The 72,089-nt window shown below is 42.9% G+C and overlaps 2 protein-coding genes and 1 pseudogene across 2 annotated transcripts in view; all 3 read left to right on the top strand.

Annotated features, from left to right (window-relative positions):
* Positions 1-2,421, top strand: part of TCHHL1 (trichohyalin like 1) — a 3,120-nt gene extending 699 nt beyond the window's left edge. Inside the window, exon 2 of the mRNA XM_056113804.1 lies at positions 1-2,421. This exon is cut by the window's left edge and continues 39 nt beyond it. Coding sequence (XP_055969779.1) covers positions 1-2,421 — 2,421 coding nt within the window.
* Positions 2,422-17,304: 14,883 nt separating this feature from the next.
* LOC130023190 (ubiquitin-associated protein 2-like) lies at positions 17,305-21,053 on the top strand (annotated as a pseudogene).
* Positions 21,054-36,447: 15,394 nt separating this feature from the next.
* On the top strand, positions 36,448-45,499 carry LOC130023082 (trichohyalin-like). Its single transcript, XM_056113683.1, has 2 exons — positions 36,448-36,588; positions 40,340-45,499. The coding sequence occupies exons 1-2, from the start codon at positions 36,448-36,450 to the stop codon at positions 45,497-45,499; spliced, it is 5,301 nt and encodes a 1,766-aa protein (XP_055969658.1).
* Positions 45,500-72,089: the final 26,590 nt, after the last annotated feature.

Below are 72,089 nucleotides of genomic sequence, written 5' to 3'. Positions count from 1 at the left end.
CTGGATATTGACAGTGATGGCAATATCACTTTTGAAGAATTTCTTCTTGCAATTTTCAACCTACTGAACCTTTGTTATCTTGACATACAATCATTATTAAATTCAGAGGCAAGACCAATGTCTAAATCAGGAGAAAAGCCAGATGATGTGGTTCTGCAGACAAACAATACAACTTGTCAGATGACAGAAGGAATTCTGATTACGCAAGACAAAGAGCAGCTTCCCTCAGGGACACAATCATCAGCTCAGCTGAGCCCTGAGGAAAGGGGAGAAGATGAATGCGACAGAGCTGACCAACAGGGAGATATCAAGACTTCTAGATTTCCAGAATTATCTGGGATCAGTGTTCCTAGGAACCAACATTTGGTAGGAGAGCAGAGCCAAGAAGAGTCCCAAGAAGCACATACAGGAGAAAACAATGAGGTTCAACTTGAGACAAGTAAGCCAACAGCAGGACATATTGGCAGTTCCACAGAGCAGGTAGGACAGGATAAGGAGGGTCCCGAGGAGGGAGATAAACCAGGCAGGGAGCAAAGTGACCAGGAGACAAGACAGCAGTTTGGAGGAAAGGGAGGAAACTTGGTCATCCAAAGTACTCCACAAGAAGCAGCAACACAAAAGCCATTTAGAGATCAGGAAGTTGACCTTGAAATGAATGTTAAGGAACACAATAAAATACAAGCAGTACAGAAAAAGGATGACCTCAGGGCAGAACAAACTATTGCTCAGAAGCCATGTCTGACACAGAAATTAACTGAGTCTGAGGATAAGAGAAAAAAAGGTGAGACTGAAGAAGTCAAAAGGACCCCATGTGAGATAAAAAATTCAGCTGATGGTACTGACACAGAAATTCAAAAACCGCCAGCACAAAAAACAAAGGAACTGCCAGTCCAAGGTGATGGCGGAAGTGCTTCAGAAACTCCTGATGTTAGAGTGAAAAGGAAAGAAAGGAGAGATTCTGATGTCTGTGGAAGAGAAGAAAAAAGAGAAAGTGAGAGAAAAACTCAGCCACTAGCCGTGGTAGACCAAACACAGGAGAAGTACCAGGAGCACCAGGAATCATTTAAAGAAAGGGATACTCAGAAATATTCTATGACACAAGAATTGAGCCTAGAAGGAAGAGAGAAAAGCCATCCTGGCATTGAAAGAGCAGCAGTTCCAGGAGAAGAGGAGAAAAGCAGAGCAGAGACTCTTAGGAGTGATGAAGATACTCTTGCAAAAGCAGCAGGATCCTTGGGACGAAGAGAGGGAAAGCAAGAGTTGGCACCACTTGAGGACAAGTCAGGAAGAAAAAATAAGACAATTGACCAGACTAGTGACAAGTCTGTCAATGAAGATGACGGTTACCAGGGACAGGATCATGAGCCAACTGCCACAAAGAATGATGAGAGGGCTTCCAAAACTTGCAGCAGTCCCGTTCCAAAGGCTAGAGACAGAAGCTCAGAAACAATCAACCTGTCTGTGCAAGGGAAATCCCAGAGACCAGCAGATGCCGTTGGAGAGTCTGTACAAGAAAACCAGGAACAGATAACACAAGAAGAGGAAAATGTCGCTCAGGAGGTAGTGGTACACTCAGACAGAGAAGAGGATGAGCAGCTCACTGAGGAACAGAGACTGCCTGTAGATGGAGAGGACCAGGATAATCAGAGCTCAGGGACCAAAGACCTCCGACCAGCCATGGAGCCCGGTAGAGACTTAGAGTGTCAGAAGTCCATAGAAGAAGGTGAAAACACAAAGTCCCTGAAAATGGAGGTACCGGGTGCCCTGGAGAAGGACTTGACAGATCAGTTTTCGGTTACAGAGCTCCCTGCAAAGAACAGCAGAAAAGAGAGACAGGTCCTGATTGCAAGTGGAACCAGAGAAGAGGAAGGTGAGATACCAAATATTCAAAACATTCTAGTGAAAAGCATGGATGAGAACAATTCAGCCTCTCCAAAGACACACCTTGAAACACAAGAATCTACAACATGGAAGGAGAAGAAAAGTCCCCAGGCAGTGAAAGAGGAAGTCCAGCAACAGTCACTTAACACAGGACATAATTCTTCAGTCTCCCAATCAGACCTAAAAGAGATGACACAGAAGGACCAATCATCCTTTTCTATGGAGAGAGGAACTGTCTATTCCAACCCACTGTACATGTACCTGCAGAAAAATGTATTGCAGCAAAGAGACATAACCCAAGATCAAAATGAAGCTCTTCCAGTCAAGTCATCTAGCCCTGGGCTTCAAAACAACCCATCAGGTGTATCACTCGCTGGTGATAGCCAAGTTTCACAAGAGGGCACGAAGGAACTTCTTTTTGATGAGGATAAGGAAGATATACAGCAAACCGCATCTACCCAGGCCCGAGAGGTTAAGCAAGGCCTCATAGAGAGAAGCCAGTATCACGAAGAGAAGCAAACAACACAAAGTACAAAGTGATTTATCATTATTCCATGAGAAGAACTTCTTAAGGAACCCTATGCATCTCACCATCCCCAGATTCTCCCTTCCCTATCATCTCATCTTTCACAAATATGCACGCACATTCAAATGATTATTAATAAGCCTTTACATTCCTACCCTGATTTTTTGGCAAGAACGAATAATAAAGTATTCACCAGTGAGGATTACTACCAAAGAAACGTCACACCACACATACGTTCTATCTTATGATACTACTTCTAAGTACCAAAATGGATTTTCTTGTGAAACCATTTGTCACAATTTATTTGTCACTAAAAATAGAAGAATCCCTTCCATGCCTACAGATGTTATTTCCTAAATTATTTGTTGGCTTTTGAAAAATGTTGGTTGTGGGGTGTATGATATATATACTATACTAAAGTATTATTAATTCGTAGCTGTATATTTTTCTGTTTTATGGCATTTTACATGTATTTCAACATTGCCCTAAAATTTTACCTCTTAAAATAATTTCAGTCATTACTATAACTTAAAATAACTAGGATTTTATGTCACCCAAATAAATTTATCACTTTGCTCATATCTAAGTACAGCTTAACTTATATGACAGATTCACTCTTTTATTCAATAAAGTTATTAAAAATCTACTTCTTAGCCTTTCAGGATTGTGTCTTAAGTATGCCATCAAAGTAATTATGAAGAGGAAATTCAAATCTAAAGTACTCTTGATTCAAAAGAAATTCTTGCAGCCAATCATCCACTATCTATAAAATGTTTACATATGATTTTCTGGGTAAGAGTACTAATTAAGGGCCAGAGAAATAGTACAGTGGGTAGGGCCACCTTGCACGCGGCTGACCTGGGTTCAATCCCCAGCATCCCATATGGTCCCCCAAGCACGGCCAGGAGTAATTCCTGAATGTATAAGCCAGGAGTAACCCCTGAGCATCGCTAGGTGTGACCCAAAAAGCAAAAAGAAAAAATTTTGTAAAAAGAGTATTAATTAAAATTGATAATTAAAGAAACTAATGATCAATTTTCAGTTGACTTGTTCTTTTACCTTCATGCTCCATGTAGCCCTAGAGATATTAACTAGAAATAAAAATAATCTCAGTGATTTGTGTGCTTTTCAAAAGATTATAATTAAAGGATGATGCTCTCTAATAATAAAATAGATATCATGCGTTGTTACTTGAAATATAAATGCCATCTCTTACTGAAGACTGCCTTCAAGGCTCAATTTACTTCTCCTTCAACTCATATCACTTCCAGAATCCAAAGATCTTCTACATTTTTTCTCTCACCAAGGTTTTCAGCTCTTTTCATTCTGCCATCAAACATGAATGCATATTTTTTTTAAAGAAGAGAAATACATGAGACAATTCACACAGAAAAAAGAAAAAATATATACTAAGGCACAAGCTAAGCGTCCTATTGGCAAGCAACTTAGCAATATACATTATAAACCAAAAACAAATTTAGTAGTAATGAATAATAAATTCACAAAAGAAGCTTTTACAGATGGTTAATAATTATATGGCATCTTAACTAAATTTTAAGAAAATGTTAGCTCCAAAGTTTACCCCCATATTCATTAGTTAAGGCCATTGTTCGTCTATTGTTTATGACAAACAATGGCCTTGACCGAGAGCTTTACTGAGAGCACAGTGCTGTTGAGTGTGGGAACACTACCTTCTGCAGTCCACTTAAGGCCACGTAAATGAGCATGATCTACCCAGAAGGCACTTTATGAAGGTGCACAGCGATATTTTAAAAGTTCCTTAGGTGGCATTACGATGAAACAATCAAAAATGTACATCTATAAAGATAGCAGTCACTTAATCTTAATCACTTAATCCCCGTTATTCATCGATTTATTCGAGCGGGTGCCAGTAACGTCTCCATTCATCCCGGTTGCGTGCTAGCGTAGCCCAATGGTATCTGTTCGTTTTAGGAACATGTAGAGCCTCAAACCGATCATTTAGGGTCTTGACGAAGAAGTCTGACCATCTTATAGGTGGGCGTCCACGTGATCTTTTGATGTCTCGTGGAATCCAATCAGTAATGGCTCTAGTCCAGCGGTTGTCTGTAAACCTCATTACATGTCCAGCCCATCTGATTTTTGATGTCTTGGCAAATGAGACAGCGTCCCTGATTCTTGAGCGTTGACGAAGATCAGAACTCCGGATTCTATCTCTCATTTGAGTGAATCGTGATATTCCAAGCATAGTTCTTTTGATTCCTCTTTGAGAGACCCGAATAGTGTTCTCATCCTGTTTTCGTAGGGTCCAGGTCTCTGAGGCATATGTTAATGCAGGAAGAATAGTGGAATCAAAGAGATGTGCTCGTAGCTGGAGGTTCTTTGTCCTTTTAGTTATTTCTTCAATGCTCTTGAAGGCATTCCAAGCCGCTCTCTTCCTCCTGCGTAACTCAGGTGCCAGGTCATTCATCATGTTGATTTCTCGACCTAAGTATATATAACTGTTGCATTCGGAGATGGTGGTTCCGTTGAGAGCGAATGGAGCGTCAGGAACAAGGCTGTTTCTCATAAACATTGTCTTCGTAAGATTCAGCTGTAGTCCTACCTTTCCACACTCATGGTCAAAGTCCGCAAGCATTTGTGCCGCTTGGCTGATGTTTGGTGTTATTAGAACGATGTCATCAGCAAAGCGGAGGTGGTGTAGTTGCCGACCATCTATCTTCACTCCCATGTTTTCCCATTCTAGTCGTCGCATGATGTTCTCGAGGGTGGCACTGAAGAGTTTTGGTGAAATGGTATCACCCTGCCGAACCCCTCTCTTGATATGGATGATTACTTCTTTGTAGAATGGTGAGATCTTGGTAGTGAATCTGCAATAGAGCTCACGAAGGATCCTGATGTATTGAGTTTGTACGCCCTGATTGGCTAGGGCTTCCATGACCGCTTCCGTCTCAACAGAATCAAAGGCCTTCTTTAAATCAATGAACGTTAGACAGAGCGGCATCTTGAACTCTCGAGATACCTCAATGAGCTTGGTTATTGTGTGGATATGGTCAATGGTACTGAATCCTTTTTGGAATCCAGCTTGTTCACATGGTTGTCCTTCATCTAGTGTTCTGCTAATCCTATTCAGGATGACTCGAGTGAATAGTTTGTAGATGAAAGACAATAGGCAGATTGGGCGATAGTTGCCAATGTCGTGGATGTCTCCTTTCTTGTATAGTAGTACAGTCTTGCTGGTTTTCCATTGGGATGGAACCTTGCATTCAGACAGGTAGCGTGTGAAGAGTCGAGCTAATGTATTGATGAGTACTGATGGTAAGTTCTTCAGGTGTTCAGGTCTGATCTTGTCTGGGCCAGGTGCTTTTTGTTTCTTTACCGACGAGATGGCATGTTGGATTTCGGAAGGGAGAACATTGGGAACGACATATCCATCATGTGGTATGTGGTATGTGGGCAAGTGGATGTGGCTATTAAAGAGATCTGAGTAGAAGTCATGAATAATCTTCTCCATTGCCCTTCTGGAAGATGTGATAGATCCATCATGATGTCGGAGGGCAGTCATCTTGGTTTTGTAGTTGGTGAAGGACAGGCGGGCATTACGAATGTTTGTCCCAGCTTCTGCTGCATCTACCAGTACTGCTGCTCTCCTGTTTTTGAGGTCATCCTTGATGGCTTTTCTGCACTGTTTTGCCAGTTCGGACGTTTGCTTGTGGTTGCCTGAGGCACGTGCCACGCCACGTTGGCGAATAAGTTCAAGAGTGTTCGAAGAAAGACGGTTTTTTGTGGTTATCTCTCTCTTGGCATTCCTTGCACAATCATGGAGGTGCTGAATCATTCGATCGTATTCGATCGTATTCCTCATCAATGTTGTCAATGACGGCATCTTCCCATGTTGCTGCAACAGAGCCAAAGAGTTCCCAGTTGGTGGTTGTTCTGGGAGTCTTCTTCTTAAACCTTGCATTCTTTTCTCCTCGTTCTGTGAGGTAGAATTTTTCACGAAGAAGACGGTGGTCTGATCCCGTTTGGAATTTTGGGACAACAGCAACATCGGTTAGGCAAAACCGCCGATTGAATATGATGTGGTCTATTTCATTGTGGAACCGTCCATCGGGAGACTCCCATGTCCAACGTTTAGATTCAGCCTTTTGGAATTGTGAGTTACCATGGAAGGTTTTGGTTGACATGATGAACTCAGACAGTCTGTCACCCTGTTCGTTCCATTCCAGGCCATGGGTTCCGATGTGGAGTTCATCGACTGATCTTCTTGGTCCTATCTTGGCATTAAAATCACCGACAATGATCTTGTAGAAGGTGTGATCTTCTTTATAGAATTTCTCCAGCTCCATGTAGAATTTCTCAGTTTCTTTTTCACCATAACTGGATGTTGGTGCATAGACAACAAAGATAGAAACTGCCGGTAGTGAGCCACATTTATTCAAGTGTAATCGTCCGATTCGGGTTGTTAGGCATTCAAATGAATCAATGCTTGTGACTAAGTTTGTGTTGACAAGGATACCGACACCACCGACGCCTCTTTTATCACATGTTCCAAGGAACAGTTCTTCTCCAGTGTCGAAAACAGCATGATGGGATTGATGTCTTCTCGTTTCGGTCAGACCAATGATGTCGTACTTGATCTTTCGTGCTTGTACCATAAGGTCTTCAATGGATGCAGCAGATGCCAGCGTACGAGCATTAAAAGTACAGACAATCATTTTTGTTTTTCTGCGTTTTGGCAGCCCTTGTCTGCCTTGGTGTTTTATCAGCTTCTCCTTCCATATCCTTCTCGACTCTGCATAATCAGGGTTAGGGAAATGAGATCCATTTATTACTGGATTTGGCATATCAATTTGGTCTATTTGGCATAGACCACGGATAGCTTGCCAGGCTCTGCAAGTCACTGAATATTAAAGATAACAACCACCAGAAATCTCCTAAATAACCATCATTGTAGGAATGGTGAATTAAATTCCGGTTAGTATATACTACAAAATTACAAAACACTTTCAAAAATTATGAAGCAGGATAAATGATTCATTTAATTAAATAATATCTTCAAGATTTAAATGACTGCAAATACAAATATTATCCTATTTATTTATTGGTTTGGGGGCCACACTCAGAAGTGTCCCTGGTTTACTCCTGCTTCTGTTCTCAGGTATTACTGCTGTTGGTGCTCTTTCTTTCTTTCTTTCTTTCTTTCTTTCTTTCTTTCTTTCTTTCCTTCCTTCCTTCCTTCCTTCCTTTCTTTCTTTCTTTCTTTCTTTCTCTCTCTCTTTCTCTCTTTTTAAATTAACTCACCGTGAGGTACAGTAAGAAAGCTTTCATGTTTGAGCTTTGATCATACAGTCATCAAACACTCATCCCTTCACCAGTACATGTTTTCCACCACCAAAATCCCCAGTATTCCCCCCCATTCCACACCTCCCACTGCCTGTGTGGAAGAGAATTTGCACAATACTCTCGTTCTCTAGTTTAGTTACCTTCGATATTTCAAGACCAGTCCCATCACCACTCATACCTGCAGAAAAGACAATGCTAGACAATGTGTTTTGTATTGCTTGTTATGGATACAATATAATGCCGGAATTCTAGGAATTCTAAAATTTTAATAATTAGGGTCTGAAGAGATTGCTGCAGCAAGTTGCTCAGGTCTGAGATTCATGTGTATGTCTCTGGATCATGGCTGTGTGGGAGCTTAAGTAGACAGTGGCTGGATGTGGCATCATCTCATAGTCCCATTGGGGCAGGGGGGAGGGTGGAGAAGGGCCCACTCCTCCCCTATCCCGTGAGGCCTGGCGTTTGCCACCACCTGGAACTTGCCGCTGACTTCTAAAAGATGGGGCCACCAGGACTCCTAGAGGGCAAGGGGAGGGACGGCACCTGCCCCCGTCTGGAGCAGCCCAGAGGAAACAGTCCAGGGCCATCTCTGCAGCAAGTTGCTTGGGTCCGAGATTCGTTTTTGTGTCCTGGTGATGCTTTGGGGCACCAAATGCAATGCTGGAGACTGAACTAGCATCCACCATATGCAAGGCACAAGCCTTGCCCTCCTACTCTGTCCCATTTAAAGACTAATAGGTGAATATCGGCAAAATATGAGACCAATATTTTAACAGGTTATTGTAGGGAACTAGCACTGTAGCACTGTCCTGCCATTGTTCATTGATTTGCTTGAGCGGGCACCAGTAACGTCTCCATTTTGAGACTTGTTGTTACTGTTATCAAACACGCCACGGGGAGCTTGCCAGGCTCTGCCGTGTAGGCGGGAAACTCTTGGTAGCTTGCCAGGATCTTTGAGAGGGACGGAGGAATTGAACCCGGGCTGGAGCAATAGTAGGGAACTATAAATAATATATTTTCTAGTAGGGTATGTCAGTGGGCAAAGATTCAGTGTAAATGGGCCTCTTGAAAATCCCTCTGATTTATTTCACTTAACATTTTCGGGTCTCTCAAAGAGGAATCGAAAGAGCTATGCTTGGAATAGCACGCTGCACTCAAATGAGAGATAGAATCCAGAGTTCTGATCTCCGTCAACGCTCAAGAATCAAGGACGCTGTCTCATTTGCCAAGGCATCAAAAATCAGATGGGCTGGACACGTAATGAGGTTTACAGACAACCACTGGACTAGAGCCATTACTGACTGGATTCCACGGGATGTCAAAAGATCGCGTGGACGCCCACCTACCAGATAGTCAGACTTCTTCGTCAAGACCCTGAATGATCGGTTTGAGGCTCTGCATGTTCCTAGAACAAACAGATGCCATTGGGCTACGCTAGCACGCAACAGGGATGGATGGAGATGTTACTGGCACCCGCTCGAGTAAATCGATGAATAACAGGGGATCAAGTGATCAAGTGATCAACATTTTCAAGAGACCACATGCCCTACCCTGCCATTTCAAGAGGTCCATATCCTCAGCTCCTAAACATGGCCACATGACACCTCCTCATCAAAGTTTATACTGTTCACAGTGTCACTGTGATATGAAGTATAACTAATAAGTTTAAAAAATAAAGTTTTTTTTCCTTCCCTAACACAGTCAGGGAAGGACAAATTGCAATACCAGGACTAGTTCCTCAGACAGTCCCAGGGAACTAACTACAGTGACTCACCCTCAGCATAGCAGAAACAGCTCACACATAGGGAAGACACACAGAAGCCCACCAACTTCAGCGAGTGAAACAGTAACAGGAAGCACACCCAGCAACAACTGGATTTACATGAGATAGATAAATTCTACAAATACAAAATTTTGTATGAATGAAGAGAGTAAGGAAAATATGAGGGTATAACCTGAATAGGTCTATAGAAGTAAAAAAAAGTGTGTTTTATCCTAGTAAAGGGAATATTAGCTTAATGTTAGGGAATATTATATTATTGTTACTGCTTAAGAATCTATTAATAAGTAAAGGATTGTAATAAAAACTACTATGGATGTAAATCCTCAGACAATGACTTTAGTGACCCCATAGTGAGGAAGTTAAATGAATTAAAAGAAATAATGGCACAACTAGTCAGCAAAGCACTAGGAAGAATAAGATCTAAAATGAGAAAACTACAAGCACAAATGATAATGTGGTAGGTGATATAAAAATATTCAGTAGAAGTTCTGAGCAGCAGAATAATACAGTTGAAGAAAAAAATAGAGGCAATTCCAGATGTGATGGAGGAAACCTCTTGAAAACAACGTCTAAAAGAAATAAACAGCACACCAGAGAATATGGGATGAATTCAAAAGGAACAATACAATAATTATTGGAGTCCCTGTAAAACAGGAAGGAAAATTCAAAGAGGAAATAATAGTTCAAGATGAAAATAGGTAAAGGAACAAAAACGATGACCTCTCAGTATCTGTGTTGCAGACCATAGTGCCCAGAGGTGGGGGGAGAGAAAGAGAGAGAGACAGAGACAGACAGACAGAGACAGAGACAGAGACAGAGAGAGCCTTCCATAGAGCCATAGAGGCAGGTTTGGCGGGGAGGGTGGAGGAAGAAAAACTGGGGTCACTGGTGGTGGGAAATGGACACAGGTGGAGGGATGGGTGTTGGATCATTGTATGACTGAAACCTGATCATGAATAACTTTGTAACTGTGTATCTCACTGTGACTCAATTAAAATGTTTTTTAATTTTAAAGAAAAAGGAAACAATAATTTAAGAAATCATTGATAAAAATGTCCAAGAGTTGAGTAATACATACAACCAAATATAAGAGGCCCAAAGGGCCCCAGAGAAAATAGACTCAAATAGAAGGACTCCAAGACACATTGTACTCAGAATGACAAAAATCCAAAGATAAAGATAACATTAAAAGCACAAGATCAAAAATGAAAGTTACACTCAATAGGAGAGAGAGAATAAAAGGGTATGCCCCGCCACAGAGTCAGGGTGGGATGGGGGGAGTGGGGGGTGGGAGGGATACTGGAATCCATGGTGGTGGGAAATGGGCACTGGTGGAGGGATGGGTACTCGATCATTGTATAATTGAAACCCAAGCACAAAAATTTGTAAGTCTACAACTGTACCTCATGGTGTCTCACTAATAAAAAAAAATTTAAAAAAATTAAAGTTACATACAAAGGAAAACTCGTAAGATACATAGCATGTCTGTAACTGAGTTTTGTATTATATCCCTCCATTCTCTCTGGCTTATAGATATATCTATCCACGACCATACAAGACAGAAGAGAAAGGAGAGATACAGTACAAAAACTCAATGAAATGAAATGTCACCAAGAATACTCTACCCAACTAAATTGTCATTCAGATATGAAGGAATGACACAAGCTTCAGGGATAAGCAGTAGCTTAGGAAGTTTACAACCTTGAAACCAGTCTTGCAAGTAGAATTAAAGGGAGCTTAAAAGATGAGACAAATTCCTTAGCACTTGACTTTAAATATGGCATTCACTCATAGCACTTATGGTTGCCCCCCATTAGATTAAGAAAGGTTTGTTCACTCCTGGGGCTGGAGCGATAGCACGGCGGTAGGGTGTTTGCCTTGGGCGCAGCCAGTCTGGCCAAGCCAGGTTCGATTCCTCTGCCCCTCTCGGAGAGCCCCACAAGCTATCGAGAGTATCTCGCCCACATGGCAGAGCCTGGGAAGCTCCCCATGACGTATTCAATATGCCAAACACAGTAACAACAAGTCTCCCAATGGAGACGTTACTGGGCCCGCTCAAGAAAATTGATGAACAATGGGAGGACAGTGTTCACTCCTATCCTAAGGGATTATAAACATTCATAATAATAAATTAGCATTTAATTTATATTGAATGTTTACATATCCTATCAATTGTTTTTACATCCATAGTAGTTTTTATTACAATCCTTTACTTATTAATAGATACTTAAGCAGTAACAATAATATAATATTCACTAACATTAAACTAATATTACCTTTACTAGGATAAAACACACTTTTTTACTTCTATAGACCTATTCAGGTTATACCCTCATATTTTCCTTACTCTCTTCATTCATACAAAATTTTGTATTTGTAGAATTATCTATCTCATGTAAATCTTATTACATCTTAATACATCATATTACAGAATTATTCATAAATTAAGTTTAAAATATATGTAACTGTAAAAAAGATCTGTCACTGTCACTGTCCTCCCTTTGTTCATCAATTTGTTCTGGTGGGCCCAGTAACATCTCCATTGTAAGGCTTTTTGTTACTGTGTTTGGCATATTGACTACGTCACAGGTAGCTTGCCATGCTTTGCCATGCAGGCGAGATACTCTCGGTAGCTTGTCGGGCTCTCCGAGAGGGGTGGAGGAATTGAACCCGGGTTGGTCGGATTGGCTGTGTGCAAGGCAAACACCCTACCCATTGTGCTATCACTTCAGCAGGGTAAAAAAGATAGCTTTTTTAAAAAAATTTACATTATCAATTCATCATTAATTTACAATGTTGTGGAATTCCAGGAGATCAGTTTTATTCACCTATATCCGTAGATATCACCATTTCCACAATAATGAAAAAGCAAGAGATCTATTCCAAATATGAGATTTAAAAAAATGGAACATAAGGTATGAGCCAGTGGTGATGGGGCAACTGAAACCTCATGGGAAGGGGGTTGTTCCCAGCTCCTCCTTCATGCCCTATCGAGGTCATGGGTTGCCCCCCCACCCCGAGTGGCTCTCCAGAATGGCCATGGCTCCAGAAGCACAGGGACTTAATGCAGAGCCCGGCAGCTTGCGACAGAAAAGTGAATGGACTATGCGTTAATCCATGGCACCATGCCTCCATAGCAACAGAAACCAATCTCATAATTCTCTTGCTCTTGGAAGAAATACTTCCAGGCTTAATAAGTAAAATATCAGAAATTCTAAATCGCGCGGCTGCAATAGCGGCCACATGACATCATTTGGTTCTTGTAACCAGCTGTAGAGAACAAATTATTTCTCAATTCCTTTTTAGCAGGTCTGATTTTGGGGTGTAAACTCTAAACAACAATGGTGCATGTTTTGTCGAAACAATCAATCTAATCAAAGTAGATAGAGTGCCAATTAGAATTCATCTGCTTCACAGGCATTGGGATGGATGGGAGGGGGGTATATTGGGGTTCTTGGGGGGTGAAAAATAAGTACTGGTGAAGGGAAATGTGTTTGATCATTGCATGACCGATACTTAAATCTGAAAGCTTTGTAACTTTTCCCACAGTGATTCAATAAATAAATAAAATAAAATAAAAGGAACATAGTTTTTTTTATCTAAATAAAATACTTTCAAAAGGGAACAACAAATGGTCAAAGTCTTCAGAACTGGAGAATTTTTCTACAGAATCAAGGGTATATGAAGAAGTAGGAAGAGGCTTTGGGGACATTTGTGGAGGGAAGCAGGCTCCCTGGTGATGGGTGTGGTGTTGGAATGATGTATCCATGAAAATTAGAAGTAATAATATTGTAAATCCTAGTATTTAAATAAAAAACTGATTTAAATAAAATAAAGAAGTCAGAGGGAGAATAACAACTATTGGATGATCTCACTTACCTATGGTATGTAGATAAACAAAGGGAATAGACTATCAAATTCAGTCAAGCTCGTGGTCTTTATTGCAAAACCAAGCAGTTTGTGCTGGAAGGAAGAGGTATACCAGAAGAGACAGAAGGACCTTAGTGGAAGATCTTCAGCACTTCAGTGGGATGGAGGGGCAATATCTTTGTTCAATAAAATCATGAAATTCAACATAGTGTAATCATGCTACCTAAGCTACAATAAAAAATAAACAATAACTTTTATCTCAAGGTTCATACATCAGCACTCTGAATAAAATGCCTAGATGTTTTCTTCGCATATGCAATCATATTATGTTTCTCCTCCTCTTTCTGTCCTCCACTCTTTCTAACACAGGATCAAGAAAAAGTCCCACCACCTACAAAAACTCTTCCTTTGAAGGGGACATTTCCCTCCATAAGACAAGTCTCTAACACCCTCTGATGCAGTAAGCACTGATGACTGACCCAAGACTCTCTGTGGATTCTTCTCATTCAGTTCTTGAGGCTATTTCCACAGACTCTACTTTCTCTAGACTTTTGAAAACACATCTTAGGTCCAAATCACTGTATCTCTTCTACACTGATAAGTCTTTATCCACTGTTTGTTTATTTGGGGGCCATAAACACAGTGCTCAAGGCTTACTCCTGGCTCTCCACACAGGGGTCATTCCTGGTGGGCTCAGGGGACATATGGGGTGCCAGGGATTGAATCAAGGGAGGCTGAGTGCAGGACAAGTACCCTACCAGCTGTACCATTACTCCAGCCCCTACCCTGATGAGTCTTAATTAATCTCATTCATATTTAACTGCATGTAAATCCTGTCTATACAAATGCTCACAAGATCTCAAGTCTGCCAAACAACTAATTAGCTTCTCTTCTCAGCTTTCCTTCTTCCATCATATTTTCCATTCCCATTCTATCAGATTTCATAACTTAAAGCTTGGAATCGCCACTGTTATTTTTATTCTCCATGTCAAATTTACCACAAGACTTCAACAGTCTCCCTAAGCCCATTTCTCAAATTCCTCTTAAACTCTCCACTCCCTGTAGGGCTTCATGCACCCTCCACATAAAATAGTGTCTCTCCCTTCCTGCATATTTTTAATGCCCAAATCATTAAAATACCACTTAATTCATTCTTTATTAAATGCTTATTGAAAAGCATCCATGTTATCCTCCCAGGAGGGGAGATGCATGTCGAAAGTAGACTATGGACTGAACATGTTTGCCACTCAATGCCTCTTTTGCAGACCACAACACCCAAAAGGAGAGAGAGAACACAGGGGATTGCCCTGCCACAGAGACAGGGGGGATGGGGGGATGGGGGTGGGAGGGATATTATCCATGGTGGTGGAAAATGGGCACTGGTGGAGGGATGGGTATCTGATCATTGTATAATTGAAACCAAAGCACAAAAAATTGTAAATCTACAACTTTAAAAAAAAATAAAATACAATAAAGGGAAAAAAAAAAGAAAAAGAAGTCAAGAAGGCTTATATAGTTTGTAAATTAAAATTGGGAATTCAATCTTCTGAATATATATAATTGGTACTACAGATTTGTACACTTCTAAAATCCTTGGATTTCATCTGCTTTCTTATTTATAACCCATTAAAATATAATTAAATCCAAAAAAAAAAAAAGAAAAGCATCCATGTTAATTCCATTTCATTGGGTGAGGCAGTGCTATGAAGAAATGATAAAGCAAATAAGCACTCTTCATCTTAGAGATTGCATTCTAATGAGGGTGGGAAGAGACAAACAACAAGATACAACAATATATAAACTAGGTAATTCCAGGTGATAAAATAAAGTGGTATGACAAAGGAGCTGAGGGGCAGGAAGGCAGAGGCAGACATAGTTACTGTTGTTGAATACCACTTAAATTTTTCTTGATGTCCCCAGTAAAGCTATCTTCCTCAGAACTTCAAAATGCCTTGTTTTCTGAACATTCTTCCTTGAATTAAAATTTATCTGTGTGCCATACTGGGGGAAAAGGGAGCTCAGATAAAGAGGGGAACCCCAAATAAAGGTGTTGGGAGGACCCTCCCAGGATGGGAGAAGCATGCTGAAAGTAGACTATAGACCAAACATGATTGCCACTCAATGCCTCTCTTGCGAAACACAGTACCCAAAAGGAGAGAGAGAACAAAGGGGAATGCCCTGCCACAGAGGCAGGGTGGGATGGGGGGATGGGGGGTGGGAGGGATACTGGGATTAGTGGTGGTGGAAAATGGGCACTGGTGGAGGGATGGTATTTGATCATTGTATAATTGAAACCCAAGCACAAAAATGTGTAAGTCTGCAACTGTACCTCATGATGTCTCACTATTAAAAAAAGTTTTTAATAAATAAAAAAATAAAGGTAAAGGTAAAGGCCCTCCCGTTGATCGTCGATTTGCTCGAGCGGGCCCAGTAACGTCTCCATTGGAGACTTTGTTGTTACTGTGTCTGGCATATCGAATACTCTCGGTAGCTTGCCGGGCTCTCCGAGAGGGGCGGAGGAATCGAACTCGGGTCGGCCATGTTGGTCGCTTGTAAGGCGAACGCCCTACCCGCTGTAAAATAAAATAATCTGTGTGCTTGTCTTAGCTCTCTTCTCAGACTAAAAATCCTCTAATGGCTCATCAGACCCAGAATTTACTCAGTTTTCTATCCTACACCTCCTGCTAATCTACATACAACAGAAGTATACTGTGATTCAATAGATATTTTGTTAACTAAATAAATGAACTTAGGTACCATTGCAACAACCTCTTAGCAAGTTCTCTTGCTTCCGTCCCACTCCTCATTTCCTCATCTCTCTTTTCAAAACCTCTCAGTGACACCTGGCATTTTCCTAGGTATCAAATCTGAATTAATCATACAGTCTCTATCTACCCCTTCTAATTATAATTTACAACTAGTTTCTGTAGAAATCTTTTTGAGGGCATCAGGCTGGCCATCTTTTGACAAACCTCACCTAGATAATCTCAGGTCTATCCTACTACGTTGAAAGGTACATTTTTAGAATAAATTTGTGCGAAAAAGATTTTCTGAACATGTTCATTGAGCACTTTCTATCTGCCATGCTCTGTGGAGGGCATTGAACATGTCTTGGTGAAGGGAGCAGGTACAGGGACTGCCCTGCGGAAGGACAAAGTCCTAAAGTATAAAGCCACACAAAGAGCACTTTAACGTCTTTACCTCCTTACGAACGTCATTGCATTAGTTATGTTACTACCTCCATCTCACACATGTCTTGTGTTTCGCCTTCTCTGAAATGTGCTTCAATTTCCTCTCTACTTCCTCAATTATTTCAGTCCTTAAGTCCTATACAGACTCCAGACTCTCAGGAAGCGCGCGTTGATCCTTTAATTGCTGTATCTTCCTAGTATGCACCACTCACATAATTCTAAGATTTAGAATTGTCACTAATTGTTCTATGAGTACTCTTTCCCAACTTAAATAGATGGTATGTCACTGGAAGAAGGAAAAAATTGTATATCCTAATAACTCACATGTTTTTGAACAAGTTACTTAACCTTTCTGACCTCAGTCTCTGCCTGTGTAAAAAAGCATTGTAATGACTCACTGGGACATTGTGACAAAGAGAGAGAACGAGAGAGAGAGAGACAGAGAGAGAGAGACAGAGAGAGACAGAGAGAGAGAGAGAGAGAGAGAACTAGTCTCCATAATACACAAAGAATGTCTATTAATAATTTGCAGGGTTTTTTAATTAAAAAATAAAACCTTTAGTTTTGTTCAGAGAGATATGAAGTTACTTCAGAGTAGAATAAATTTTAAAAAACTTTTAGTTTTTTCAATAAACTATTTGACTAATTAGTTATTAGGTAAATGCAAAGTTAACCACAGTGAGAAACACTCATACCAACTAAATGTCTGGAATTAAATATGATAACATCAAATGTGTGCCAAGAGAACAGCCAGAGTTCTCACACTGGTAGTGGGAGCACAAATTCTTAAAACAACCATTTTTGAAAACTATAAGGAGATATCCACTAAAGCTGAACATAAGGTAAAGGTAAAGGCCCTCCCGTTGATCGTTGATTTGCTCGAGCGGGCCCAGTAACGTCTCCATTGGAGACTTTATTGTTACTGTGTCTGGCAGATTGAATACGTCACGGGGAGCTTGCCAGGCTCTGCCATGCGGGCGAGATACTCTCGGTAGCTTGCCGGGCTCTCCGAGAGGGGCAGAGGAATCGAACCTGGGTCGGCCAGGTCAGCCACGTGCAAGGCGAACGCCCTACCCGCTGTGCTATTAGATCCCAGTATTTTACCAAACAGAAATACTCCCACATGTCATGTTGAAAAGTGCTCATAGCAGCATCATTGATACTGATCTGCCACAAAGAAGGTAACCCAGGTGTCTAATGAGAATAAACTGAGAGAAGTTTGTACTGTGTTTGTATAAAAGACTGCTAGACAACAAGACCTCAAGAACTACAGTCACACACAACATAGAACTTCAGAAACAGGAAGAGCAGAATAAAGCCAGACATTTTTTTAAAAAAAAAATCATACTGACTTATTTCACTTACATAAAGCTTAAACAAACAAAAACTCATTTATGATCTTATAAGCAAGGATTTTGGTACCACCAGATAGAACTAAGAGGTGAACTATGAGCAGGTTGTGTGCTCCTGGGGCCCTGAAGAAAATTCTATTCCCGCAGGAGGACACATCAGGTGTTGCTTCATGTTCATTTATCAAGCTAAATAATTATGATTTGGATGTTATGCTTCAATAAGTAAATTTGACTAGAGGTAGTAAGTATAGGCCAGAGAAATAGTACAGTGGATAAAACACTTGCCTTTTATGCCTCCGACCTGGGTTTGGATTCTTGACACTCATGTTATCTCCCTGACCCTTCTAGAAGTGATCCACCAATGCAGAGTGAGGAATAAGCCCTAAGCACAGCCACGTGTGCCCACCTCCAAAAAAGTAATAAGAGGAATCCTATAGTAAAAAGTTAGAAAACAACCTGGTATTTTTCAGTGCTCCAAGCCTCTGTGTTTACTGCCTATCATTTCAAACCCATGGAAGATATTTGGTTCTTTTAATTTAACCACTTATCACCCACCAAGCAATGATAGAAGGTATACATTGGGAAACCAAAACACGTAATTCTTGACCATAGAAAGTACAATCTGATGAAGGAATGGTCATTAAAAAAATAACTCAGTTAGTATGTGACTCAGTAGTGAGTCACAGATGCATGTGTGAGGTCCTGATTTTAATCCCTGGTTCTGTGTGTGTGTGTGTGTGTGTGTGGGTGGGTGGGTGGGTGTGGGTGTGGGTGTGTGTGTTCTTAATTTAAAATGAACAGAGTAATTCATTACTTGAAAACTGTGATATGAGGGAGAAAGGGGGCAGCCTATTTTAAACTGAGAGGTCCAGGAAGACCTCTTTGAGAAGGAGGCATTTTGTGGTCGATTAGTGAATCCTACTAGGTGAATAAAATTGCCTCACAAAGCACTTGAAAGTACATATGTGCTGTTCAAGGAGACTGCTCCTGATAGTTATTATGGTAAGCTTGAATAAAAATGTACGCTTCTTCCTTCCTAAAATTCCAGGAAAGAAGTATCTAAGAAGTGAGAGATAAAAGCAGAAGTAGGAAGCTCAGGATACCTCTTTCAAGCCCAGGTTCTCCCTTCAACATATATCTCTCTCTTTCTGCTTTTTTCACTCTGGAAAAGTCCATGTTCTCTCAAGAACAAATATTCTTCTCTTTGTCTCCCTTCATATCTTTCTAAGTAAATTTTGTTCAATAAAAATCTCAGGAGGACTGGTCATAAAATTTGCCACAAGTAGGGGTAGGGGGGCAGTTAGGATAGAGAAAGGACCACTATGACAATGATAGTTGGGAATGTACCCTGGACAAGAACTGAGTGATGAAAGCAGGAAAAAGAATATATATATCCAGAGTCTCCTGCCCCTGCGCCTGGCTGTCCTCACTGGGGCCCCTTGGAGGGGGGAGGGTTGAGTTTCTCTTTCCCCCTACTCCGCCCCGAGCAGAGCCCCAGCAGCTGAGGACCTCCGGAGCCAGCCACGGCCATGCTGGGACCACTCTCCACACGTCCGGACGGGCCTCATGCATGAAAGAACTGGCAGGGGAACTCAGGCATGCAGGTCCCGGGGCTGAGGTCTCCAAGCCTACTCGGATTGGGACTGGGCCTTCTCCACCAAGACCCTCCATCTTCCAGTAGGTAGGCGTCACACCCATCAGCTGCTACCAGCACCAGGTTGGTCCCATCAATGGCCAAGACACAGAGACTATAAAACCCAGCTCCCGGAAGCGCGCGGCCGCGAATTATCTTATTTTTTCCTTTGGAGAACCTGGCAGGCTACCAAAAGTATCCTGCCTGCACGGCAGAGTCTGGCAAACTTCCCATGTCGTACTCAATATGCCAAATACCAGTAACAATGATGGGTCTCATTCTCCTAATCCTGAAAGAGCATTGAAATGGCTCTTTTTAAATCTCAGGGCTAGGACGAAGGAGACGTTACTGGTGCCTGCTCGAGAAAGTCGACGAACAACAGGATGCTTGTGCTTGTATATATATATATATATATATATATATATATATATATATATATATATAAACCTTTCAGTGCCTATATTGCAAACCATAATGCCCCAGAAGGAAAGAGAGAGAAAGAAGAGAGAGAGACAGTCAGAGACAGAGACAGAGACAGGGACAGAGAGAAGAAAAGTATCTGCCAATAGAGGCAGATTGGAGGAGGAGCGTTCTGGAGGAAGGGAAACTGGGGACGTTGGTGGTGGGAAATGTGCACTGGTGGAAGTACGGGTGACACCAAATCCAATCCAATCGTGAACAATTTTGTAACTGTTGTATCTCATGGTCATTCAATTAACATATATATAAATTTTTTAATAAAATTAAAAATGAAGAAATCAAGAGAACTAATACAGACTTTAAAGGTAGTTGATATGTTAGTCAGAGGGATATGATTGAATGTGAATATCAATATCCTGTTTTTGTTTGAGAAAAAAGTGAGCTCATTACACTGGCCTTTCTGCTATCATGGCAGCACAGTGCCTTCCTGTATGGGCCCACCGCAGTCATCCCTCCGGCCTCCGCCAAGCAGCCTGGCATGAACCTCAGCACTGCTGCCACTCCATCCCAGCAAGCCCATCCCAGCTACGGCCAGCATCGCCACACCACAGGCTATGGTGACCTGACCCAGAGGACAGCAGCGGGAGATGACACCAAGCGCTGATCCCAGTCACAGAACAAGTCTGTAAACTCTGAGCCAGGCAAAGGTGGATCTGTGTCCACAAGTACCCCTGGCCTGCCGGTATGGCTGGTTCTGTCTACAGGAACTCTCAGACATCTGACAAACAGAAACTTCATGCAGGAACTCCTCCACCATTCAGCCTGCCTTCAGCCTTGGGCTCCCCAGGGTCTTAGCTCCTGACTCAGTCCCTGGCTGTGACCCCCCTACACCATTCTTGCCCATTCTACTGCACCCCAGTTGCCCCACTCCTAGCTGTTATACCACCACCTGCCATATGACACCCAGAAAAGTCCTCCTCAGTATAACCAGCTCAGCTCCCTCCAACCAGAGCCTCAAGCCTCTAAGCCTGCCTATGGCAACTATGAACTGGACAAGCTGAACCCCAAGAGCTAGGGCAAGCATGTATTTGTAAATGTTATAGAAGTCTCTGGAGAATGGGGGTGTAGCTGCCACTCTGAGGTCCACTGTCCTCATTCAGGCCTTTAGGCTCCTTTGTTGTAACAGAATCACCCCCTCCCTCCTGCCTTCCATCTTCCACAGAAGCCAAAGTCTAGAAGTACTGGTCAGGGGGTGAGGGATTGGTGGGGGAGCCTGGGACCAGGTACCAAAGAAGAATCAAGACTTATCTCACCCTCCTTATAACCATTATTTGCATTTTCTTCCCTGTGTTCTTAATTTGTCTCTCTCCTTTGGAGAAACAGGTTCCTTGTCATTTATCATGTTTCTCTCCCAACAAATCTTCACCTGGAAGTAAGCCCAACAAAACTGGTGCCTGTTTGTCTTCACAGATAGCAGGGACTTCCACAGCTGGTCTTGTCCCCAGAGCGTTGCCTTCTTCTGGTTGACCATTTTAAAAATAATCTAAACTTATAGCCAGAGAGGTCCAGCCAGTCCAGCTCTAAAAAAATAAAATCAGGGTCCCTCTTGCCACCTCTAATTTCCTGCCATCCCTACCATTTCAGGCAGGCAGGGACACAGAGACACTGCTGGTGGGACTGGTGTTGCAATATTGTATCCCTGAAACAATTCTATTATATACAGCTTTACAAATCACTGTCCTCCTGTTGTTCATCAATTTGTTCGAGCGGGTACCAGTAACGTCTCCATTGTGAGACTTGTTGTTACTGTTTTTGGCATATCAAATACGTCATGGGTAGCTTGCCAGGCGTTGCCCTGCGGTGGGATACCCTAGATAGCTTGCCAGGCTCTCCAAGAGGGACGAAGGAATCAAACCCGGGTCGGCCGCGTGCAAGGCAAATGCCCTATCCCCTATGCTATCCCTCCAGCCAAAAAATTAATTTAAAACAATTAAAGAACAGAAAAGTAAATAATACAATTAAACGGTCACTGTCCAAACACTGTCCTCCTGTTGTTCATCGATTTTGCTTGAGCGGGCCCAGTAACCTCTCCATTGTGAGACTTGTTGTTACTGTGTTTGGCATATCGAATATGTCACAGGTAGCTTGCCAGGCTTTGCCGTGCGGGCGAGATACTCTCGGTAGCTTGCCGGTCTGTCCGAGAGGAGCAGAGGAATCAAACCTGGCTCAGCCGGGCTGGCTGTGCGCAAGGCAAACGCCCTACTACTGTGTTATTGCTCTAGCCCACAATACAGTTAAAATCTCTTAAAAAGAAAACATTTAAAAATCCAAACGCTGCTTTCAATTAATGAGGGCATGTTTCTGAAGCCCCTCTATTGTATCGCCTTGACCGTAGGGCCACTGTCCTAAGAGTTTCTCATCTGCCCAACCTTTTCCTAATAAAGTTCTAAGAGGAAAAAAAAATGTGAGCTCTTTAACGTATTATAAATTACAGGACTTCTATCAATAAAAAATTAATAGATAAATAAAAGTAGTAAAAAAATAACTCAAAAAAAGGGGGAAGAGATAGATTGAGAGCTCAGAATGTGAGGGTCAGCTGACTGCTCTGTCTGTCACCCCAGTGATATTCAGTGTTGACTCAGCTCATCTGGCTGGCTTGGCGGGTGCCCCTTCCTCCCTCCCACATCATGTGTTTTCCTCTGAAGCATCACCCTCAGTAGCAGAGGGCAGCCTTTGCCAAGGCAGGTGTGCTGTTCTTCAGTCAAAAGTAAAGAGTAGCTATGCTCCCCTGCCTTAACCTCCAAATAAACTCTCAAGAATGTGAACTCAGGGCCGGAGCAGGTAGGGGGGTTGCTTTGCACGTGGCTGACCCACGTTCTATACCTGGTATCCCATATGGTCCCCCAAGCACTGCCAAATTCCTAAGTGAAGAGCCAGGCGTAACCCCTGAGCATCACTAGGTGTGACCCAAAAAGAAAAAAAAAGAATGTGAATTCAAGAGATGACTGTGCCCAGAATATAACCATTCCTAGGTCTGTCACTTAGAGTGTGTCTTGGCACCTCTATGTTTCTGATTATACATCTGGTTGTTTTTTTTTTTGTAAAAAACCATCACTTTATTCAATAGGACAGCTGCAGAATCAAGTGTGATTTCTTTAAAAAAGGAAAAACTACTGAACACTGTGGGCTGTGGGCAGGGTCGGCAGGAGCCATGACGAGCAAGCGGGGCCCACACCCCGCCAGCCGCCCACCCCTCGCTGCTCTCGCCAGCTGCTTCCCTCTGCTTCCGTTCCGTCTGTGTCTCAGAAGATTGGTGCCGCCTTTAAGCTTCATCACAGGAGATTATACATCTGTTTAAAGCATTGCATAAAATCTCAGACTTTTACAAGCTAATCCTAGATATAGGTGAGGAATCTCTTTCTTTTCTAGAGATTTCTGAATTACAGAGTGGAGGTCAGTTCAAAGTCTGTGGAAATGCTGAGTAAGACCCAAAGAAGGGTCTCTTATCCCATGCTGGGAAAATTAATCTCCTGAAGGCGTCCTTTCCAACTCCACTTGGCCACATTAAAAGGGATATGAGTCTAGAACATTCCCTTGATAAGAAATGAAGTCCACACAGTTCACTGCTGGACTTTTCATGTGGGAACCTACAAACTTAGTGTGTCCCTTATTTCTCCTTAGTCATGGGCATCATACGACACCTGGCCAATTCCTTATATCTATGAGAAGAGGAGAGGAAAGGGAAGATGGGTGGAGAATAGAAACTGGAGGGGAAGAGGGAGGGAGGAAGAGGAGAGGAAAGAAGAGCCAGAGGCAGAGAAAGCCTCCCAAGTTCCCATCTCCAATTCCCCCAGAATTCTGATTTTGACTGCTCAGCACAGGCTAAAGCAGCTGATTTCAGTGTTAGGTCCACAGGCAAGCTTTGAGGCTCTGGGACCATGAATCTAACTGGGACGCAAATCAAACGAAGGAGTTATATAAAGGAAACAGCAACACAAACCCCACTTTCCCCCCAGCCCACCCACCCACAGGAAACACCATGCTGAGTCAGTGAGGACACCTAAGCACTGCCAGCAATTTTGAAGGAGCCATTGAAAGCCACTGAATAGTGGCCCTGATCAAAGCCTAGGGCAGGCGGAGACCAGTTTCCTTAAGTCAGAATCACCTTGTAATTAAATCTAATGCCCATTCTACTTGTCCCATTGATTCGCACAAAAAAGTACAGCATTTCTAAGCTACTCCTGACTGAGATTATACATAGAACTTGGTAAATCAAGAATTCTACTAATTAAGACAGGCCCTGTGGTCCTTGTTGTGCAGAGCTGTAGAGCCCTTTAATCAGGTGAGACAACTGTTTTAGCAACTTGGTTTTTATCGTGTCGCTCTCTGGGTACCTGCTCCTATGGTCTGTGGAATGTGGAGATACACCCTGGACAAACCAGTGCTGAGGGAGTCCCAACATGCCATCAAAGGAGGAAAAGGGTGTGACAGATTGGGTATGAAACCAAAATCCCAGTTCTCAGAGAGCCTCACTCAATCAGCTCGACGGACACTTCAGAACCATCTCCATGCTGTTGACTCTTCAGTCACATCTCAGTTCCTTTCTACCCATTAAATAATAAGCTTTCACTCCCATCCGGCGTTTTGTCAAAATTATAAGAAACAGACATTTACACTGGGTTGGCTAGAACAGCACAGTTAAGAATTTTATTCTTTCAGCTGAGATCAGTACCAGGATGATTACTCCATGGCTTAGAGACCAGCCAGGAATTCTAGGGGAAAGGGCAGCTCAAATAGAGAAGGGAGCACCAAATAAAGGGTGTTTGGAGGATCCTCTCAGGAGGGGAGATGCAGGTTGAAAATAGACCATGGACTGAACATGATTGCCACACGATGCCTCTTTTGCAGACCACAACACCCGAAAGGAAAGAGAGAACAATAGGGAATGCCCTGCCACAGAGGCAGGGTGAGATGGGGGAATGGGGGATGGGAGGGATACTGGGATCCATGGTGATGGAATATGAGCACTGGTGGAGGGATGGGTATTTGATCATTGTATAACCGAAACCCAAGCACAAAAATTTGTAAATCTACAACTGTACCTCATGGTGTTTCACTAATAAAATTTTTTTAAAAATTTATTCTTTCTTTGGTGGGGAGATCATTTATAAAGTACCCCTTGAAATATTACATTAGAAATGCTTATCTTACTCATCAAAAGAATGGTTCCTGATCATGAGGATTATCTGGTGGTGCTTTGGGAAATGCCTCAGAAAACTTGGAATGCTATCGTAGCAATTACATTGACCCTTACTGTAGGCATATTTAAATCCTTTTCCCTCATTTTACTTTTCTATTTCTCTCCTACTTGGACTAGTTTATTTCTTATTCATTTTACTGTAAACAGCTTTGAAACTATCTGAAAAAGCTAAAAAGGAAAAACTATGTAAAATACGGGAAAAAAATTACTTTCAAGCTTGCTTAAAATAATGAATAAAGACTACTTAGGTTCAGGTACGATAATACATAACAGACATTTTCAATTTCCTAATCATTCTTAATGACAGGACTGTGCTTATCAGAATCTAGATTAGGATGGAGGAAGAAGAGTCACAGATGCTGAGAAATCAGTCAGCAGTATCACACTCCTTCAACCAGATTCCTGAGTTTCACAGAAAAGAGTCAAACAAAGCCTCCCAAAGACTCAGTTGTATCAATCCAGTCCACCTGACCCCACTAGAAGCTCCCATCACTGATCAGGCAGTCCATTAAGCAGGGACCCACCACACAGTGCTTGTTCCACAGTAAATGACATCTAATCCTTTTCTGTACCATGTTAGAGCTTAAGTAACAAACAAGTAAGTAATTACTAATGGAACCTAGCACTAGGTCAAATATTATGTGGCTAAGAAGTAGAAGAAAATGAAATGTCTGTTCAGATAGAAAAGGGAGCACCAAATGGAGGGTGTTTGGAGGATCCTCCCAGGAGGGGAGATGCAGGTTGAAAGTAGACTGGACTGAACATGTTTGCCACTCAATGCCTCTTTTGCTGATCACAACACCCAAAAGGAGAGAGAGAACAAAAGGGAATGCCCTGCCACAGTGGCAGGGGGGGATGGGGGGATGGGAGGGATGGGGGGGGAGGGATATTATCCTGGTGGTGGAAAATGGGCACTGGTGGAGGGATGGGTATTTGATCATGGTATGACCGAAATCCAAGCACAAAAATTTGTAAATCTACAACTGTACCTCATGGTGTTTCAGTAATAATAATAATAAAAAAATGTAATGTCTACTCCTAAGTAACTTTCAATATCATTTGAAGAGACAAGATATGTTCACAAAACCAGCTTAGAATATGCAGCTTAGCAATAGAGGTGCAAATACAGCGGCATCATTCAACTCTTGCCTAGTCGCACTACGAGTATAGCCAGACAGGGTACAACCAGTATATAAATTACTTTAAAAGGGCAAGTTTATTTATGGTAGAGTGAGTGAATTGTTTGTTCCGTGAATTTTTGCTGCGTGACTATTTCCCGGTGGGCATTTCCTAGGTGATGGGAGTAAAGGAGTGAATAAAACAGACCAAATTACTGACTTTTGTGGAGTCCACATTCTATATCAGAAGAGATTAATGCAATAAAAAAAATAAATAATGAAAAGAAGAGATCAATGTTAGGAAATGGAAAGAATTGAGGGAAGGGCATGGAGGCAGGGGACGTGAGGGTATTGCTATTTGTGAGATGAAGGTTAGCAGACTCACGAGCAGAGAACGGCAGGAAGTAAAGGAAGTCATGTCACACTAACCAGGGCCTGTCTAGTAGGTTTTTTTAAAAATATATATTTTTAGGACAATTCAGATAGAAAGGGGAACACCAAGTGGAGGGTGTTTGGAGGATCCTCCCAGGAGGGGAGATGCAGGTTGAAAGTAGACTGGACTGAACATGTTCGCCACTCAATGCCTCTTTGGCTGATCACAGCGCCCAGGAGGAGAGAGAGAACAGGGGGGAATGCCCTGCCACAGTGGCAGGGGGGGATGGGGGGATGGGAAGATGGGGGGGGAGGGATATTATCCTGGTGGTGGAAAATGGGCACTGGTGGAGGGATGGGTATTTGATCGTGGTATGACCGAGATCCAAGCACAAAAATTTGTAAATCTACAACTGTACCTCATGTCGTTTCACTAATAAAAAAGAAAAAAATATATATTTTTAGTAAAGTGGAGGGATCATTGTTTAGTAGGTTTAAAAGAGAACAAGAAGGGTGGTCTGGTGGAAAGAGTGAGAAATAGTAGGGACAGTGGAAGATGTCAGAAGCACAATAACCTGGAATGTGTCTCAAAAGATGTGTTTTGGCTAGGAGGGAATTCCACTGGTTTCTCGCTGGGTAAAGGGAATGCCATGAACAAAGGCTCAGAAGCACACATGAGCCCATGAAGGGCATGAGAACTCAGAGTATGAAGACAATCTGATGGAGGAGGCATGGGAGAAGCCTAGAGATGAGGCAGTCTCAGAAAACCAGCCATGAACCTTACTTCTTCTGGGAGGGGAGAGAGAACATTTCTCAAAGATCCAGGCAAAAGTAGAGATCCCAACAGCTATCCTTTCCACCAAAACCCAGCATGAGCCACCCTAGGAACCATTTGTTTTTGTTTTGTTTTGTTTGACCAACTTCATTGGTTGGTTGGTCTTTACCTGTTTGACCAACTTCATTAATGCTCCATGGTTTACAAAGTTATTAATAATTGGGTTTTAGACATATAATGTTCAGTCACTAATCCTGCCACCTCCACTACTGTTCCTAGTTTCTCTTTCTCAATGACCTCCCAATTACCCCCCCCCAACTTTGCCACCCCTACCCCTGCCTGTCATCTCAACAGTCACCTCTTTCAGTTCGGTTATTAATGTTTGAATCTCATGATTTCAGTGTTGTTTACTCTGTGGTTCGGATATTTAGCTCTGTCATTGCACTAGGAACCATTTGGAGTCAAGAGGAGGAAAAGGTTTCAAAATAAAATGATTCAGTAAAAAGTAAAATTCTTCTCTGAAGAATCTGAAGGATCAATTAAAGGTAATAAGAACTTTAAGGCTCCATAAACCATGGGAAATATTTCCAACATTTTTCTCCTGGTTGATAGAAATCATTCAAAAAGAATTTTTTAATGTTAATATTAGCACAGCGGGTAGGGCGTTCGCCTTACAAGCGGCCAACATGGCCGACCCGAGTTCGATTCCTCCGCCCCTCTCGGAGAGCCTGGCAAGCTACCGAGAGTATTCGATATGCCAGACACAGTAACAACAAAGTCTCCAATGGAGACGTTACTGGGCCCGCTCGAGCAAATCGACGATCAACGGGAGGGGAAGGGAAGGAAGGAAGGGAATATTTTTATTAAAGGGCATAAAATACCCATTAAGATAAATAAATGATGCAAAGATTTATGTCCTCCTGCAAAGAACTTGCTTTCACGGCAATGTTTCCCTTCACAATGGCCTCGAATCACAGGGGTCGGTGATTCTCTACCATTTCCTCTTCTTTCTTGACACACTGCGTATTTTCTGAATCACTATCCCACCCTCGATCTTCTCATTTATACATCAAGCTCACTTTGGTGCATTGTTTAGAATGAGCATATTTTTTTCTATTCCACAAAATGATTTTTTTTCTCACAATTGGATCATGATGCAACAGAGTCCACTTCTTCCCTTATCAGCTTCTCTCTGTGCTGAAGCGGGAACCTGTCCCAGCTTCACTTAACATCCTCATCAGAATGACTTCTGACTTGCTCTTGACAAGGGCGACCGCGGACAGAAAAACAGTGACGGGCCCTGACCAAAACTGTCCTGAAAAACAACAAATGAGGAAGACCTCAGAGCCAATACAGAGGTTGTCGAACTCTACATAATCGTGAAAATGAAGGATAAAGCTCTTCTTTCAAGTTTGTTCCTGGAAAGGCAGAGCTTGAGGGAAGCACTGAGGGAGTGGAATGTGAGGCAGGATCGAGAGGAAGATTCTTCTATCAGTGGTGTTCCAGTTCTTTGAAAAGAGACTGTAACCAGGCCAGAGTGACAGGACAGCGAGCAAGGTGCTCGTCTTGCGCATGGCTGGCCAGTGTTCAAATGAACTCTGATGCTACATACAGTTCCCTGGGTCAGGTCATGAGTTATCCCTGTGTGCAGAGTTAGGAGTAAGCCCTGACTGAGCACTGCTAGGTGTAGACCTTAAACAAACAATAGTAACTACAAAAGATTCTAAACTCATGATAATTTCTCAGAATCAACTTTAAATTCCAGATATTTGGGGGAGGTAGCTTAAAGGGCTGGGGCACACACTTTGATTCTTTGGACCCTTGACACTGAGTGGCACCTCCAGCACTGCTGAGTGGCACTCTGAAGGCACTGCATCCAAGAAGCATTGCGTCTTAGGGACCAAGCCTTGTATCTTCAGGTTAGCTTGGCCCAGTGGTCTCCAGACACCCTGAATATTGCTTGAAAGACCTCCCAAAAGAGTTTCGGGTACTTTTAAAATCTACATGATCCATTACCGCCCCACCCACAAGAAACTCAGTGGGAGAGCATCTGCATAAGATCACAAGTTCGATCCCCAGCACCAGCCCACAATGCCGAGAATGTGATCCCAATGGCACTGCAATTTGGGGCCCCCAGAATTTCCAGCATCTGAGCAGCACAACTGAAGTGTGAGATCCCAGAGGAGCACCACAACTAAGTGTGGGAACAATGCAACCAGATACTTACACCAAGGAAGGGTGGGGTAAATGCCACTTGTGGATGTCTGGTTTCTACTGCGGGAGGTGGGGTGGTTTTGAACACAGAGTCTAGAGGTCTTCCTTGGCCTTGTTATTAACTCTACTTGAGTAAAATATTGTAATACTTCCTCTCAAAAGATAAATTTTTCATGTAACTACTTCTTTCCACTCCCCAACCCCACCAAAGAACTCACCATTCTTTGGTTACTATTATCTTATGCCGGGGCTGGAGAGCCCGGCAAGCTACCGAGAGTATCTCGCCTGCACGGCAGAGCCTGGCAAGCTCCCCATGACGTATTCGATATGCCAAACACAGTAACAACAAAGTCTCCAAGGTACTGGGCCCGCTCGAGCAAATCGATGATCAACGGGAGGGCCTTTACCTTTACCTTTTATCTTATTCCAAGAATATACAAAAAGAGTTACTTTATTTTTTTACATTTTATCAAGAAAAGATTGAATGTGAAAAGAATGTGTCAAAATCTCACAAGAATGAGTCAGGCACCACAAACACACATCACACCCACCTCCATGCCAAAGTTAAGAGACAGATGAAAAGGGTGGAGTGAGATCAAAGAGATAAAATGATCCCCCATTCAAGAAACACACAGACCGTCTAGGAGAGAAGGCCAAACCACAGGGAGAAATATATGAGACATGTATGGACATTCTTCTTGTTTTTTCTACCTAAAAACATAAAGAAACTACCTCAAAGAAAAACACCAAATCAATAGCAATAATAGTTTCTATGAGAAAAGAGACCAGGTGCCAGGTGAAATGATATGAGTCCAAATTTCCTTTCATTTATTTGGGTTTTTTTTCTCGCTTGTTTTTGAGCCCATGTATGGTAAAGCTTCAGGGATACTCCCAATTTTGTATTAAGTACCGAGGGGACCCTGCGGTGCCAAAGATTTAACCCTGAGTACCTACATACAAAGCATGTTCTCCAGCCCTTTGAGCCTTGCCTCTAATCTCAAGATATCTTCAGTTTTTATTATCATATTTTGGCCTTGGGGGTCACACCCAGCTGTACTCAGGGCTTACTCCTGGCTCTGCACACAGGGATCACTCCTGACAGACTCAGGAGACCCAGGGAGTCAGGGATTGAACCTGGGTCAGTCACAAGCAAGGCAAGTACCTTACCCATTGTATTATCTCTCAGACCCAAAAGCGTCTTTAATTTTAACAGTATTTCAATTTTTTTTTCAGAACCAAAAGCTTGACACATTATTGTGTGTGTCAGTAGGAAATTGATTAATTGATCCAGAACATCAATGTTTGAATCACAAGAGAGAAAATTATACCCCATATTGATTGGAACCTTATTTAAAATCCTTAACAGTTTCAGTTTTACTGATAGGCCCTGATACATAAGAAAAGTTGGTTCAAAGTCACAAGTCTTTGGTCACAGAGTTTTTCTCATCCAAGGAGAACACAAAAGACACACGTTTTCTAAGTCACTCCATTTTCTAATCAAGAAAATATTGAGCTAAACCAAGAACATATAAAGGATCTCTGGGCCCTACTTCATGCCCTAGTTCTTTCAGTTACACCCCTTCCTAATGAAAATGGATCTTAAATGTCTGTAATTATCCACCCATGTTGTTGGATTCAATGTTTCATTCAGATAGAACAAACGTTTAGGGTTTAATCACGCTGAACTTATTAATATATACATGTGTAATAACTGGGATTTGTATAGAGCTTTTCCTCAGACGAGCTTAAAAACAAGATATTTCCTCAAATATCACACTGTTTTAGAGACACACCCAGGACATGATGGTCACCTGAACTTGCTGCTGACGCTTGCAGAGAATCCATAGGTTTCCTAAACGTCCACGGCGGGCAGCTGGAATGGGCACGGGGCAGCTACCACCAGCACTGATGCCAATCATTCTCCCACAAATACTTGATGTCTTGAAATAAACTGTCAGTCCCTTTAATCTGCATCATCACGATGAACGCTCCCAGGGAGTCCCACAGACAGATGTGGAACTGAGACGCCATGGCTATATCACCAGAAAGCTACCACAGCACAAGTCATTCAAACTAACATTTCGTCATAGACCATGTGCTCTGTGTCCAAAATGCCCTCTTTCTAGAAGCAGTGCAAACACTATTGTAGGAAAAAAAAAAAACTGCTAGAAAAGAGACCAGAGTGACACCTAGCTTTCCTGTTGTCTGGTTGTGGCAGGCTCTTATCTCAGTAAATGTCACTTTGGCTCTGATGATAAGGACTAGGCATATCAGTTTTGAGAGTGCTCTGCTTTTATTTTTTCCTTGTAGAAAATAATTTAGGGGCCGGAGAGATAGTATATCAGGTAAGACACTTGCATACGACTGACCCAGGTTTGATCCCAAGTACCACATACAGTTCCCTGAATATTGCCAAGAGTGATCGCTGACCACAGAACCAGAAGCAAGCCATAAGAACATTCAAGTGTGGCTTGAACACATTCCACCCCCCCCCCAAAAAATGATAAATTTAGGGACCCATGAATATAGCCCATAGTGCTTGAGTGCACACTTTGTATCTAGAATTTCTGGATTTAATTCCTGACATTGCATAAGCCCCTGAGCACCACCAGGAGCAACTCCCAATTACTAAGCCAGGAATTACCTCCTAACACCACCAGATGTAACCTAAAAAAAAATGTAATCAATAATAAAAAAAGGTAATAAGGTAAAGGTAAAGGTAAAGGCCCTCCCATTGATTGTCGATTTGCTCGAGTGGGCCCAGTAACGTCTCCATTGGAGACTTTGTTGTTACTGTGTCTGGCATATCGAATACTCTCGGTGGCTTGCCGGGCTCTCTGAGAGGGGCGGAGGAATCGAACTCGGGTCGGCCATGTTGGCTACGTGCAAGGCAAACGCCCTACCGCTGTGCTATCGCTCCACCAAACCAAAAGTAATGACTTTTCTAATAAATCAAGAGAGTGAAAGAACAAAATGAATGCCATTTCAGATATTCTGGAACAAACGGGGTAAAAGCAGAGGTGGAAGAAAGAGAAAGTAAGAAATGGTACCAAAAGAAAGGGACTTCAAGAAACAAACAGACTAAAGTATTAAAGAGAGGAAAAACAAAAGAAGATACATCAGAGACAATCAGAAAACGAGGAAGTGAGAGCAGAAAATCAAGAAGATTTCAAGAATCAGACAAGCCAGACTCAAAAGCGGTCAGTAGAACATGCACACGAGTAACAGCAAGCCCATCATCACACACTTGAAACCAATAAACAAAACTGATCTATTAGGGAGTAGCCCAAAGAGTTTGTTTGAGTCCTAGGTTTGATCCCCAGTACCTCACAGTCCGAGAGTACCTCAGGGAGTGGCCCCAAAACAAAAAATAAAAAAGATTTATCAAGATGGTTGGGAAGACATTCATGTGAACATAATTTCTCTTGAAATTAAAACTGCTTAAGAGACAAGGAGACAGGTCAAAGGGCTAATGTGCACATGCAGGATGGCAGACACGGCAAAGGGCTTCACATGCCGGAGACCCAGGTTCAGTCTGTGGCACCATATTGCCCCCAGGAAACATATCAGAGTGGGATCAAAAAAACACACAAAGCCAAAATTAAAATTTTTGTACTAACCACTCCAACAATGACAACTAGCAGACAAGGGCAGTCCAATGGCTAGGCCTGTTCCCCACATGGCAACCTGCTCCACCCAGGCCATAAGGAAGTTAAAATACCCTCCTCCTCCTTCAGGAATGAGGAAACATGCAAGAACATATCCGGGGGCTCTCTGATTATGAACATAGTTTCCTACACAAGAAAGGTTTCTTTTTAATGCTTTTTAATTTTTTTTAAATTTTTAATGCTTTTATTTTCTCAAGTTATTATATTTATATATGTTCTCCATATATGAATATGATTACAAAGTATAGCAAGCACAAGTAGAAAATGGGTCACACATTTCCATTCAAGTTCAGCCCTTCAAGACAAAGGACATTCACACTTACAATGTGTTATGATTACTTAATATTTTAAATTTTATTAAAGCATCATGATCTACAAAGTTATTCAGATTTGAGTTTTAGACATACGGTGACCCACCCTCAGTTCCACAACCAGTGTCAACTTCCCTCCACCAGAGTTCCCAGGCTGATCCTTGGCAGGCACATTTTTAAGTCTGGTTGTTGTAGTTTGAATCTTATGTTTTCAGTATTGCTGGTTGTGTCCCAAGCAAACTTAAAAATAATGAGACATTGAGTTCCACATTTACTCATTGTAGAACATCTCTTTTAAAAGGCTTTTTTGAGGGGCTAGGACAATAGTATAGTGGGCAGGACACTTGTCTTGCGTATGCCCTACCTGGGTCCAATTCCCAGCATTCCCATGCGGTCCCCTGAGCACCACCAGGAGTAATTTCCGAGTGCAGGGTCAGGAGTAAACCCTGAGCATTGCTGGGAATGACTCAAAAACAAACCCTAAAATGTTTAAAGAAATTTTTATTATTTTTTCATTTTCATAAATTATATTCTTTGGAATTTATCCGGAAAAAAATTCTGGGACACACCTGATGGACACAGGGAGAGGAGTAATAAGAAGCAGAGCCATCAGCATGAGGGAACAGTCAGAAGGAAGTGACGAAAACACAACATTCGTGCTCATCCTCACAGGACAGCAAATACCCATTATCACTGAGCACTTGGGCCCAAACAGATTCAAATCAAATATGTTGTTATAAACTCGAAGCGACCATATTTGAGACAGAAATAGCTTCGATTAAAAATCAAAGTATTGAAGAGAGGTAGAGCAAACGCCATCAGTGTGTGGACCTGGGTTCAATGAATAGCACTCCACACAGATACACAAACACACATGATTCTCAGGACACAACCATTCTTGGTCCACAGAGTGTTTTTGTTTTTGTTTGGATTTTTTTTTGAGCACCTCAGTGCTTTATCTATATGGCGCAGTAGTGCTATATAGTCTAAGATGTCAGTTGAAGAAGAATGCAAGTGTAGTGGAGGATGGACATTCAATGAAATGCTGGGACTAAAAGTCCCATGGAGAAGAAAGAGGGTTTGGTAGGGCTGGGTTGACAATGAATCAGACTATTATACATCAAGGGTGTTGTTTGTAAAATATCTGGCCCAAAGGTGCAATTAAACCCCCTTTAAAAGCACCAGGTTTCTCAAACCCTGGGTCCACGAGCTCTCGGGTTTGACTCCTCTGTTTCTCTTTGCAACATAGGTAAGTCCTTCAAGAAAAATACCTATTTGTGTTTTCTTAAGTGTTCCCCTCTGTTGATACTTGTTTATAGACAGCTCGACTGTGCAGGGTAATTTTGCCTTTCTATATAACTCTATTACATTGATATGTCCCTGTTGGAATGAGAGACACAAAGGTAATAATTTTAGAATATTTCTCTGATATCTTCAGGAAGGCAGCATCAGAAGGCAGTTTCTGTCTTATTTTACAATCACTGCCATGTGTCTTAGTGCACTGAAATACCTCTAGATCACTTCTGTAGGCTTTGGGTCTTCAAAGGAAAGAAACTATTCCTTATTCATGTCATATTTCCAAACCACACAGTCGTGCTGGCAGGAAATATCTTTAAAACGTGTTTATCAACTAAATGAATTCCAAAAGCCACTATAAATGAATCTTCTAGCTGCCAATGGCCTAGAGCACAGGTGGCAAATGGTTGTAGACATTGTATAAGATTCAAGAACTATGCAAATGCAGAGTCCAGGGTCTCACAAACAATAATCTAAATCAGTATCTCTGAAGGTAGGTTCTGGCATCTATTTCTCTAAAGGTCTCTGGTGATTCTAAAGAAAGGCAGAAATGGGAACCACACACAAATATACCATTCAAACTAGGAATCTAGCATTTTATCATGTCTCCATTCAGCAAACACTTATTGAACTTTTACTGTATTCTAGGCAGTATGAAATAGGTAAGATCTGCCTCTGAACTTTGCCAAATGATCTCTGAAAGAGTCAGATTAGATGTAAGCAATTAATAGATAATGTGGCATATATCATAATAGGAACAAGTACAAAGGAAAAGAAAATCTGGTGTAGACTATGGAACCCCTCTCTCAGCACTGTCCACATGGGCTACTTTGGTTATTGAAATTGAAGACCATACAGTCTTAATTTTAGGAGACTTATATGCAGTACATTTATTGCCACAGAACATAGGGGACATATTCAGTTTCTGCTTTTTTCTTTGCACATATTACAATAAAAGCAATATCATTAGAAATGAAGACTGGGGATTTGAGGTGATGGGCATGAATCTTCTAAATCTCTGTTATATGATTGTGTTTTAGAAACTCATAGAACTTCACTAAAAAGGGAATAAATTTAAAAATAAAAGCGGGTCGAAGCGATAGTACAACAGGAAGGTTGTTTGCCTGGCATGTGGCTGACCCGGGTTGGATCCCCGGAATCCCACATGGTCTCCTGAGCACAGCCAGGAGTAATTCCTGAGTGTAGAGCCAGGAGTAGCCCCTTAGCATGGTTAAGTGTGACCCAAACAGGAGGAAAAAAAAGAAGAGAAATGAAGGCTGAGCCAAAGGTGCCAAATTTCAAAGATTTCCAAAGCCCACTAGCACCTGGCATTAGAAATAGGTCTCAATTTGCTCTTGAATCTATCTCCAAAAGATGGAGAAAGAAGCAATTAGGAAAATAAAAACATTGACTATTTTTGTCACGTTCCAGGCACGCTGCAGTTGAAAAAGCAAAATGCTTCCCTGTCTCCTGAAGAGTATCATCAGCATCATTGATGTTTTCCACAAGCATTCAATGAATTACGAGGATTGTCACCGGCTTAACAAGACAGAACTTAAGAAACTTCTCCAACAAGAATTGGAAAATGCTCTAGAGGTAAGAGAACACTCTTCTTCCCCAGTTACTGATCAGGGGGTTGTCTATCTTCTTGACTCCTCTTCCCTTTCCCTCTCTGGCTTTCCATGAGTCTCTAGTTATTTCCTCAGGATTATTACAAGGTCCTCTTTCTCTGGTCATTCCTTAAGGATTGATATTCTCTGAAATTCTCAGTCTGCATTCATCTGTGCAATGTCACCAATATTCTTTGTTTCAACTTCTTTAAACCTTCCAGAGTCAACTCTTCACTCCAGATTTCTCTCCTGAACTTCAGACACTTTAAACATTTATTAAATATCCCTTGCATATTACATCATTTCATTTTACATTATGTAATATACCTGGAATGTTACATAAAGATTGCAAAGTCATTCTTTGAAAAATAACCCTCTCAAATGTTGTTGTCCTCCTACATTTTGTATTTCAGAAACATCACTCACTACTTTGTCTAGTCCAAGGTCCTGGCCATCAGTCCTAATACCTTTATCTTTATAAATTTATCATATCAAATTCAATCACAATGTCCTACTATTCCAACTTCTAAACCAAAAGCTCACAGGCCTGGACATCTCTATCAAGTTCTCCCCTCTGAAATGTTTTAGAACACTGAGGTCTCTTCCTGGAAATTCAATATCCCCCTAATGAATTGTACCCTCACCTCTGCTCCTCTCCTTCCCTATCACCATCACTTACAATCTATTATCACACTACAGCCAAAGTAATCTGGTTTAAGTATTTGTCTTTTAGACTCCCATTTTATCCCAGGGATACTTATTAGACTGTGTAATAATTGTTCTCTTTATTTGTCTATGAATGCAATGATCATGTCTGTTACACTTTCCTTTCTGTTTTTATCTTCTGGAACTATTCTTGGAATATATACATTTATTCACTCATTCAGCTGATATTCACTTGGTATCAATTAAGAGCCAGTATCTTTCTAGGCTTCAGAAAAAAATAGAAGGTGGGTGGAGAGATAGGACAGCAGGTAGGGAATTTGCCTTGACCAGAGCTCAATCCCCAGCATCCCATATGGTCCCCTGAGTAATGCTGCCAGGAGTAATCACTGGCTACAATGCCAGGAGTAACCTTTGAGCATTTCTAGGTGTGTCCCAAAAATAAACCAAAAACAAAAGTAAATTAAAAAAAGACATATTTGTACTTTCAAATAGTTTACATACTAGATCATCAAAAAATTATATAAGTAAAGATAACAAATGTTCTCTTCTAGTAGAGAATCAGAGTAGTTTCTTTGAGGAAGTGAGATTCTCACATAAGATGTGAAAGATATAAGAAGTTAGTTGGGCAAAGAATGGAAAGGAAAAGATTCCAGAGGGAAAAAGAACTTCTCTGTCAAACAAAATTAATAAATAAAATTATTGTGTGGAGAACCAGCTTAATATGTTTACAAAACTGGAAGGAATTCTCTATAACTGGTCAGGAGGAAGGACAGGATATGAAGGTAGTGAACCAGGAGAGGAACTCATCATAAGGATCTTTGCAGAACGCGTTAAGAAATTCAGGATTTTTCCCCTAAACCTAACAGGAAGCCAATAAGAAATCTTTAATGGAGGAAAAACAAGATTTACTTTATGGGTTTATCTTTTAAACACTTGATTTCTGGGTGGAAAAATGTATCATAAAGGCACAAGAGCAGAAACAAACTGACTTATTTTAAGGCTACCATAGCAATACAGACAGAAGGTGTTAGTAGCTTAGACTGGAGTACAAGCAATGGGGGAAAAAGAAACATATGTGTTGATAACATTTTAAAGATAGAAACAGAAAGTTTTGTCTTAGGTTGAACTTAAAGGTAAATGTGAAGAAAGAATCAAAGGCAACTACCAAGATTCTGACATGAGAAACTAGAAGGGTGATGATGCCATTGATTGAAATGAGGAAAATTTGATGAGAAGTAGATGCAGAGGAAAGTCAAGAAATCGGGTTTTGACAAAAAAGAGAAAGAAATCGGGTTTTTAAATGTTTAATTCCTTCTTCCTGTTACATATCACAGAAAAGATGCACGAAAATAGTTCGGTATAAAGGTATGATGCTCAGAGCAGCAACCTGGTTCAGTGACAAAAATCTACTCATTGGCCAGAGAGATAGTTCAGGAGTTCAAGTACTTGTCTGGCATATAGCTGACCCTGGTTTGGTCTTCAGCACTGCATATAGTCCCCTGAGCATCACCAGAAGTGATTCCTGAGTGCAGAGTCAGGAGTAAATCCTGAGTACCACCAAGGGTAGCCCCCAAATAAAAACAAACAAAATTATCATCATCTTCTGTTTTCTGATCAAAAAAAATACAAGGTTTGATAGATTATAAGGTTCAAATGTAAAAAGGGTGTTAAAGATAAAATCTTGAGAAACTCCAATATTTAGAGACCAATATTTAGAGATTATAAATGAGAATTTGAAAGTAGAAAGTGCTTGCTCGGTTTGGGAGTCGGTGGCTGGGAGTGGGCAGAGATATGGGAAGAAACACATGAAAGTGCTATGATTATGGAATTCAAGACAAGATGATGCTTTCCAAGTAAGGATTAATGAATTGTGTCAATCGATTCTGAGTGGTTAAGTTAAATAAAAATTGAGGAGCCAACGAGATAATACAGGAATTAAGACACTTTGCTTATATGCCTGCGCTCCCAATTCTATCTCTGGCACAGAATCAGTCACCCAAGCACCACCAAGAGTTATTCCTGAGCACAAGACAGCAATAGGCCCTGTGGCGCATCCAAAACACACACACACACACACACACACACACACACACACACACACACATTCGCTCTCCAAAATGAGAATGGAAAGAGTTCGTTCATTGTATTTGTCATGAAGCAACCACTTTGCAGTGATGGTAAAATAAATGACAGAGTGACACAGATGAAAGAGTAAATAAATAGGGGCATTTTCAGATAATTCTTAAGAAACTTGGAGGTAAAGATTGAGAAGAAGTATATGTGGTATCTAAAAAAGAAAGAGAGGTAGGGTGCAAGTAAGACTTTTATATTACTGATAACAAAGCATACTGTTATACTTTGCTAAATTTAGAGGAAAAGGAGATTATCAGAACAATTCAGTCTATCAGAAAGTAGAGAAAATAAGCTCAATAAAACAAATAGGTAGATTGGCATTTGAAACTCGTGAAATTCCCCAGAGATCTTAGAGGGGGGGAAAATACACAGTGAAGATTTGTTCCTCTGTTTAGATAAAGGCCCTTAGATACAGAAGAGAAATCCACTTTGGTGATTTGTATTTTATATTTGAAACATTAGAAAGGATCACCAATAAGAATGATAGAAAGAGAACATGTTGGTGCTTAGTAAATATTTAGAACAATGGTTTATGCTATATTCTAGTACTATTTATTGAACATAAGTATGTTCTTCATTGTAAACTCAAAATATAAAACATATATATTACGTCGTGGAAAACAGCGGGTAGGGCGTTCGCCTTACACGCGGCCAACATGGCCGACCTGAGTTCGATTCCTCCGCCCCTCTAGGAGAGCCCGGCAAGCTACCGAGAGTATTCGATATGCCAGACACAGTAACAACAAAGTCTCCAATGGAGACGTTACTGGGCCCGCTCGAGCAAATCGACCATCAACGGGAGGGCCTTTACCTTTACCTTAACAAAAAGAGAGACAGGATTGTTGTAGATTCCCTAAGAAATTTTTTTAACAAAAAAGATACTAAAAGGATTATCAAGGGAAAATACACTACTTTCTTTCTTGGTTGTTTTCTCATAGGATACAAGTAATTCTGAGACAACAGAGAAAATCCTCCAACAACTGGATCAAAATGGTGACAAAACAGTTGATTTCAGTGAATTTATTTTGCTTTTGTTTGGAGTGACAAAAACTTATTATGCATGCTTAAAAACTCTTCTCTGTCCTGAATTTGTAAAAAGTGATAGAAAATCTGAAAGTCAAGAGCAACAAGCAACAGAACTAGAAGCCAAGCATTTGGAGAAAGAAAAATTCCGAGGAAAAACCCAGAGCCAAGAGTTCCAAGCTGCTCAGAGAGATGAAATGCAAGAACAGATCCCAACACCCAGTGCTGATGAGAATTGTAGAATGAGAGAGCAGAGTTTAGAATCACAACACACTAAGAGACACCAAGCTAAATTGCTAAGCCCTGAACCACAAAATGCTGGAAGTCACCAAGAGAAAAAGCAAATCCAAATTCCAGGGGATACTAAGAGCTACCAAGATAGGAACCAGGACCTAAGATACCATGATGTTGAGAAGAACCAAATGAAAGACCAGATGTCAACATCACAGTGTGATGAAAAGGACCAAGTAAGAGACAGGAACCCAGATCCCCAAGATGTTCAGAAACACCACATGAAAGAACAGATCACGACACCAAGAGATAATGAGAACCGTCAAGTGATAACTCAGAACCTAGACTCTCAGGACGTTGAGATACATCAGGTAAAAGATGAGATCACAACACTAAGACATGATGAGAGTCATCAAGTTAGAGATCACAGGCTACAGTCACGTAATGTTCCCCAAGATGAAGCAAGATGCCTGAGTCTTGAACCCCAGAATGATGAAAGACTCCAAATAAGAGACTTGATCCAAATATCATGGCATGATATGAGTCAACAAGGAAGAAGTCACATTGTAGAATCCCAGGATGCTGATAGAATCCAAGTAAGGGATACGACACCTAAACTTCAGAGTCATGGACAATACCAGAGATCTGACAATGACCTAAGCCCTGTGACCTGGGAAGTTCTCAAAAAACAAATAAGAAACCAAATCCCAACACCAAGAAATGAAGACAGTCTTCAAGAACAAGATCAGAAGCCGAGTTTCCAGGATTTTCAGAATAATAAAGTTAGAAATCAAATCACAACAGCATATGATAATGAGCAACAGCAAATTAAGGGTTCAAGCCTAGCATCCCAGGAATCTAGAAGTTGTCACGGGAGAGATCAGATCCCAACAGAAATTGATGATAGGAGTCTTCAAATGAGAGACCAGAACCCAGAATTCCAATTTAACATGAGACAAAAAAGTAGAAAGCAGACTCCAATACCGACCGCTGATGAATACCACAAAGAAGGAAACCAGAATCCAGAACAAAATAGCAGTGAAATGCAAAGTGGAGAACAGAGACCTTCCCCAAAACGGAATGAGGTAGAAGGAGGTAGAGATCAGGCAGTAGCAGCAACAATTTTTGAGAGAAGATACCAAGCTAGAGATATGGCTCCACAACCCAGGTCCAATGAAGCACAAAAAATTCGAGAACAAAGACTAGAGGCGAAAGAAGATGAGGTACAACAGGTGAGTGCTCAAAACTCAACACCAACAGATGAAGAGAGGCATCCAGTGAGAGAACTGAACTCAGATATTCAAAATGGTGGGAAACATACAATTAGGTTACAGAGACTATCCCCATGGGAGGATGAAATTCTAGGAGTTAGTGACCAGACTCCAATAATATACGAAAATGGGAAATACAAGATAAGGATTCAAATGCTAGGGACAGCAAATGAGAAGTGTCAAATCAGAGACTCAAGCCCAGAGTTCAGGGAGAATGGGAAAAACCAATTTAAGAAAGAGAGTACAGCAACATATGAAAAATGCCCAGTGAGAGACATAAGCCCAGAAGTGAATAATGAAAGGAAATACCAAGTTATGAAATATAATTCAGAACCTAGAAATGATGGGATACAACAAGTCAGAGACCTAGGTCCAGAAAATGTGAATAATTGGACAAACCAAGTAAGGGAGCAAGTATCATCTCCAACAGAGGATGAGGGACACCAACTAAGATATGAAGCTCCGGCAACAAGTGATGTTGGGAGAAGTAAAGTTAAGAAGCAGAGACCAGCTCAAGGACAAGATGAAAGATTCCAGTATAGATATCAATTGGAAGATGAGAGTAGTAAATTTAGAGAACCAAATCTCGACCCCAGCAACAATGGGGAATACCTGGTAAGAGACCTGAACATTGAACTCAATAATTACAGGAGGAAACAAGTTAAGGAACAACAAGAAATTTTCAGGAATAAAGGTAGACAGCAAGTTAGGGGGCAGGGACCAAATCCAACAGGAAATGAAAATCATAGAGTGAGAGACCAAACCCCAGCACTAAAAGATGATGGGAGATATCAAGAGAAACATGTGATTCCAGAAGTCTGGAATGAGGGGAAACAGCTAGTTAGGGAGCAGGTTCCAAATCTATCAGACTATGACAGGCAGCAAGAGAGAGTAAAAATCTTAGCACCAATTGATGATAGAGAATACAATCTTACAGTGCAGGAACCATCTCTAAAACATTATGAAAGAGTCCAACACAGAGACCAAATTCCTCTACCCAGGGATGATGATAGAAACCAAATGAGAAACCTGAGTCTTGAACCTAGTAATACTGGGAGGCACCAATTTAGTGAGGAGAGACCAGAACCCAGGAACAATGAGAGGCAACTAGTTAGGGAGCAGAGACAAACTCTAACAGACTATGAAAGATACCAAATGAGAAAACAAACTTCAGTATCAAAAGATGATAAGATACACCATGTTGCAAAACAGAGACAATCTCTGGGACAACATGAAATATTTCCACATAGGGATCATATCCCCCTACCAAGAAATGATAGAAGATGCCAAGTGAGAGAACTGAGCCCAGAACCCAGGAATGAGTGGGAAAGTCAAGATGAAATACAGAGACCAGCTCCAAAAAATTATAAAACTTTGAGGCACAGAGACCAAATATCTGAACCCAGGGATGATTACAGAAGACAGGTAAGAGCTCCGAGTCCTAAACCCAAAGATGATGCTAGATCTCACAGTAGGGAGCGGGGACTAGAATTTAAGAGTAATGAGAGAAAAGAAGTTATGGAAGATAGAGTGACTCCAACAAAATTTGAGAACCATCAAATGAGAAAACAAATATTAGCACCAACAGATGATGAGAAATACCCTGTTACAGAGCAGAGATTAGTTCCAGCAGAAGATGAGAGATACAGAGTGAGAGACCAAACCCCAGCACAAAGGTATGATAGGAGACACCAAGAGAGAGATGTGAGACTGCAGCTTGATAATAACGAAAATCAAGTTAGGAGACCAGCTCCAATGCCGTATGAAATATCCCAACATAGATACCAGGTTTTCTCATCGAAGGATTATGCAAGATACCAAGAGAGGGACCAGAGCCCAGAAACTATTCATGATGAGAGAAATCAAATTAGGGAGCAGAGACCAGTTCTTAGACAACATGAAAGATTACAACTTAGAGACCTAATATCAGATACAAGCAATGGCAGGCAATATCAAGTGAGAGTCCTAAGCCCAGAGCCCCATGATGATGAAAAACAAAAATTTAGGGGATGGAGGCAAACTCCATCAGAAGATGAAGGACACCAAATAAGAGACCAAACTTCAGCACTCAGGATTGATGGGCAACACCAAGATAGAGACAGGAGACCAGAAATTAGGAATGATGTGACAATTCAAGGCAAAGAGCAAAGGCCAGTTCCAAGGGAGCATGAAAGACTCCGAGAGAGAGATAATATCTTCATATCAGGGGATGATGGGAGACATTTAGAGAGAGACCTAATTTCAAAATGCTGGAGTGATTGGAGAAGCCAATCTAGGGAACAGAGACCATCTCCAAAACAGTATGGAAGATCCCAGCATGAAGACCAGATACCTTCAGCAAGGGATAATGAAGGGTATCAGGCAAGAGACAGGAGTACTAAGATCAGGAATTATGGGGATTATCAATTTAGGGAACAGCAACTCAAACCCAAGAATGAATGGAGCCATCAAATAAAAGAGCAGATACTAACTCCAAGAGAATATGAGAACCCCCAAGTAAGAGAACACACCTCAGTGACAATAGAAAATGGGAAACGTCAAATGAGAGAACTAAGTCCTGACCCTAACAATGATGAGAGACACAAATGTAAGGAGCCTTCAAAAGAATGTCAAGCATCCCAATATCAAGACTGCACTCAACTACCAAGAGACAATAGAAAACACCAAGAGAGAGCACTGAGCCCACAACCCAGGAATGATGAGAGAAGTCAAGTTAGAGACCAGAGACCAGGTCCAAGGCAATTTGAAACTTTCCAACGTAGAGACCAAATCCCTGAACTGAGGGATGATGACAGAAGACAAGTAAGAGATCTGAGCCCTGAACCTAAGAATGAGGAGAAATATCTTAATAGGGAGGAGACACCAGCTTCAAGACATTATCAAAGATTCCAGCATAGAGACCAAACCCCAGCACCATGGGATGAGGATGCAAAAAGCCCAGCAAGAGAACTCAGTCCTCAGCCGAGTAATGATGTGACAGGCCTGAACCCAGAGCCCCAAAATGATGGAGGATCCCAAAGAAAAGACATGAGACCAAAACTCAGTAATGATGAGATAGACACTCGTGAGCAAAGGCCACCTTCAAGTTCTGGCAGAGGCTCATCTCTAAGAAAAAACGGCTATGAAGCCAAAGAGCCACTAGGGGACGCACAGGATCAAAAGTATTTTTCTGGGCAGGAAAAAAGTGAGGTTAGAAGTTCAGATCCTCAGAGATCAGCACTCCCCAGAAAAATTGGTCCAATTACCTGTGAGGTATACTTGATTCCTAAACAGAAAGGTAACTGGTTGTGCTATTGCCTACACGAACCACCTAAAATGAAAAATAAAGGCAATAGGCTAACTTCCCCAGATCTGGGGCTGTTTGGAGATGATAGGAGGGGAGGAAGTTATCACTACTACCCAATTTGGGATCCCGAAGAATATCTGTCCCGAGACAGGGAAGAAAGATGGGAAGACTGTGTTGATGATGGTGATCAGCAGAACAAACCCTATCATATTCGCAAGCCTGGAAGCAAATCTATGCAGAGCCCCCAGATACCAGAGGAGACCAGTTCCTCTGATGATGAGTTCTGAAGTCCCTTCCAGATACTACAAGATATTTCATCTTCCTGATTGGTTGAACAAGTTGTTTTAGGCATTCTTGCTTTCTTTCTCCATTGATCTTATCATAGCTCTAACCTACAAGAAGTAGAATTCTTCAACTTTTGGTTTCTGGGATACTTTTTATGGAATGATTTTAGGGACATTAAATGTTAAGTAATATCTTAGAATAAGCTTATGATTCTAACATAACTGAGTTATCAAGAAATATCTGGAGTAGCTGCATGTTCAAACTATTACCCTTACAAAAATTAACAATAAATAATTAGCAAGTATTCATTTCTCCAGTTTCTTCCATTCTTTTGAAATCCATCACTCTCAAGTTAAGAACCAATAAAATATTAACCACAGCCTCTAGACCAAAACTTATTTTTCACTCAAAAAACATTATCACTCATAAGATAGAGAAGTACGGGCTTGCAGTGACAGGGCATTCGAGGCCTCTCGGGATGGGGGCAGAGCCGGCCATTCCCCCCACCTGGACAAGACCCCAAGTTGCAGTCCACAAACAGCTCCTTCATTCCTGAACGGCTATGATCCCAGAGGCACACATTGCTTACTTTGCATATCAGGAGAGGTCGCACGTAAGAATAGTCCTGGTGCCCGCATACCAGAGCCATGCTCTTAGAAGTTCATGGTCGCCGGGATTCCATCTGGAGAAGGCGGGGAGACAGCACCTACCCCATCTGGGACATCCCAGTGATATTGGCTTGGTATGGGGCCCGGAGAATTCTCTGGATGTTGTAGGGCCCACCAGCCAGGTTTCTTGACCTGCTGTGTGCAGCAAGATGACTCTGGGGGTTAGTTGAGGGCATGACTTCCGGAATCAGAGACTGACTGGCAGCCGGGGTGGAACTGCCCGGCCCTGCGTTCCCATGAAGTTCGGAAGAATAATCCTGGTGCCTGCATACCAGAGCCATGCTCGTAGAAGCAAAGGCCGTTATATTTAGAACAAACTTATAAAATTTAAGATACAAAGCAACAAATGGGTCTACTTTTATCACTGAAAGGTATTATTACCATCATCCAACTATTGAGCAACTATCCTGTACTTCTCCGCACACATGAAGGTACTGGCAGAGGGACAAAGCCACGCGGGTTCTGGAGCCGAGATCTCCAAGCCTACTCGGATTTGGGCCAAGCATCCTCCACCCAGATCCTCCAAATTCCAGTAGGCAGGGGTCACACCCACCAACTGGCCCCCTGGCGCCATGTAATCCCATCAACGGCCAAGACTCAGAGACTATAAAAACCAGCTCCCGGAACCGACATCTTATTATGACATCTTATTATCTCATTCCTACTTTGGACATACTGTCAGGCTACCGAATGTAACCTGCCCACATGGCAGAGTCTGGCAAACTCCCTGTGGCGTACCCAATATGCCAAATACCAGTAACAATGATGGGTCTCATTCTCCTAAAGAGCCTTGAATATAATCTCAGGGCTAGGATGAAGGAGACGTTACTGGGGCCTGCTCGAGGCAATCGACTAATAACAGGACGGTCGTGATTCGTGATCCTGTACTGGGAGCTGTCCTGCTGTTGAGGATACGTCACAAGCAGGCTAATGCCTCTGTGTATAAATCTTGGACACAAGGCAAGTCTAAGTATGAAGGGGCTTCCACGCGCCAACAAGCAATTCTCAGACACCAGCAAAACGTTCAAGAATTAAACTCAATTCTGATACAATCAATCCAGAGAGAGAGTATCAGATTCCAGAGCTTAAAAGATTGCCACTCAATGTCTCTTTTGCAAACCACAGCACTCAAAAGGAGAGAGATAACAAAAGGGAATGCCCTACCACAGAGGTAGGGTGGGATGGAGGGAAAGGGGGTGGGAGGGATACTGGGACTGGTGGTGGTGGAGAATGGGCACTGGTGGAGGGATGGGTATTCGATCATTGTATAACTGAAACCCAAGCACAAAAGTAAGTCTACAACCGTACCTCATGGTGTTTCATTAATAAAAATTTAAGGAAAAAAAAATCTCAGTTTCCAGGTTAAAGAAACTTTTGTATATCTACACAATGGAATACTATGCAGCTGTTAGAAAAAAATGAAGTCATGAAATTTGCATACAAGTAGATCAATATGGAGAGTATCATGTTACATGAAATGGGTCAGAAAGAGAGGGACAGACATCAAAGAACTGCACTCATTTGTGGAATGTAAAGTAACATAATAGGAGACTAACACTTAAGGACACTTAAAATAAGGATCAGGAGGACTGCACCAGGGCTTGATAGCCGATCTCATGCCCTGGGGGAAAAGGTAGCTGGGATGGAGAGAGGAGCACTGACTAAATGATGGTAAGAGGCATCGCTGGGGATAGTATATGCATGTTGAAAGTAGACTGTGGACAAACCTGGTGGCTGCTTGTTACCTGTATTGCAAACCATAACAACACCCAAAAAGACAGAGAAAGAAGGAGGGATTGTGCCTGTCACAGAGGTAGGAGGTGGAAAGGGGTGGGGTCGGGGGAGGGATACTGGGAACATTGGGGGTGGGGAATGGGCACTGGTGGAAGGGTGGGTACTTGAACATTGTTTGATTGAAACATAATCATGAAAGTCTGTAAGTCTGTAAATGTATCTCACGATGATTCATTAAAATAAAAAAAATTTTAAATGCTTTAAAAATTAATTGTCACTGAGTCACTGACCTCCCGTTGTTCATCGATTTGCTCGAGCGGGCCCAGTAACTGTCCATTGGAGACTTTGTTGTTACTGTGTTTGGCATATTGAATACGTCACGGGTAGCTTGCCAGGCTCTCCAAGAGGGCCGGAGGAATTGAACTCGAGTCGACCAGGTCAGCTGTGTGCAAGGCAAACACTCTACCGCTGTGCTATCGAAAATCTCAGTTTCCAAAGACTGTCCTCTATCTCAGGTGCTCAGCATAAATAGGTCGTTATTTGCTTTTGGACAACTGGCAACATGTGAGAGGTTCCTGTATTTCCCCTCTTGTGTTCAATTAATTTGCTCAGTGTGGGCACAACCTCTAACCTTTCTCCTTTCCCTGGAGACCTCTATTCATGTTGGTATTCCTGACAAGCAGCTCCTGCCCCCACCTCCCTCAAAATTTTTCCAAAAGTTACCTTCCCTGACATCATAAGAGAATCCCTTAACACTCTTGACTCCTAGAAAATTCCAAGGATTTGGAGAGTTGTAAACGTGGAACTGTGGATGAAGACCACCAACATGCGAGGAGCATAAATAAATAAATTTATAGGTACAGATAGATATAGGTATCCTGTAAATCACATTACTACAGACTCCACCATGGTTTACATTCTAGTGGGAGAAAGTCACATGTCAAACACACCCTAACAATATGGCATACAAAGGAGAGGAAAAAGGAACTGGAACTGCAAAGCATGACAGAGTAGAAGTGGGCATATTTCTCACCATCATTAACAGAAAGATATAAAATAAATCAATTCATAGAAGAGATAGGCAAGCTATAAGCTGGAGAAACTCCTAGATCCATCAAAACAGCTTTATGATGTGGGGCAAGACTTCTTTAAGTCTTAGTTTCCCCATTTTTAAAGTGGAAATGATAAAAATAATGTTACCTATGGAGATGATCTGTTACACGAATGTCAGAAACATGTTCAAGTAAATATGCTAAAATGCTTAATGCAATGCCTGACATATAAAAAGTACTTAACAGATTATTTTTATTTACAGATATTAGTGATAGTTTAATTCATACATGGTTCTAACACCACACCCAACCACCAGAGTCCCCACTTCTCTCTGCCAATGTCCTTAAGACCCCTCCCACACACCCACTTCCCGTCCTTCAGATCAGCTCAATTCTGTAGACTCAGTCTCAGATTTGGAGCCACATCTGGCAGCAATCAGGAGCTACTCTAACTCTGTACTTGGTAGTTTCTTCTAAGAGTTCTCAGGGGATATTTCGTTGCCTTGAATCAAACCTGGGCCTTCTGCAGGTGAAGCATGTGGTCATCCCATTGAGCTGTCTCTCTAGGCCTTTAGGACTCCCTTAAACAACTTAGAAAAGCTAATCAAACACAATGAAAATAGCAATAAATTTATTTTACATCTTTAATAATGCTACAACATTAGACATTGACAATAGAGTAATCACCGTCACTGTCACTGTCCTCCTGTTGTTCATCGATTTGCTTGAGCGGGCCCAGTAACGTCTCCATTGTGACAATTGTTACTGTGTTTGGCATATCGAATACATCACCGGTAGCTTGCCAGGCATTGCCATGCGGGCGAGATACTCTTGGCAGCTTGCCGGGCTCTCCAAGAGGGGCGGAGGAATCGAACTTGGGTCGACCAAGTTGGATGGTTGCAAGGCAAGCGCCCTACCTGCTTTGCTATCGCTTCAGCCCAATGGAGTAATATATCAAAATATTTATAATTTTAATGCATTCCTTTAAATAATTCAGGTTAAGAAGGAAAGCTAAGGACTGGCGCTGAGTATATCAGTAGGGTGCTTGCCTTGCGTGTGGTCAACTTAGGTTCAATTCCCAGAACCCCATATGGTCCCCCCAAGCACAGAGCCAGGAGTTAGCCCTGAGCACCACCCGAAAACAAAACAAAAAATAAGATAACACTGTCACTGTCCTCCCGTTGTTCTTCGATTTGCTTGAGCGGACCCAGTAACGTCTCCATTGGAGACTTTGTTGTTACTGTGTTTGGTATATCAAATACATCACGGGTAGCTTGCCAGGCTGGAGCGATAGCACAGCGGGTAGGGTGTTTGCCTTGCACGCAGCCAACCTGGGTTCGATTCTCACCATCCCATAGGGTTCCCCAAGCACCGCTAGGAGTGATTCCTGAGTACAGAACCAGGAGTAATCCCTGTGGATCGCCAGGTGTGACCCAAAAAGCAAAAAAATAAGATAAAATAAGAAAATCTAAATTGTAATTAAGATATATTTTTTAAACAACAAAATCCACAAATATTAAAATCTATGACTGCCACCTTAAACATTTGATCTACTTGAAAAGAAAGAATAAAAGGAAATAAATTATTTGTCTCAATTCCTTGGAAAACTAAGATATGAAGCAGACCTAAGAAAGCAGGAGGAAAAAAATATAAGTATGTAAGTAGAAATTCATAACTAGGAAAGATAATGATCATGTAACAGATCAATAAATAAAAGAACCCAAGATATTTATAAAATTTTCAAAAATAATTAAGAAAGTAGGATCATAGATATAGCTTTATGGGATGAGCACATGCTTAGGCCTGGATTCAATCCCCTGCACCACATGGATCTCTGGACATGTGTTTGTGTTGGGGGGGGAGTCATTTGTGTGTAGATGTACATCTTTGTGGAGTAACCTCAAAACACTGGATCAAGAGTTGCCACCAGGGAGCCAGAGCAATAGCACAGTGGGGAGGGCATTTGCCTTGCACACAACAGACCCAGGGTCGATCATCAGCATCCTATATGGTTCCCCAAGCACCGCCAGGAGTAATTCCTGAGTGCAGAGCCAGGAGTAACCCCTGAGCGTCTCTGGGTGTGACCCAAAAAGCAAAAGAAGAAGAAGAAGAAGAAGAAGAAGAAGAAGAAGAAGAAGAAGAAGAAGAAGAAGAAGAAGAAGAAGAAGAAGAAGAAGAAGAAGAAGAAGAAGGAGGAGGAGGAGGAGGAGGAGGAGGAAGAAGAAGAAGAAGAAGAAGAAGAAGAAGAAGAAGAAGAAGAAGAAGAAGAAGAAGAAGAAGAAGAAGAAGAAGAAGGAAGAAGAAGAAGAAGAAGAAGAAGAAGAAGAAGAAGAAGAAAGAAGAAGAAGAAGAAGAAGAAGAAGAAGAAGAAGAAGAAGAAGAAAGAAGAAGAAGAAGAAGAAGAAGAAGAAGAAGAAGAAGAAGAAGAAGAAGAAGAAGAAGAAGAAGAAGAAGAAGAAGAAGAGCTGCCACCAGGTGTAGCTAAAACAGATAGAAAGCAAAGACAATATACATGTGCTGAAATCAAAAATATCTAGCTACAGTTACAGAAGTCTAGAGTTGTACCAACTTTATTCCTAGAGGGTATCACGGTATCACGGTCCTCCCGTTGTTCATCGATTTGTTCGAGCAGGCCCAGTAACATCTCCATCATGAGACTTCTTGTTACTGTGTTCGGCATATCAAGTACGTCACAGGTAGCTTGCCAGGCTCTGCCGTGCGGGCAAGATACTCTCGGTAGCTTGCCAGGCTCTCCGAGAGGGACGGAGGAATCGAACTCGAGTTGGCCATGTTGGCTGCGTGCAAGGCAAACGCCGTACCGCTGTGCTATCGCTCCAGCCCTAAAAGTTAAAGGAAATATCAAATAGATAGACTTGGGCTGGAGTGAGGATTTTCTCTTTACAAGAAAGAAAAGTCAGGAGCTGGCAAGATAACACAGATAGGGCGTTTGCCTTGCATGCCACTGACCCAGGTTCGATTCCCAGCATTCCATATGGTCCCCTGAGCACCACTAGGAGTAATTCCTGAGTGCAGAGCCAGGAGTAACCCCTGTGTATCGCTGCGTGTGACCAAAAAAAAAAAAAAAAAAAAAAGGAAAGTGAGTCCTAGGCCTTTACCCAGGTTTCTGGGCCCTTATCTTCCTCACAGAAAGGAATTTCAGGAGTATAGACCAGCAGTGAAGTAAAAACATTTTATTCGGAGGTTTTGAGGAAGGGGAGGGCTGGAGTGATAGCACAGTGGTAGGGCGTTTGCCTTGCGCGCAGTCAGCCCGGCCGAGCCAGGTTCGATTCCTCCACCCCTCTCGGAGAGCCTGGCAAGGTACCGAGAGTATTCAATATGCCAAACACAGTAACAAGAAGTCTCACAATGGAGACGTTACTGGGCCCGCTCGAACAAATCGATGAACAATGGGAGGACAGTGTTTGTTTGACAGTTTTGAGGAAGGGGAAGGAGGGCTGCTTTTCTAGAAGTTCCCAACTTCTCCCCACTGGGGCTGCACGTAGGTGCTTCTCACTAGGGGCTTCTTGCTAAGATAGTTGCCAAGAGGGTCGAGTTGGGAGTGGTCAATGGTCCTATTTGAAATTCCTTTCCTGGCTTCTGTTCCTGCTGGAGCTTCTCTTGGAAGGGGGTCCAGCCTTCTCTGTGCTCAGAAGGTAGGTCCTGAGGGCCTTAGGACTATGAGGTTTTATTACTCCCGAGGAATTCCATTGCCATGGAGGGGGCTGGGGAGAACTTCCCGAATCTACCTGCCTGCCTACATCAGTCCCTTTCTGTTTCTTCTCTCTCTCTCTCTCTCTCTCTCTCTCTCTCTCTCTCTCTCTCTCTTCTTGTCTCTCCCCACCACCCCAACGCCCCCCCCCCCACCCTGTGCCCATGACAAACCATTTACTGTGAGAAGTTCCCACATCCCTGACCTTACACGGTCATGGTCCTCCCGTTGTTCATCAATTTGCTCGAGTGGGCCCAGTAACATCTCCATTGTGAGACTTCTTGTCACTGTGTTTGGCATATTGAATACTCTCGGTAGCTTGCTGGGCTCTCCGAGAGGGGCGGAGGAATCGAACACGGCTCGGCCGGGCTGGCTGCGTGCAAGGCAAACGCCCTACCGCTGTGCTATCACTCCAGTCCTGACCTTAGTTTGGACAAATTTGTAGAAGTGACTCACAGAATTCAAGAAGCACATTGCTTGTTTTGGGTATTTATTTTATTTTGCTTATTGGGTTTTCTATGAAAGAAATTCACAGAAATTTGAGGGAAGAGCCAGGTGGAGTTTCAGAGGGCAAGAAATAAATAGGAAAGTATGGGGGAAAGTGTGAAGATTCCATATCCCCAACAAAGAAGCTCTCCAACCCCGGCTGAGGGCAGGTGAGGGTGGGCAAGCTTTAATCTCATAGTCAGGCCTAACTCATTCACTGACCATCAGTAACTGATCCAACCACCTCCTCTCTAACTACCTGCTTAGCTTGCCTGGCTGCCAACCCAATCTTAGATTTCATCTAAAAGTCACCACCTCATTAGCCTATTAAAAGACACCTTTAGGGGCTGGAGCAATAGCATAGCGGGTAGGGCGTTTGCCTTGCACATGGCCAACCCGGGTTCGATTCCCAGCATCCCATATGGTCCTCTGTAAACCGCCAGGAGTAACTCCTGAATGCATGAGCCAAGAGTAGCCCCAGTACATCGCTGGGTCTGACCCAAAAAAAGGCAAAATAAATAAATAAATGACACCTTTATGATTTTCCTTGGATGAGGAATTCCAAGTATTTCAGGAAATTTGAGAGGAGCAGAAAAAAAGGGGGAGGAAGGAGGGTAAACACCAAATATCAATTTCTTATTATTAATCTCAGTATCACCCCCTTGTTGTAGATCCCAAATGCACTCAGATTCTGAGATACTGGGGGTTAGGGTTTCAGCACAGGAATCAAACCCAGAAGGACTTGGCTGCCCCACTGAGTCCCCAGAGTTAACTAATGCCCTGACTCTCCTAGGCTCCATTTTTAGTCCTCCATTCATTCCGTGGGTATTATCCCTTTTGAAAGAGGAAGCCTCAGTTTACCCTTGCCAGCTGCTGTAAATAACCTGGCTTTTGGCAGGCCCATTCTACACTTTTTTTTTCAGTAAGCAATGTTTTTTTTAAATTTTTTAAAAAATTTTTATTAGTGAAACACCAAGAGGTACAGTTGTAGATTTACAAATTTTTGTGCTTGAGTTTCAGTTGTACAATGATCAAATATCCATCCCTCCACCAGTGCCCATTTTCCACCACCATGGATAATATCCCTCCCACCCCCATCCCCCTATCCCACCCTGCCTCTGTGGCAGGGCATTCCCTTTTGTTCTCTCTCTCCTTTTGGGTGTTGTGGTCTGCAAAAGAGGCATTGAGTGGCAAACATGTTCAGTCCATAGTCTACTTTCAACATGCATCTCCCCTCCTGGGAGGATCCTCCAAACACCCTTTGTTTGGTGCTCCCTTCTCTATCTGAGCTGCCCTTTCCCCTAGACATTCTATACTTTTTATCCCTGCAATTTCCTGGGCTTTTCTGATAAACAGGGAATTAACAATTGTTCATCATAAAATCCTGACCCAGAGCTAAGGCTTACAGGGAGACTAAGATAATAGACAAGACCTGAGGCAGATGGCCAGAAAGACTCCAACCCTGTCGATTCTCAGCAATACTTGTCAATTGATAGGACATGCAAAGGACCTAACACAAAACTTGCTTTTCACTTGCTCCTCCCCACTTGGAGAGCTGCTTCTTTTCTCCCCTTCTTTCCAATACACTTTTCTATCTTCCAGCTCTGAGCCTTACTCAAAATTTTCATTCATGTTTTTAATGCAGGAGTACTGCTATTTGTTCAGCCATTGATTAAGCTGATTGAATTGGGCATGAACTCCACTCAGTATTTTCACGACCATCCTGTTATTCGTCGATTGCCTCGAGCAGGCCCCAGTAACGTCTCCTTCATCCTAGCCCTGAGATTATATTCAAGGCTCTTTAGGAGAATGAGACCCATCATTGTTCCTGGTATTTGGCATATTGGCTACGCCACGGGGAGTTTGCCAGACTCTGCCCTGTGGGCAGGCTACATTCGGTACCCTGCCAGTTTGTCCAAAGTAGGAATGAGATAATAAGATGTCATAATAAGATGTTGGTTCCGGGAGCTGGTTTTTATAGTCTCTGAGTCTTGGCTGCTGATGGGATTACACGGCGCCAGGGGGTCAGTTGGTGGGTGTGACCCCTGCCTACTGGAATTTGGAGGATCTGGGTGGAGGATGCTCGGCCCCAATCCGAGTAGGCTTGGAGATCTCGGCCCCGGAACCCACGTTACTTCGTCCCTCTGCCAGTACCTTCATGTGTGCGGAGAGTGGTCTCAGCATGGTGGTGGCTGGTCCTGGAGGTCTTCGGCTACCGGAGCCCTGGTCGGGGCGGGGAGGAAAGCTCAACCCGCTCCCCTCCAAGGGGCCCCGGGAAGGAACACCCAGGCGCGGGGGCAGAAGACTGCACTGTTCTCGTCCGGGATGTGGATTTTATAGTCTCTGAGTCTTGGCTGCTGATGGGATTACACGGCGCCAGGGGGCCAGGTGGTGGGTGTGACCCCCACCTACTGGAATTTGGAGGATCTGGGTGGAGGACGCTCGGCCCCAATCCGAGTAGACTTGGAGATCTCGGCCCCGGAACCCGCGTTACTTCGTCCCTCTGCCAGTACCTTCATGTGTGCGGAGAGTGGTCTCAGCATGGTGGTGGCTGGTCCTGGAGACCTCCAGGACCAGTATTTTCATTCTTGAAAATATTAAAGAACCTGGAAATCGTGAACGAAGAGATCTGCACACCTTCTGCCTCATCTGCATCATTCTTTCATGAAGGACTTTTAACTTCCATAGGTGCTGTCCTAATCCTCCTCTCGCTGCTACGCTGGAAACTTTGCCTGCGCCCTGGAGAACCAGAGTCCACTGCCCCTTAACCACTGTTAAAAGACCACAAAGGACCACAGCCAGGAGCTGGAGGCCCTCCCAAGCATCATGCCTGGAGCTCGCGTGCCCCCTTGTGGCTTGAAGCACTCACTCTCCAAGCTTCAAGCTCTGGAGCACAGATCTTGGCAGAACGCTGAGGCAATCGGGAGGGAGGAAAAGACCTCACTTCACAGTGCTGACTCTGGGCTGAACGTGAGCTTTATTACTTCTTGGCTCTCCTCTACATGTCAAATGGTCAAGACATCTGCCCCTTCTGGTGTTCATCTGTAACCAAGGTGGAGAGTGCCAAAGACCCGGAATTTTAGAAATGTTGAAGTCCCGGCATTAGATATTAAAGCATGAAAGTACACATCTCAAGAGGGGAGATGCAGGTGACACATGTGAGGCAGCACATGGGCTCCGGCAGCATATGCATGAGCTTCCTTTGTTCAAGGTGGCTTTTATAGGGTTTTTTCCAACCTACCCCTCACCCCCCCCCCCACACACACACACCGGCCCCTTCTACCTAGGTAAAAGCCCATTGCTATAAAGGTTGCCAAAAGGGTAGAGTTTGAATAGACTATGGTCTTCTTTGAAATTCCTTTCCTGGCCTTTTGTTTCTGCTGGAGCTTCTCTTGGGGGGCAGGGGGGTCTAGCCTTCTCTGGGTCTGTTGCTGGTCCCAGGTAAAAGTCTTGACTTGCCTTAGTTCCTGTGCTCACACGTTGGGCCCTGATGGCCTTATGGATAGGTGGTTTTATTAATCCTAGGAATTCCATTGCCATGGGAACTCTACTTCCCTGTCTAAAATCACACATCAGCAGGCAATCAATCATATATCAGTAGCACAGCAGTGATTCTCAAATGTATAACATGGTGTCATGAATAGTTCTTCCTTAGAATTTTTCAACATCTGCCTTCCTGAATCTTGAAAGTTCAGGGACGGGGAGAGGTGCCTGGGATCAACCCCAGGCATGTACTCTGCCACTAAGCCACATCCATAGCCCTGAATTTTAATTTTTATGCCATACCTTGTCCATTTTTTTTTTGCTTCTTGGCTTCCATGAACCCCAAGATGATATTGCTGCTTTCCTTCAAAATGAAGGTACCGGCAAAGGAACAAAGGCATGCAGTTCCCGGGACTGAGATCTCCAAGACTACTTGGATCGGGGCTGAGTATCCTCCACCCAGATCCTCCAAATTCCAGTAGGCGGGGGTCACACCCACCAACTGGCCCCCTGGCGCCATGTAATCCCATCAATGGCCAAGACCCAGAGACTATAAAACCCAGCTCCTGGAAGTGCACGGCTGCATTTGCGGCTGCGTGACATCTTATTATCTCATTCCTACTTTGGACAAACTGGCAGGCTACCGAATGTAGCCTGCCCACACGGCAGAGTCTGGCAAACTCCCCGTGGCGTACCCGATATGCCAAATACCAGTAACAATGATGGGTCTCAATCTCCTAAAGAGCCTAGAATATGGCACTTTCTTAAAAATCTCAGGGCTAGGATGAAGGAGACGTTACTGGGGCCTTCTCGAGTCAATCGACGAATAACAGGATGGTCGTGATCGTGATCGTGATCCTTCAAGATATCCATTGCTTTTAAGAACTCAGTAAATCTTCTTGTTAGGTACCATGGATCCTTTCCTCATTGGAAGAGATGAATTCATGATTGAAGGAGGAAGGAAGGTGCAGATCTCTTCAGCCCTCTACTTTCAGCAGACACAGCCCACACCACCAGCCCCCAAACGTCCAGCCCCTCAAAACTAGCCCCAAGACTGGTTGCTGAAAGGTGCTTGAAGCAGCTCTTCTTTGGGTCTCAGTCTCAGAGCTCCTCGTCCAGGGTTCTGCCACTTCCAGCCTCTTTTCCTGGCTCACCAGCTCGGGTACCTGTTACTTCCTGAATATGCCCTTATCTTTTGCCCTTTTGGTGATCTAGTTAGCAAGCCTCTTTGTTACAATAATCCCAACGAGCGTCTGCAGAGAGCTCAGTATCGAGCACCTGCTGCCTGGCAAGCATGAGGCCACCAATTCAACGATCCCCAGCGCTGTGTCACAGGCTGTCACATCTGCTCAAGCATAATCCCAGCAGATTCTGTTAAGTGTATAAGACTTGCAGAAGCAATCAACAATCAGCAAAGGGAATGAGGAGGTGTGAGACCCCCTAGTGATACAGATGAGAAGTACATTTTACCCCTTCTAATGATGAAACTTGATTCTGTTTATAGACTGCCAAAAAGATTCTGCAGAGTGGATCAAAAATACAATAAATTTGCTGGAGCGATAGTATGGTGCGGGGAGAGAGTTTGCCTTGCACACAATCAACCTGGGTTTTATCCCCAACATTCGACATTCGAGATGGTCCCTGGAGCAGAGCCAGGAGTAACCCCTGAGCACCAGTGGGTGTGGTCCAAAAACAAACAAACAAATACAGGAAAGAAGAGAGAGAGTTATGTCCAAAGTTGAGGATAGTTTTTTTTTTTTTATGGTAAGATCAAGCACAGGAGGGGTACTGAGGTACTGGCCTAGAAAAGAGGTCCTAGTGTCCTGGGAAGTCAGAAGGATGTTTTGTGGGTGTAAGAAATGAAAAAGCATCATCTGTAAGGGCTTGAATTTCTCCAAGAATCATAGCAGAGATGTCAGCTGAGGGATGAGAAGGACGACATCAGCAGACCTGAGCAGTGTCCAAGGGAATACAGAATTGACTAAGCGAGAGAAGTAAGGGGCATGGGGAGTGGCACACAGGCTGCCCTTGGCAAGAACAGACACTCTGGCTGTATGACCTTCCCCATTAGGCTCAGACAAAGCACAGAGCACATGACAAGGACAGGGGGAGGGTCCCTTTGGACAGACATCACAAGGACTACAAGGAAATGAGACTGTCATTGACTGACTGACCCGGAGGTTCTTGGGGTGTGACCTGGAAGACCAGGAGAAGAGGCCTAAAGACACCCAACAGCACAGGACTTAGACTGAGTGGAGCACAGAGGAGGGAGTCCATGTCCACACTCTGGAACCATGAGGGGACAGAGAGACCTTCAGGAAGTCCACAGACTCAAGTGGCTTCACCCCTACATACCTGGGTGTTCTCTCCCCTAACAAATGCAGGGAGTGAAATGAAACATCGCTAAGACCTCCCCACACTCTCTTTGTTTTCCCTGCAGAATTACCCACAGTGATGCATTAGCTTTCAAGAGGTTTCCTTTTTTAAGTCTGAAGGCACCAACTTTTCGTCTAGTGTCAGCTTTTGTTTGTTTTCTCTTTCCTTGAACACAGGACTAAGGGGGTTGGGGGGGGAGGGAGACAAAATAATACATTTCACCATTTCAGAGAAATCAAAAAATCAACACAAAGAGATTTGTGGCCAGCCTTTTAAAACATGGTCAAATTGATCCTCATGTCAGTGAAACTTCATATTCTGAGTCTTCAGATGACACTGACCTAGATGCATGCATTTAATCTCATGACTCAGTGTGTGAGACAACAAGATATGGTTTCATTGAGACTTCCTGACCTCACTGATACCCAGAGTTGAATCAGCTGTTATCACTGATCAGTGAGGCTTTGCCTGTGGTCCTTTGAGGATAGTCATTAAAGGGCCACTGACCCTCTTATGACTGGAGAAGCTGGAGAAAGGTTAGCACCAATGCAAGAGAAGAGTCATTCATTAGAGTAACAGTATCTATTGAATGAAGGCCTACAATTGGCCAGTATAGGGGAGTAGGGCAATTAATCAACCCTGTGACTCAGTGGAACAGGAAGGGTCAGGAGTCATTGTAAATTTGATTCATGCCCAGAATATGACCATATTTGGAGATGGAACCTTTAAAGAGATGTCATACTGAAACTTATAGTAAGAAATTCATCTTTGAGAGACTGGAGCAATAGCACAGCAGGTAGGGTGTTTGCCTTGCATGCGGTCAATCTGGGTTCAATTCCCAGCATCCCCTATGGTCCCCCGAGCACTGCCAGGAGTACTTCCTGAGTGCATGAGCCAGGAGTAACCCCTGTGCGACACTGGGTGTGACCCAAAAAGAAAAAAAAATCATCTTTGAGGTCTGATCAATAGTACAGTGGGTAGAGACCTTGCCTTGCCTGCAGCAAAACTGGGCTTGATTCCCAGCATCCCATAAGGTACCTCCATGACCCTCGTGTCCATCCTCTAAGCCTGCCAGGTGTGAGTCCTGAGATCAGAGCCAGGTGTAAACCCTGAGCATTTCCAGATGTGGTCCAAGGGAGGAAGGGAGGAAGGGAGGCAGAGAGAGAAGAAGGGAGGGAGGGAAGAAAGGAGGGAAGGAGGGGGAAAGAAATTTATCCTGGTGTTTATTTCTGTGGAATTAGAACCTTTCAAATCTATTCTCTTAGTAACCTTCAAATGTACCACAATATCATTAGCTAGATCCATGCTATACATATATCGTTAGAACCCTTTTTCCTTATACTGGAAGTTGGTACATTTGGCTACCTTCACAGTTGTCCCATTCCCTTCCAACTCCACTTGTCCCTTCCTTGGCAACCACCAACTGTTCCCTGTGCCTGTGTTTGGTTTTGGTTTTGCTCCCCCACCCCCATTTGTAAGTGAGATCACGCCATGAGATCAGGCCAATCTTCCTCCGTCTGACTTACTCCACTTCGCGCAATGCCTTCGAGGCCCTCCCACACTGTTGCTCATGGTCGGATTTCCTCCTTTTTTTCTGGCTGAATCATTTTTGTGTTTGTCTTTACATATTACCGAAGCCTCTTGAGCTTCTTGTTCGTAGAGAGACATACAGGTTGTTTCTATGTCTTCGCTACAGTAAATACTGCTGCAGTGAGAAGGAGGGTGGAATTTTCGAGAGAGTGGAATGCTGGATCATACTGTGGTTCTAGTTTCAATTTTTTGAGGAAGTTCCACACTGCTTTCCATAGCAGCTGCTGCAATTTAGAATCCACTAACAGAACATAACAGTTTCCTTTTCTCCACTTCCTTGCCACCATTTATTCATATTTTTTTTAACTTTTTGACAATAGCATTCAAATAAGCATGAGATATCTCCTCTGGATTAGCTTTGCATTTATCTAATGGTTAGTAATGTTAACAACCTTTTCATGGGCCCGTTGACCATTTAAATACGTTCTTTTAAAACATGTTTACTCATTTTTATTGGGTTTTTTTATTTGCTATTGTGTTACGTGAGCTCCTTACATGTTTTGAATATGTATTCCTCATCAGAAATGTGGTTTTTATTGCATCTTACCAATAGAATAATAAGTAATATAGAGCTAGAGCTTACTAGAAATGTACTTGAAGTCTGGAAATAATGTTTACAAGTTGCACATGGTATTGGTTTATATGCAACAGCTGATTCAAGTACTGACGATGTGTGTATTCATGTAGATATACCCACACAGACACACACACACAAATAAATCTATAATATGCATGTGCTATATGCCAAACACGGTTCAACAAGTCTCACAATGGAGACGTTACTGGGCCAGCTCGAGCAAATCGATGAACAACGGGACGACAGTGTTACAGTACAATTCAGGAAAATAAGGAATAGAGATTGGAATTTGTTATATCTAAATTCTTATTATAGTTTCTAATAATCAGTATTTGTTCTTCAACAAGTTATTTTTAAGTTCTAAAGAGAGTGCTTTGAATGCAAATCATAAGTGATGGTGATTCTTTCCCTGATAATACTGCTTAAGGCCTCATGTGATTCCTGTAATGCCAGGAATTCTTTTGTAGCTGATAAACCTGAAATGAATGGGTTGTGTGGGCATCACCCTCCCAGCTCTGACCCACCCATGAATCAGGAATCTGAGAACACTGCAGCGAAGAAAAGCAAGGAGAAAACAAGGCAGGCCTCCACTTCCATCTGGCAAGACTTCCTGGCATATTTATAGACCCCCACCAAGTATCCTGATAACCCTCTTATCTCTGTCCGAGTTTGTGTGGGCAGCTGGTGTGTCTGAGGTCAGAAAATGCCGAGGCCAGCTCCTGGGGTCACCCACAGTTCTCCTGGGAAATAAACCCCCCAGAGACTCAGAAACTCAGACATGCCAAACACCTGAGTCACTTCCTGGGTAGAGCCTCTGCCCCTGGCTTCAAAGAGAGGAAGTAGCAATCATTGTTTTCACTTGCTGCATCTCTGAGTGAAAGCCTGGTCTGGAGGGGAGCAGTAACCAAGGGCTTTTCTTCACAGGAAATATGAAAAGGGGATCTGACTCTAAAGAAAACAGGCCTTCCTCTCTCTCTCCTGCTGCCTGTACAGCCAGCCAGAGCTGTTCATGGCCAACGCCCCACCCCATGTGGCCCATGGGCAGGTGCTCAATAAACGTTCGCTGACTAAATAATCTGCCCAGCTCTGCACTGCGGGTCTCTTAAACTAGCTTTTTGTGTTCTAAGTTTGCCACGTAAAATCCATAGTGCTGTGAGGAGTGTTTGCTTTGGGAGTGGTAGGAACCCAAGGAAACTGAAGCCCCTGCCAGCAGCCTGAGCTGGGCTGAGGAACAGGTCATTCCTGTCCCTGGGCTGGCTGGGTTTCTGAGGGGTTTTTTTTGTTTGTTTGTTTGTTTGTTTTGATCTTGGCTACAGATCAAGGTGTGACTAAGCAACAGTGTCTCTTAGCAGTCTAAGCAATGATTGTTTTCTCTATGCAAAAATTACTAATCCCTGAGATGAGAATTTCGCAAACATCTGTCAAAATTTTTAAATGTCTATAATTCTCAAAACAGTGGCTTCTGCTTGAAGAGTTTCTCCTCAGATACATTTGAGTCTATACAGGAATTCTGCAAGATTTCTTAGTGAAAATATTAAGCCATCTATGGGACTGTAGAGATAAGTGGGTAAGGGCCTTGCCTCGCACTCAGCCAACCCAGCACCCCATATGGTGCCCCCACCCACCCCAAACCCTCCAGGAGTGATTCCGGAGTAAAGAGCCAGGAGTAAACCCTGATGTGGCAAAAAAAAAAAGAAGTGTGGGAAAGGAGTAACAATAATAGAAATTATTTATATTTTAGCTATTGTATCTTCAGTTCTAAAATTAAGGTTTATTTTGTTTTGTTTTGTTTTGTTTTTTGGGGGGTCACACCCGGCAGTGCACAAGAGTTACTCCTGGTTCATACACTCAGGAATCACCGAATCACTCCTGGCGGTGCTCAGGGGACCATATGGGATGCTGGGAATCGAACCTGGGTCGGCCGTGTGCAAGGCAAACGCCCTACCTGCTGTGCTATTGCTCCAGCCCCCAAATTAAGTTATTTTAAATAGATCTTAATTATTCTTAAGATTTTATATATTCATATATTAGTAACACTTCTCACTCCATCATTGAATGTAGTTTTAGATATTTGATAATTTTTGCTCAGTTCAATGACCCGAATCAAGATCGGCCTGTAATAAACTTTTTTTTTTGAGAACGGGTTATGTTTTCCTAATCCTACTTTAGCCAAATACTTTTGGATTACATCATAGATATTTTGTGTTTTTTGAATTCTCTGGATTCTATTTATTCCGGGGAGGGGAGCGCTTACTTTGATTACTACATACTGATGATTTTTCACTCTGTAAGAAGTATAAAAGCTCTTTTGCCTATCAAAATGGAAAAAAAATACGTTGATACGCTAAAAAATTTTTAAGATAATATTTCTTTTTTGTAGGGCGTTCGCCTTACAAGCGGCCAACATGGCCGACCCGAGTTCGATTCCTCCGCCCCTCTCGGAGAGCCCGGCAAGCTACCAAGTGTATTTGATATGCCAAACACAGTAACAACAAAGTCTCCAATGGAGACGTTACTGGGCCCGCTCGAGCAAATCGACGATCAACGGGAGGGCCTTTATCTTTTTATTTCTTTTTTTATCTCATCATCTTTGTTTTAGGACCTTTTCATTAATAATTAATTTTTCATTAATAATGCTTAAAACTTCCAGAAATAGGACATGACAAAGTATCTAACGATTTTTTTTTGTAGCTATCAATTGTGGTGAGTAGCATCTTGAACTCTCGAGAAACCTCAATGAGCTTGGTCACTGTGTGGATATGGTCAATCGTGCTGAATTCTTTTCAGAACACTGCTTACTCGAATGGTTGTCCTTTGTCTAGTGTTCTGCCTATTCTATTCAGGATGACTCAAGTGAACAACTTGTAGACGACGGACAACAGGCAGATCAGGTGATAGTTGCCGATGTCATGGAGGTCTCGCTTCGCTTCTTGTACAACATAACAGTCCTACTGGTTTTCCATTGGGACAGAACCTTACATTCAGACAGGTAGCATGTGAAGAGCCGAGCCAGTGTATTGATGAGTACTGGTGGCAGATTCTCTAGGTGTTCAGGTCTGACCTTGTCTGGACCAGACACTTCTTTACCAATGAAATGGCGTGTCAGATTTCAGAAGGGAGAATGTTGGGAACAACATATCCATCCTTCGGAATTTGGTATGTGGGCAAGTGGTCATGGCTATCGAATAGATCCTAGTAGAAGTCATGGATAATCTTCTCCATTGCCCTTCTGGAAGATGTGATAGATCCATCAGGACGTCAGAGGGCAGTCATCTTGGTCTTATAGTTGGCAAAAGACATACAGGCCTTGCAAATACTTTTCCCGACTTCTGCCGCATCAGCCAACACTGCTACTCTTCTCTCTTTGAGGTCTTCTTTTACCGCTTCTCTGCACAGCTTTGTGAGCTCAGACGTTAGCTTGTGATTGCCTGAAGCTCATGCCAAACCACGCTGACTAATGAGCTCGAGAATTTCCCAAGACAGGCATATGTTTGTGGCTTTCCCATTCTCGGCATTACTCACGTAGTCATGGAGGTGCTGAACTTGTCGATCATATTCCTTGTCAATGTTGTCAACGACGGCATCTTCCCATGTTGCCACAATAGTGCCAAAGAGTTCCCAGTTGGTGGTCATTCTGGGAGTTCTCTTCTTAAACTTTGCAGCCCTTTCTCCCGACTCCGTGAAGTAGAATTTTGCATGAAAGAGATGCTGGTCCAATCCTGTTTGGAATTTTGCAACATCGGTCAGGCAAAACCATCAATCGAATATGATGTGGTCAATTTCATTGTGGATTTGTCCACCGGGAGACTCCCCTATCCAATGTTTAGATTTGGCCTTCTGGAACTGTGAGTTACCATGGATGGTCTTGGTCGACATGATGAACTCAGACAGCTTCTCACACTGTTTGTTCCATTCTAGATCATGGGTCCCGATGTGGAGTTCTTCAGGCAACCTTCTCAGTCCTATCTTGGCATTAAAATCACTGACAATGATCTTGTAGAAGGTGTGCTTCTCCAGCTCCATGTAGAACTTCTCAACTTCTTCTTCATTGTAGTTGGATGTTGGTGCAATAGACGATGAAGATAGAAACTGCCGGCAGTGAGCCACATCTATTCAAGCATAAGCTTCTGATTCGGGTTGTTCAGCATTCAAATGAATCAATGCTCATGGCCAAGTTCATGTTGACAAAGTTTTGCAAGAGTTCAAGATACTGCTCTGTCTAACATTCATTGATTTAAAGAAGACCTTTGATTCTGTTGAGACTGAAATGGTCATCGAAACCCTAGTCAAACAGAGCATTCAAACTCAGCATCCTCCGTGAGCTTTATTATGGATTCACCACCAGGATCTCACCATTCTACAAGGAAGTGATCATCGACATAAAGAGAGGGGTTCAGCAGGGTGATACCATTTCACCGAAACTCTTCAGTGCCACCCTCGAGAACGTCATGCAACAACTGGAATGGGAAGAAATGGAGTGAAGATAGACGGTCGGCAACTACACCATCTCCATTTCGCTGATGACATTGTTCTAATAACACCAAACATTAGCCAAGTGTCACAAATGCTGGCCAACTTTGATCGTGAGTATGGAAAGGTCGGACTGCAGCTGATTCTCACCAAGACAATGTTCATGAAAAACAAACTAGTTCCTAATGTTCCATTTGCTCTCAACAGAATGAACATCTCTGAATGTAGCATTTATGTGTACCTGGGTCGAGAACTCAACATGAGGAATAACTTGGTGCCAGAACTGAGCAGGAGGAAGAGAGTGGCGTGGAATGCCTTCAAGAGCATCAAAGAAGTTGTTAAGAGGATGAAGAACCTCCAGCTCCAGGCACATCTTTTCAACTCCACCGTTCTCCCTGCACTAACATATGCCTCAGAGACCTGGGCCCTACGAAAATAGGACAAAAACACTATTTGGATCACCCAAAGAGGAATTGAAAGAGCTATGCTTGGATTATCATGCTTCACTCAAGGGAGAGAAGGAATCCAGAGTTCCAACCTCCGTTGACAATAGAAGATCAGGACACTGCTTCGTTTGCCAAGATGTTGAAAATCAGATGGGCCAGACGCGTAATGCGATTTAGAGATGACCGCTAGACTAGAGTTGTTACCGACTGGATTCCACAGGACATCAGAAGAATGTGTGGCCGCCCACCTACGAGATGGTCAGACTTCTTCGTCAAAACCCTGAACAAACGGTTTGAGGCTCTTCATGCTCCTGGATCGAGCAGATGCCATTGGGCTATACTAGCACACAACAGGGACGAATGGAGACATTACTGGCGCCTGCTCAAGCAAATTGATGATCAACGGGATGACAAGTGATACAAGTGATACAAGTGAGTGATTGTTGTATATGCTTTTTCTATTTTCTAAAATCCATATAAATGTTAAAATTACTTCATGACCTATTCTAACAGATTGCATTGCGATGTTACCAACATCTTTCGTTCTTTTCATCCTTAAATGTCATAAATTCATGTCTCTGGTTTTCAAAGTACCTCCCTATTTTTTTTTTTTTTTTGCTTTTTGGGTCACACCCGGCAATGCACAAAGGTTACTCCTGGCTCTATGCTTAGGAATTACCCCTGGCGGTGCTCAGGAGACCCTATGGGATGCTGGGAATCGAACCTGGGTTGGCCACATGCAAGGCAAACGCCCTACCCACTGTGCTATTGCTCCAGCCCCAGTATCTTCCTATGTAAAAAATACACTTAAAAAGATAATAATAAACTCTTAAAGCACCTAATGGGCAGGTCTGAACAAAGTAGTCTAAATCAATGTGTGCTGAGAAGGTTGCACAGGTTTTCTGAGAAGTTTCTCCCACTGGCTGTACACAGGAAAATATACATCTTGGATATGCCAGCTGTGGTCACAATGGTAGCAAGACCATCAGGCAGAAGGACAGAACCTCACACCTGCTCATATCACAAAGCTGCTGAATCCAGTAGGTCCTGGACCATCCTTTTCCCTTTCCTTCTTGGAACCTCCTGTTACAGAGATAATGAATGACTACCTCATCATCACTTAAAACAGCTTGAGTCTAAATGGATGGACATGTATCATGCCAAGTGAAATGCTGACAGATATATAATTACTGTATTCATTTGTGGTATATAAAAAAAAAGATAGTATGAAACTAATATCCAAGGCCACTAGTCAGTGATTGGAATCTACCACAAGTGTGTGTGGGGGAGGGGAGGAATGGCAGAGAGTAGGTAACACAAAGAGACCAGTATGACAATAATAGTTGGAAATGATCATACTGGACAAGAACTGAGTGTTGAAAGTAGGTGAAAGGATATACATGATAACCTTCAGTATCTGTATTGCAAACCACAGTGCCCAAAAGAAGACAGAGAGAGAGAGAGAGAGAGAGAGAGAGAGAGAGAGAGAGAAAGGAAGAAGAAGAAGAAGAAGAAGAAGAAGAAGAAGGAGGAGGAGGAGGAGGAGGAGGAGGAGGAGGAGGAGGAGGAGGAGGAGGAGGAGGAGGAGGAGAGAAGGAGAAAGAGAGAAGGAAACAGAGAAGTGCCATAGAGGCAGGTTCAAGAGAGAGGAGAGAGTTGGGGGGGAAGGGATGGGGACATTGGTACAGGGTAATGTACACAGGTGGAGGCATGGGTGTTGGAACACTGAAACCTAATTGATATAGGCACTTAGACATGGAAGGGCCCATGGCAATGGAATTCCTAGGAAGTACTAAAACCAATAGGCCAAGGCTGCACCAAGGTCTGATAAGACCCTCACCTGGTGCCAGTAAGAAACCCAGAGTGGGTTGGACCCCCCTCCAAGAGAAGCTCCTGAAGGAACAAAAGGCCAGAAAAGGAATTTCAAAAAGGACCATCGACCACTCCCAGCTCTACTCCTTAGCAACAGTCTCTTACCTAACTAGAAAGCCTCACATGAGGGCAGGTTAGAGAAACCCCATAAAAGCCACCTTGAACAAATAAAAGGGCGCAGGTGCTGCCTGAGCCCATGTGCTGCTTGTGCCCATGTGGCCAAGCACATGTGGTGCCCGAGCACATGTCACCTGCATCTCCCTCTTGAGATGTGTGCTAAGGCTCTCATGACCTTTGGAGAAGCCCAGTACTCCCTTGAGTTCATTACTAAAATCCTTCAAATAAAATGTTTTTACGTCACTGCTCATTTACTCTTGAATTTTTTTTTTTTTGCAAGGCAAGACAAGAACCTGGTAACCCTGTGTAAGGCCTAGGACTGACTCTCCTTTCCTGCAAAGAGCGAATCCTCACTCCAGACTGAGTCCATGGGTCCCAGAGAAATTGGGTGGTGGGGACCAACTGCCATACCTAGAAGGCCAACCTGAAATTCAGGAGTGACTTTACAGCCACGTGTGAGGTTGGCCCATGCAGCTCAGGGACTTGTTGTAGACTTTTTCAGTCCTAACCTTCCCAGTTGGTCCCGGTGTAGCAGAGGCAGTTCAGGACAAAGGAACTGTCTCCCTCCCTCACCTCACATAAGCCACCCATGGGGCCCACCAACTTCATAATCATGAATACTAAGGGACTATCTCACAGTGATTCAACTTTTTAAAAAATATTTTTAATTAAGAAAAAACACCTTGAATCAACTTATTATGCTCACCCTGAAGCACCCTAACTCATATAGTTCTTTCCCAAAGCCTGGAAGCAGAGTTGAACTAATCTGCCTATTTCTGGACCTTCCAAGAACTGGGTGTTGAGGGCGAAGAAGTCAGGAAAAAATAAAATGGGAGAAAGTCATATTCCTCCCAAAGTTTCAAGCCTTCAAAAGAGACCTCAACATTTAGCAAAAGAGTCTTTAAATTCTTATTTTTTTAATAATGTAGGAGTACTGCTATTTGTTCAGCCATTGATTAAGCTGATTGAATTGGCCATGAACTCCACATTACCTTTTTTTATTTTATTGTATCACTGTGAGATAGAGTTACAAAGCTTTTATGTTTCAGATTCAGCCATACAATGATGGAACACCCATCCCTCCACCAGTGCACATTTTCCACCACCAATGATCACACACACACACACACACACACACACACACACACACACACCGTAGTCCTGACCCTGCCTCTATGGCAGACAAGCTCCCCAATACTCTCTCTCTAGTTTTGGACATTAATTTTGCTCGAATTTTCCCACCACCATTCAAGCCTACCTGCCAGGGGCAGACACTAGATAATATGTTTTCCATAGCTCATTTCGAATATCACGAGAGCTCACACAGCCACGATTGTAAACGTAAATTTCTTTTTTTTTCCTTCTTTCAACCATGGCAGAGTCTACTGCCCCCGCACCTGGCTGTCCTCGCTGGGGCCCCTTGGAGGGGAGCGGGTTGAACTTTCCTCCCCGCCCCGACCAGGGCTCCGGCAGCCGAAGACCTCCAGAACCAGCCACCACCATGCTGAGACCACTCTCCGCACACATGAAGGTACCGGCAGAGGAACAAAGGCACGCGGGTCCTGGGGCTGAGATCTCCAAGCCTACTCGGATCGGGACTGAGCATCCTCCACCCAGATCCTCCAAATTCCAGTAGGCGGGGCTTACACCCACCAACTGGCCCCCTGGCGCTGTGTAATCCCATCAACGGCCAAGACTCAGAGACTATAAAATCCAGTTCCAGGAAGCACGTGGCCGCATTTGCGGCCACACGACATCTTATCATCTCATTCCTACTTTGGACAAACTGGCAGTCTACCGAATATAACCTGCCCACAAGGCAGAGTCTGGCAAACTCCCCGTGGCATACCCAATATGCCAAATACCAGTAACAATGAAGGGTCTCATTCTCCTAACTCTGAAAGAGCCTTGAATGTGGCACTTTTTAAAAAAATCTCAGGGCTAGGACGAAGGAGACGTTACTGGGGCCTGCTCGAGGCAATCGACGAATAACAGGATGGTCGTGATCGTGATTGATTGTGATTCAACCATATTTTTAATGGAAATATTATACAGAAGTAGCACTATACCTGGAGAAAGATTTGGCTCTGAAAATTTCTTGGGCATGTCCATTTAACCAAGGTACAAATAAAATGAGTACATTATTTTAATTTTTTATTTTTATTTTTCCCACCTTATTTAACTACTGTGGCTTACAAAGTTTCATGATGATTTGTTACAGGCATTTGATACTCCGATAGTAAAACTACCACTGCTGTCACCTTCCCTCCACTGTTGTCTGCAATAAAATGGAGTCATTCTTAAAGGAATAACAAACAGTCCCCATAAGCTAGGTCTTTCCACAATAGAGCTAACAATTATTCCCTATAGCATCATTGTAAGTGGTATAAGTAATTCACGAGTGTTTCCTGGCTCAATACTTGTCTCCTAACCTAACCAGAGAATGAAGGAAAGACATCAATACAGTGAGATGTGACTCCCCTCATCTCCCAGAAGCATTGCAGACTTTGTTCGAAAAGTGCTAATAGACTAGGGTGAAAATAAGCTAAAAAGGGGAGACTCAAAACACTAAGCTGCAATATTTGAATCACATCAAAACCACAATCAAGTGAAATTATGGTATAAAATTAAATTTTATACCATAATTTTGTACTACAGTGGTTACACAGGATAGTTATGAATTTAATGTAAATGTAAATTTCTAGATTGTAAATGGTTGGATTCCGGGACATCTCTGTATGGTACTAATCCATTTTGGGATTCAGTTGGGAGTCTCTGGGCCAGGGGTGTTGGTGTGTTAAGATGGCATTCAGAGGCAAATTATGGGCAAATTATGTGACAGCCAGTCTTTTAGGCGGGCGGGGCCCCAGGGAGGGACAGCCCGGGTCATCTGCCGCCATGTGGCCAAGAGATTTAGTCCTGAACCCACATACCTGGGCCTTGCTTGTGGAAGCTCTTGGTCACTGGGATTCCGTCTGGATTAGGTGGGGAGACTGCACCTGCTCCATCTGGGATGCCCAGTAATATTGGCTCGGTATGGGGCCCAGAGAGATCTCTGGCGCTGTGGTGTCTTCTGGGACTTGCTGCTGTGTTTCTGGGCCAGGGCTGTTGGTGTTCTAAGATGGTGCCCGGAGGCTAATTGTGGGTATAACAGCCAGTCTTCTGGGTGGGCGGTGAGCGGAGACCTGGGGAGGGACAGCCCAGGTCCTCTGCCACCATGTGGCCTGGAGATTTCGTCCTGGAACCCGCATACTTGGGTCTTGCTTGTGGAAGCTCTTGGTCACTGGGATTCCATCTGGAGTAGGTGGGAGACTGCACCTGCTCCATCTGGGGTGCTCCGGTGATATGGGCTTGGTATGGGGCCCAGAGAGATCTCCGGCACTGTGGCATTTTCCAGGACTTGCCTCTCTGTCTCTGGGCCAGGGCTGTTGGTATGCTAAGATCCACATTTAAAAATTTTCAGCAGATTATATCTTAGTGAGGTCCGTCCTGAGACAGTGGAGTCAGGCTTGGGGTATGGCGGCAATTTTGGATTGTGGAAGCAAGTGTCTGCCAGGGACTCTGCTTGGTCAGACACAGGCCAACCCATCCTCTCCAATTTACTCCAGTCTATTCAGCCATGTATGGGCCCGAGCTTAACTGCGGCTTTTAATCTCTTTCAAGATTTAATTTAGGGGTCTCTGTGGCAAGGCCAATAGTAGAGCTTACAGGGTGGCACTGGAGTTGGTTCGTGGGGGTGACTGCCAGTTCTTCCATGTGTATTGGGAAGTGGGGGAGGTAACTCATCCCAAATCTGAATGAGCTTGTAGAGCTGAGCCAGAGGTGGTTTGTGGCTTCCACATACCTAACTTTTGGCCATTTAATTCCTTGGTAAACTTGTTCCCAAGTGGTTGGGGTCTGGCCAAAGGCACAGTGGCAATTTTGGGGTATCAGTGAGCCTGAAGACAACATCAGGCTGCTGATGCACTTGCCTTGCAGGTACAGGTTGACCTGTTGGCGGCACCATACTCCC

This window comes from Sorex fumeus, unplaced genomic scaffold (genome assembly GCF_029834395.1).
Source record: "Sorex fumeus unplaced genomic scaffold, SorFum_2.1 ptg000001l, whole genome shotgun sequence".
Classification (NCBI taxonomy): domain Eukaryota; kingdom Metazoa; phylum Chordata; class Mammalia; order Eulipotyphla; family Soricidae; genus Sorex; species Sorex fumeus.
Note: the sequence above shows the minus strand (reverse complement) of the source record. Positions and strands in the feature narration are given on the sequence as shown.

Coding starts and splice junctions, on each gene's coding strand:
- LOC130023082 (XM_056113683.1), top strand. CDS start 36,448: ATGCTTCCCTGTCTCCTGAAGAGTATCATCAGCATCATTGATGTTTTC. Junction 36,589..40,339: donor AATTGGAAAATGCTCTAGAG/GTAAGAGAACAC, acceptor GTTTTCTCATAG/GATACAAGTAATTCTGAGAC.